The sequence below is a fragment of the Prionailurus bengalensis genome, chromosome C2 (assembly GCF_016509475.1).
Source record: "Prionailurus bengalensis isolate Pbe53 chromosome C2, Fcat_Pben_1.1_paternal_pri, whole genome shotgun sequence".
NCBI classification, from domain to species: domain Eukaryota; kingdom Metazoa; phylum Chordata; class Mammalia; order Carnivora; family Felidae; genus Prionailurus; species Prionailurus bengalensis.
The window spans coordinates 110196401-110268489 of NC_057350.1; the positions used below are offsets into that span (position 1 = coordinate 110196401).

General features: G+C 38.3%; 1 protein-coding gene and 1 long non-coding RNA gene across 2 annotated transcripts; both read left to right on the top strand.

The window, feature by feature from the left end:
* Positions 1-1812: 1812 nt before the first annotated feature.
* On the top strand, positions 1813-35278 carry STRIT1 (small transmembrane regulator of ion transport 1). Its single transcript, XM_043595075.1, has 4 exons — positions 1813-2331; positions 32247-32442; positions 34979-35074; positions 35174-35278. Exons 2-3 carry the CDS (start codon positions 32430-32432, stop codon positions 35068-35070), a joined length of 105 nt encoding a protein of 34 aa, XP_043451010.1. The 5' UTR covers positions 1813-2331; positions 32247-32429; the 3' UTR covers positions 35071-35074; positions 35174-35278.
* A 23962-nt stretch (positions 35279-59240) lies between these two features.
* On the top strand, positions 59241-63935 carry LOC122491826. Its single transcript, XR_006299456.1, has 2 exons — positions 59241-59364; positions 63677-63935. It is a non-coding gene; the product is annotated as an uncharacterized LOC122491826 (long non-coding RNA).
* Positions 63936-72089: the final 8154 nt, after the last annotated feature.

Sequence of the window (72089 nt, forward strand, 5' to 3'; positions counted from 1 at the left end):
TGTAAGGCTTGTCTTTTACCTTTTGGAGCACATGAGTCTTTCCAAAGCCTCCGGCACGCTAGACTTCTCAACTCATCCTGGCCAATTAGCATAATGTTATATACGTGATGCATCAGTGTGATTCTTTGTGGGATATCCACATAGTCCACACATCTTAGTATATTGTTACCAGTGGAAGGAGAGTTGACACGGCTCGGGGTTTGTACAGTCCTGCCTATTCCATGTGAATGGAAACTGTTTCTGATCTCCTTTTCTTTAACAAATGTTTATTCAATTTTGAGAGAAAGCATGAGTTGGGGAGGGGGAGGAGGGAGAGGGGGACAGAGGATCCCAAGCTGGTTCTGCACCCACAGCAACAAGCCTGACGAGAGGCTTCAATTCACGAATTATGAGATCATTACCTGAGCCAGACACTCAACTGACTGAGCCACCAAGGTGCCCCTGAACTTCTCTGATTAGAAAAGAAGATATGTCAAATCAATGGCCAGAAAAATACCACATCTGGCATAGTGGCTGCAATTGGGCTATTCTTTAGTTGAGTTTTCAATATTCCACTCTAGAGCCTGTTTGTTTCTCCATGGGCCAGACAGGAGAATGAAATGAAGATCTGATGGGTACCACCATCCTGCATCCCTTTTTAAAAAAAAAAAAAAAAATTTTTTTTTAACATTTATTTATTTTTCAGACACACACACACACACACACACACACAGAACAGAAGCAGGGGAGGGGTAGAGAGAGACAGGGAGACACAGAATCTGAAGCAGGCTCCAGGCTCCGAGCTGTCAGTACAGAGCCTGATGTGGGGCTCAAACTCACAAACTGTGAGATCATGACCTGAACCGAAGTTGGACACTTAACCAACTAAGCCACCCAGGCACCCCCTTTTTTAAAAAAAATTTTTTTAATGACCATCCTTCATCCTTTAGGTCCTTAAGGGTAGCATTGATTCCTGCCATCTCCCCACCCCTTGGACCTGATATTTTTTAAAAGTTGGTGGTGGGCATTTTCAGAAGCTTCAGTTTGACTTTCCCCACCATGATACCGCTTATCTCACAAGTTGAGGCCCCAACTTGTGTTATAACTACTGACAAAAGCATTGATTAAGCATGCCAGTCCCAATTATGAATTCAGGAACAAGGTAAATCTTATTTGGTGGGTCCACAGACCCAGTGGACTCCTTCTATCACATCATAACCCCCTCCTGCAAAGAGGAGGACCAGAATGATGCATAGTCACAAATCGGGAATAGATGGTAAATATCAAAAGAATGGCACTGATGGTGATGGTTACAGGAACTGGAAGAAAAACATTGGAGCTGAAGACCCTTATTCTAAGATCCTTATAAATATAGCATATTCCTGGAGTGGATGCTTGGGAGATTTATATGTAAGATGAAATTTATGTAATGTAAATTTAAATGTATATGTATATCTGCTAATAATCAGCAGGGGTGCATTATTTTTATTTCAGAAATAGATATCTCCATCCCCTCCACAAAGAATCTCAGACACTTGCATCAAAATAAAATAAATTACTCATTGGAGCTTACTAATTTTGAATTGACAGGCATGGATCCAAGGGAAATATGGATATGAGCAAGTAACAAGAACACGTCAGCTGCAGTTTACTTTCATCCTTAAGTGTGTTGCCCTTGACAGTTTTAATAACTATTTCTGTCTAAGTTACAAAGCTTTGTACTGTCTGTTTGGCTTTTAGTTAAATTGGCTCCCTGAAAAAGGAATATATGCTAACGCTCATGCTCCAGTTGCTTTCAAGTAAAGCAGATTAGCAATATCATGCATCATGTCGGTTTCTGCTCAGTAATCACAAATGTTGACATGTTTCTTCAAAAATGTATTCACTACATCTGCTGCTTTCTGAAAGACTGAAATAGTGGCTCTTTTTTTGGAAATGGCATTAATGGCATATTGATAACCACGTTTGGTTACAATACACATTGTGAGATCCATATGCAGAATAAAAGGCCCGTCTCTCTTTCCAAATGGATTGCTATTAAAACTCTCAGAACTCTCAGCTCTGGCTCAGCTGAGCAGGCAAGTGGCCCAGCAGGAGCCGGTTCCTTTGCCTTGACTGTCTTTCACAGTAATGAGGGCCTTTAGTATTTGGAAGGGACATCAAAGGTCATCTGGTGGCAAGAAGATCCCACATCTGACATCGCATTTATCAGATTCTCCTGGGGAGCTTAAAAATACATCCATCGCCGTCCTTATGCAGGCCCAGTAAATCAGAATACCTGGAAGAAGAACTTGAAAAACATCAGCCAGATCTGGGGATTGCTGATCTGGTCCAGCTGCCTTCATGATTTCAGTAAGTCTTCATATTTAGAGTCAGAAGTAAGTAGGTCTTGTTAAACTTATCTCCAACATCTGGTTGTTGAACTATTTGTGAATGTCCTTGCACGGACAGACCAGAGCCATCGGGTTTTTATCTGATGGGGCATCATGTCCCGTTCATCTCAATATCCTCCCACAGAGCCTCTGCTGTGCCTTGTTCAGAGCCACAACATAACATAGTTTGAGTCAGATGAATTAATAAACTTAGGTTTTAGACTTTCTTTCAGACAAAAAGGGAAAAAATAAATGTCATTCTTATTTTCTTTTTGTACCTAAACATTGGCTGTATCAGAACAAAAACTGTTGTAATTATTTAAAAGCATGAAGTGGATTCCTTACCCATACGGAGGAATTTGAAGTTCTTCATTGCCATCTGCTGGAGTCAGTGTTGCACTAAATCCAAACTGCTGTAGTATACCAAAGCTTCCCCAGTAAAACAGCTTATATGGCTAATAATGCTGGAACTCCTATCCCCCCCAGGCCCCAGGCTAAAAGCCAGGTGCCACCCAGAGACATGTGGATGCAGAGTTGTGGAATGAGGAGGCGTGGATTCCAGCCAGGTATCTCCAAATTTCGTCGCTTGACACGTATTCATGCTCAGCTGCCTTCACTTCTGGGGGCAAAGTGGAAGCTTCTATAGTGAATGGTTCTGATCCTTGAGCTCAGAGAGAACGCTCCTTTCCCAGTTGTTTGGTGGGAGAGCGAAGCTGAAAGGGAAGCAGGCTCAGCGTCCCGGGACTGAAGCTGTGTGTGCGCTGGGCACACGTGAGCCCGTGGTGTCCCTCTGTGAGGTGGAGACCCGAGCTACTCACAGACTAACACATGCCTCCTACTGTTAGGACAAACTGTCTGGAAGCATCTGTTTACTTATCCTTAACACAGTGTAAATCACTAACTTTATTCATCCTTTCTCATCCTTCTGTGAGGATGTAAGGTGGGTCTGTGTCCCTGAAGGACCCTTCCCCGGGTCTATTCCACCCTGTCCATTACTTATAGCAGGAGATTATTAAGGACATTGAAGAAAAAGTGCATCCTATTCCCTATTATAAGAAGGATGGGTCTTTTCTTGCTTTTTCAACATACATGAAACAGGATGACCCAAACCAAGCGAACCTGAACTCAAAGCCTCAAATTTGCTGGGATAACTCGAGGACAGTGTTGTCTCTGGGCTGGATGGCCCTTCGCTATCACGGGAGTGGAAGAAACTCTTCCTTCCCGTGCTATGGCTGTGGCTGGGCAAATGGAGGGGACGTACTTACCTGGAGCTCTAAGCACTTACGTGTGCTGGCATAGGTGTGCTTTACTTACACGATGCCCTTGCCCCTGGGCCTGCATCAAGCTGCATGTTAAATAGGGGACGTGTAGTAGGTTTTTGTTGCCCTGAGTCCTGAATCGTGAGACCTTTATTGGTCTCCGCGGGACACATTCTGCCTTTCTCTTCTCCTGGGTCCTGACTTTTTTGTTCTTTTTCCCTTTTCCCAGGCCCACCTCCCCCTTGGCATCTGACCAATCCTCAGCCATGACTTAGTTCTAACAGGTGACAGGCAAGAAAAGTAGCCAACACTTGGAAGAGGAGAGACTGGGGCAGAGGAGGGTGGGGCGGGAGCGGGCCCAAGAAAGAGTTTGAGTTGGGTCATCATTTCAGCGCTAGGGCCACGTCCTCCCTGAAGCTATCTGTGATGATGACCCTACTCCCCCCTCATGACCCACCATTATCTGTACCTTTCATGGGGGCCACTTGTCACATTCTGCCTTACTTAGAGGTGCTACATACAGATAAGAACTCCTCTGGCTTATCATCTGTTCTGGGGCAATTTTCAACTTTCAAAACAAAAAAAAAATCATCTTTCTATCCTGCACATCGCAAAAAACACCATGTGACTTACTTTTAATATTAAATACTTGTTGAACAGAAGAAAGCAGGAGATGGGAGCTGGGTTTCAGCCTGAGGCTTGTAGCTCACAAAGAACAACACCTCCCAGTGCAAAGGGAAGTGAGAGTGTGTGGACCCACTGGTTGGGACATTCCTGGGGAAGAAAGAAGTTATCCTGTAGATGTGCCAAAAAGTCTCCATCAGAAGTAATTCAACCTCACTGGGGTGCCTGGGTGGCTCAGTTGGTTAAGCGTGGGACTCTTGGTTTCAGCTTAGGTCATGATCTCACAGTTCACACGTTCCAGCCCTGCGTCGGGCCTTTCACTGACAGCACGGAGCCTTGGGGATTCTCTCTCTCCCTCTCTCTCTCTGCCTCTCTCTCTCTCTCTCTGTCTCTCAAATAAAGCTAAGTTTTTTTTTTTCAAGAAGAAATTCAACCTCAGAATGCAATGGTTAATAAATTTAGGAAGTGAGTGAAGTACAAATTATAAATGAGTACATATATTTAGATGTTCATTTATTTGATGCATAGAATGAAAGTTTTCACAATTAACGTAAACCCACAGTATGAGTGCAACAGAAGGCAAACTGAAAGTGTATAGATGACATTTACCCAGTTTCTGAATAAAAACCAACTATGCAAAGTCATGTTTGGCTCAGGAGCGCAGCTCCATCATGTGGTATTTAATAATCCCCACCAGCCCTCCTGTATTGGCTACAGATGTGGTTCTTCCTGTCGGTCATGTGGGCATTATCCCTGCAGCAAGTGCAGTAGGTAATAGAGATAGGTTGCACTGAAGTTAGAAATGTCATGGATTATGTAGCTCACCCTGATGTCCTAAATGTTGTGGTACTGTGCTCTGAGTCTGAAAGTCAAATAAGAGCTGGACCCATTAAGAGTAGAAATATTGAACTCACATGGTCTGAAAAAACAAAAACTGAGCGCATTTAGTAAGGCATGCTTGCAATTCTCTGCAATTAAAAACTGTTAGTAACCATGCTGGATAGGGACCCTCCGTTTTCAAGCGTAATTACAAGAATGAACCGAGGGTTTGCGATCTGCTCACTAGAGGGTGTTAGACACTAAAGAGCTGCCTTCTCAAGGAGCGCTGAGCTGGATTGACCAAGACTGAGGAAAACAGATGCCAGACTTCCTGTGACAGGGCCGTCTTTTCATAGATTTTTAAAAAAGGATCCTTTACTAGTATGGTCAATAAATCGGAATAATTTTTAAATTGTTTTTCTAATTTTACTGTAAATGTTCACTGGAGGAAAACAGAAAAGTAATAGAGATACCCTAACATATGAAGAGCATTTTAATTCACTTATAAAGTCCACATTGAGAACCAAACATGATTAATAACAGGTTTAACCACAGACTTGCTGGAAGCTGAACATTCTTAAGCAACACAAGCCACGATTTCATATGGTTTCACTTAGTATTTTGGTGTCTATCTTTATTTTCTTTCCTATGCTTATAAAGTGTTAATAATTTATTTTTTACTTGATATTATACAGAGACTATGTATTAACGTTCATGTATGAATATATTACTTATAAGTTTATGTCTAGGCTTTGCATATTATGTGGATCAATATTAGATTATTCTCGAAGTTTTGAAAGGTAATTTTCAAGGAAATGAATTATCAGTCCAAACTTTGTCTGAAATCACTCAGTTTTCCGTAACTATAATTTTTTTCAGCTGCTTAACAGAGACAAAAAAGGCGACAGCTAATTAATATCAGTTGTATCAATTGTATCTTGCTTGTATCAAGCAAGATAGAGAATAAAAAGCAATGGTTCTTGATATCAAAGATTGTGTAATCTAGCCAGGGAAATGACACTAACAGCATCGCAGGAATGAATGATAGTGAAGTAAGCAGAATGCCAGTGCCAGTCCAATATTCCTGTAACATTGAGTTGTAGACCCTGCCTGCTGAAGAAGCTCCGAGAAGGAATCAGAGTTAGGTGAACTTTTCCAACAGGCCTCCTGGAAGAAGCAGACTTCAGAATACAGTTTTGAGAAGGCAGGGACTGTGCCTAACTTCTTCATTACTGCATCCCCAGCGTTCAGGGTGAGGCCTGGAAGGCAATTCGTTTCTTAAAAACGTCAGCACCTCTGCTCTTTTTATGTAAGAATGGTGATACTGCCCTCCAGGGGAGGATGTGTCATTGAAGGTATTTTCCAGTCCTGTGAGGAGGCCATTCACTCATGTATCAGGTTTTCCTACTATCTTTTATTAGAGAAGTAATGAGGTTCTGGAACACTGTCTAGGGCCATAAGTCAGAGTGCAGGTCATTAGCTCTTGTTGCAGGTGAACTTTTAACCTTAGCTTCACGAGCACGGAATGAGCTAATCCGCCACCGGTGATATATAAAATATGCTCAGCAGAAGTATATTGTTTTTTTCTTTGTTGTCTTGAAAGACCTAGAATAAAAGGGAAAAAATGGCTAAGAGAAGCTTAAAGGTATGGGAAGATGTGTGGTGATGGAGTTTTTTTCCCTCTGTAGTCTCTTGAAACATTCTCACACAAAATCCTGTTCTGAATAAAGTATGAAGGCTAGAATGAAAATTGCAGTGCACGGTTAAGCCAGGCATTCAAAATGCCTTACAGATTTTGAAACTATATTCTGGTTTTAATTTTTTCATGCTATATGATCGGTGCTGGCTGTAGGCCATGCGTCCTCTCAAGTTGGAAACCTCTTGCCAGGCAGAACATTGCTGGAAGCTATTAGAGACGCCAGCTCTGTCAACACAGGACACCCGTGGGCTTAGCTATCCTGCACGGGCCTAGGGCCGAGGTAAAGAACTTATATTAGATGCATTTGAATTTTGTGACTCAGTGACCACATTTCCCAGCTTTGAGGGCCAGGCAAAAGACATAAACAGGTTTACCCGAGATACAAAATCTGGCTACAGTTTCTTGGATTGCACACAAAACACTGAAGTAGCTTAAGCATTTAAACATTAGTGTTGCCTACCACTTTAGGAACTACAATCCCCTACTAGATTCAGTGTGAACTGGTTGCAGTGATGGTAGAAAACAAGAACGCATTGAAACTTCTGAAATGTTAATGAAGCTATTATTGCAGAAGGAACCCTGCTCTGAGATTTGGGTTTCCTTGTGTCAGTGGCTACTAATTAGCTGTATGTCCTTTGGTTAGTGTCCTCCCATTTCTGGTCTCACTTTCCTATCTGTAAAACAGGTCAAACTAGGCAACCTAAGATCCTTTCTTGCTCTGCCACTGTATGCTTCACAGATCATAGCTTAGTCAATATATCTTAGGTGTAGAAATGATTCTGAAACTATTTGTGTGTATTAACCTTGAAAAAAAAGGTAGGCTTCTGGTTGAGGAAAAATGCACGACAGATTTCATGTATTATACCCCAAACTGTGCCACTAAAAAAATGAATGCAATTTCTAATATTCTGTACATTTGACTTAAAAATAATTAATGATTTTCCGCTTTTCAGGTTGGTTTTAGTGAATGTAACTGACGGCAACATGTACTTGTTTGTATTATATTTTGTTAATTGGCAAAAAAATTTCAGGGAATTTGGTGGGGTGGCTGGTGCGAGCCATTCTAGTTTTGAGAAGCAGTGAAGACTGAGGAAGAAGAAATAGAGAGTTTACATTTGACATTTTATTGGGATTAGGTGTTTGGAAACAGAACTTCCTCGGCAGCCGAAACACTGTAATGAGGGAAATAAAATGTTCCTGGCTAAGTCAATGTCCCTGTGCATTCATATTACCTACCTATGAGCACATGTTTTGAATTTTGGCCTGAGTATCTAATGGCATGCAGAGTTCTTCACTTGACGTCTGCTCATCAGGGTGATGTCACACTTGTCTGGCCAGGAGCTATTGCTAGATGAAATTTTCTTGACTCAAGGATCATGCTGTGTATGGTATGTGCATGTGGTGGGGGATAGAATCTAAATACATAAGTATCAGACTTCAGCAGAGGTCAGGGATCTCAGAATGGCATTACATCTATTTCTGCTCTTACCAAACTTATACTCCAGCTTTTTTTTTTTTTTTTTTTTTTTTTGTCCTGGTGATTTTTCCTCTTTGGATTTTACCTGAGTAGACAAGCATGAAATGAAGTTCTCTTTGCATTTTACTAATGTCAGGAATTCTTGCAGCTCAATATCGCTGATGGGTAACGGTCCACCACACCAGGGACAGGTAGTGGCTTTACGCAATGCCCAGGACTCCTTCAGTCCACCAGCTGCCCCAAGGATCACGACCCGCCAGTCCACAGCTGAGTCCTTCCCCAGGCATTGCTCTTAGCCTTAGGGGGTGACCTTGCCCCAGTTTCCATCTCCTTCCTAGGGTGGCCTACGTCCAAAATCCGGTCGATGTGGAGGTACAAAGGCCTGGCCTCCTTGTCTCAAGCTTTCATGGCCCCGAGGGCCATCCCAGCTCCATGGCCTCCTACGGGATTCACTGAGGCTGACTGAGATCTTGATCACAGCTGCATCACAGTTTAACCTCGCCTTCTGCCCAGTTCCACATCTCTTTTTTACCTCACCATGTCATTCCTCAGAGCCCCCAGGGAAGCCTCCTGGGTGCTAACCTCAGACTCACAGTCTGTTTCCCTGCAAACAGACTGAATGGGAACTGTTTTCCCATTTAATGGTGTGAGCTTCCTCAGTGTCCATGCTCAATCCTAGTAAGATAAACTCTTCTGGAAAAGTTAATATTGACTGTCTGGAATATTAACACATAAAATTTAGTATTTGTATTTTTCACTTTAGTGTCTAGTAGAAAATTCTAAAATAAAAAAATAAATGACTCTTTTACTTATTGCAAATATTCCTAAAACCTCATTCCTTCTTTGGATATATTGGAATGGTCTTTAAAAAATTACAAAATATCGTTCAGTATGGTAATCATGGCCTCTTTTAATAGTGTCCTTATATGATTTATCCACTAGCTTTTTTCATCTTCATTAGAATGAGAAATTAAAATGCTTGATATTGTTCATAAGATATAATTAGTGCAGCTGAACACACATAGAACTGGATTTTTTTCCTTATGATTTATTTCTCCACTGTTGTGACTCAAACCACACACATAAATAACAATGAAAATTTCAAAGAAATAGCCTAAACTGGTACTGCTTTGTACCAGTTTATATGCACGTGCCCTGTACCTTGCATGAAAATTCCATTTTTATAAATCCATTTTTAGGATTTTTTGGGGGGAGTCATAATTGAACTTAGTAACTTTTGTCCACCTTTTAACTAAGCCACAAGAGATATTCAACTGAGATTGATGACATATGCCTCTTAAAGAAAGTATTGTGCTTTTATCATGATGATCTCTTGCCAGATTTGGAAATTAACAAATGAAACAAAATAGATTTTATATCAAAATGGCACCTAGAAATTTCAATTGATAGATGTATCAAATATATAAATAAATGACATAAATTCTATTTCTCTAGGAAATAGAGGAATTTGAAACTTTGTAATATCTTTTATGAAACAAAATCTGTCTCTTCAGTAATAAAATCAAGGTGTATTTAAAAATTTATTTTAGGCTGAAGCTCCCCAATTTTTCGTGCATGGGATGCAATATTTGACATTTTTCAGTTTGGTTTTTTTTCAAGCTCAAGGTGTTCATAGCTCAATACAGTTTACAGAATGGATGCTTTTCCTTATCAAATGACCACTGTCTGTATGGATTGATATTATGAAAATCATGGGGTTGTTCAGGCAGGGGCAGGGAAGCACTGTATCATTAGCATCCACTATGCAGGCTATAGAAAACATTTCCAGTAAAAGCCTGATGCTGCCATCTTGGAGTTGGCAGAGAGACGACATGGCTATGGGCAGGGTGAAGCAAAGCCTAATGTTCAAATGGCATCTGAGACACATACGCTATTTATAGAGTTGAGAGAGTAATCTGGTAAAAGAATTACACTGGGTTTCCATAACGTGTCTTGGAAGCCTGTTGTATTCCATCCATGTCTCTACTTGGGTGTCAAAGTTAAAGAGACCTCTGGTTAGAAGTTTCAGAAAATAAGTTCTGTTTCTTACTCTTTCTAACTGGGTTGTTCAACCTTTCTCTCTGGGGCTATTTCCAAATTTCCAAATTTGGGGTCTTCCAAATTTCACTTGTGTCTCTCAAAGCTGATGGGGGAAAAAATAAAAAAATAAAGTGCACAGATGCGGATATTTAAGGGAATACAATGCCGTTTGAAAGATCTGAATAGGAATTAAACATATAAGCGTGTAAATGGAGAATCATGTAACTATTTGTCAAACTTATGAGGTATAACAAATTCATTATTAATAGCTGGGGCAAGGGATATCACCTTATGTTTCCTGTCCTGATAAAATCTGATATCTTTCCAACTGGTGTTGATCATTGTTGTTTTGGCATCTGGCACCTTCTTTGCTTTGGGAAAGGTTTTGGGCCACAAAAAGATAGTGATTGCTTACAGCCAAATCAATTGGGGAAATTTTTGGTTAAATTGATTTCTTCACTGTAGAACTTCTCAGATCCTGTATTATGAGTCTTCAAGAAAGGGATATCATAGTGTCACTTATCTAGATAATTTGATCACAAAATCGTTTTTGTGTGTGCATGATTCATTAGTGTGCATTTGAAAGAGGGATTTCTGGATCAGTTTTGGAAATGCTGACCTTAGTTCTGTTTTTGATTATAATATTTTAGAAAGTTTTTCTAGCTTTGTAAAATGAATTGGAAGTTTTAGAATTTCTCCCTCCCGCCCATGCTTTGAAAGTCACTACAAAAAATTACAAGGATTTGTAACTCTTAATTCTTCTTGTGTAAGATGGGCCAGACGACAAAAGTCATCCACGTTTGAGGATTTCATGAGAATTATTTTTTGAGAAATAAAATTTTATTTTTATCCTTTTTCTTTAAAAGTTTATTTATTTATTTTGAGGATGGGGGAAGGGGCAGAAAGAGAGAGAGAATTCCAAGCAGGCTCAGTGCTGTCAGCACAGAACCCTATAGGGGGATTGATCCCACAAGTCAGATGCTCAAATGAAGGAGCCACCCAGGAGCCCCACCTTGGTTGTTTTTTAAACACAACTTTCTTAGGACCCCTGGGTGGCTCAAGTTGGTTAAGCAATTGACTCTTGATTTCAGCTCAGGTCATGATCTAATGATTCATGAGATGGAACCCTGTGCTGTCAGCATGGAGCCTGCTTGGAATTTTCTCCCTCTCTCTGTCTCTGTCTCTGTCTCTGTCTCTCTCTCTCAAAATCAAATATAAATAAACATTAAAAAAATAAACACAACTTTCTTATGCAACATAACTTTTTCTATGTTGGACTTCCTAACCAGCAAATAGGCAATTCAAGGGATACAAGGAGATCAAAGATTAATGATGATGTGAATAAATTGGACTTTCTGGAAACACCCTTGCTTTTCATAAAGGAATGCTGAACTTTAGTGACTTTAGCAGTCCGCATGAAGACAAGGGTCTATGAGGTTGGAGAATCCATGCCTGGCAGCTGACTGCCTGATATCACCTCTTACAGGGGATAGGAGTGGTGTGGGGGGCAGGGTATAGGTGGGTGTATATCAAATCTCAGGGACCTGTACTGAAAAAACACATTTCTATTTCACTTAAACCATGTTACTCAGTTTCCAGATTAAGATTTTTTTTGAGTACCACTTTGCACCACTGAGGTACCTGATATTTACAAAGCATCTTATATATAACCTAGTTTTAAATATTTTACTGTGCTATTGTATCTACTCAAGGTGTTAACAAAACAGGCCTGGTCATGTTTTACTACAATATGGTTATTGATCTATATTTATGTTTTTCTACTTGCTCTTGAGTAAGTTTTGAAAATTCACACAGTGGAAATAAATTTTAGGTCCAAGATGAAGCCACTCCTGACCAAGGTGCTATGTCAGCAAACCAATTTTTGTGTTTCTATAACGTCCCCCTTGACCAGAAACACGTATATCCAGTCACCCAATATCCGAATACTGATTTCCTTATTCCTTGATTTCTCCAAATGAGGTCAGATATGCAGCACCAGCCAATCATGCCCCATTTTCTGTTGCCACTTCTTTTTTAAAATGTTTATGGGGGCGCCTGGGTGGCTCAGTCGGTTGGGCGGCCGACTTCGGCTTGGGTCATGATCTCGCAGTCCGTGAGTTCGAGCCCCGCATCGGGCTCTGTGCTGACAGCTCAGAGCCTGGAGCCTGTTTCAGATTCTATGTCTCCCTCTCTCTGACCCTCCCCCGTTCATGCTCTGTCTCTCTCTGTCTCAAAAACAAATAAACATTAAAAAAAATTTTTTTTTAAATGTTTATGTATTTATTTTGAGAGTGAGTGGGGAAGGGGCAGAGAGAATCCAAGCAGGCTCTGGACTGACAGCACAGAGCCCAACCGGGGCTCAAACTCACCAGCCATGAGATCATGACCTGAGCTGAAACCAAGAGCCAAATGTTTAACCACTGAACCATCCAGACACCCTCCCTGTTACTACTTCTTTTTTTTTTTTTTTTAATGTTTTTTTAATTTATTTTTAAGACAGCATGAGTGGGGATGGGGCAAAGAGAGGGGGGAGACACAGAATCTGAAGCAGGCTCCAGGCTCCAGGCTCCGAGCTGTCAGCACAGAGCCCGACACAGGGCTCGAACTCATGAACCATGAGATCATGACCTAAGCCGAAGTCGGATGCTCAACCGACCGACGAGCCCCCCGGGCCCCCCAACCTGTTACTACTTCTAATGCTCTATAAAGTTTGCTCTTGATCCAAATCCCTCAGGAAGAGTGTTCCACTGCTTGTGAGACATTGAACTCCCTCAATGCATGGATTGTTTTGCCTTCAACAAAGGACAATAAACTTGTTACTAACTTTAGTTTTGTCATTTGACTTTGCCTTTGCAAAAATTATGTATTTTACCATCTTTTTAAAATCCTACTTCTCAACAGATGATGAGCAACAGAAGTCATGTGCTTTCCATCTTTCTCAAGCCCATATCACCAGCACAGTGTTGCACAAGGTAGACATTTATAAAATGTGGTGAGATCATGTCTGCAGGTCAGCGTTGTCATTCTTCATAGCATCATTCTGCACATGTTCGTGTGATACTGTAATATAATGAGAAATGTATATTTGGTCTTCTCTGGTTCCTGGCAGAGCTCCTAAAATCCTTGGAATTTCCTGAATGAAAGGGATGGGGGGAACATCTTTTGTAATTCATAACAAGCCTCTTTCAACTATACCAGAGTCATGCTAAAGAGGTGACCCTTAGAGGTAGGGGACTGGTTGCCAGAGGAACCAACCCTGTGATTAGAGGTTTGTAACTTTCAGCCCCACCCTCTGATCTCAGGGAGGGGAGAGGGGCTGAAAATTGAGTTAATCACCAATGACCAATGCTTTAATCAATCATTCCTGCATAATGAAATAATAAAGCCTAAAAAATTTTAAAACACAAAAATTCTAAACAGTGGAGTTCAGAGAGCTTCCGGGTTGGAGAATTCATCGATATGCTGAGAGAATGGTGCACGCAGAGAGGCGTGGAAGCTCTGTGCTGCCCCCCTTACCCTACCCTGCATAGTTCTTACATTTGGCTGTTCCTGAATTATAGGCTTTAGACTAAACCAGTCATAGTACGTAAACTATTTTCCTGAATTCTGTGGGCCATCCTAGAAAATTATCAAACCTGAGGAGAGGGTCATGGGAACCCTCCATTTACAGCCGGTAGGTCAGAAGTACAGGAAGCCTGGACTTTGAAACTGGTGTGTGAAGTGGTGGCAGTCTTGTGGGACTAAACTCTTGTGGGTGTGTGCTAATTCCAGGTAGTGTCAGAACTGAATTACAATTCAATTGTAAGCGTTGGAGAATTTGTTGTTGATATGGGAAACCAACCACCACCCTTGACATTTAGTGTCAAAGGTGTTCTGGGAATAGAAATAGACCATAGTGTTAGCTAGTGATAGCTATCATCTATCTATTGAGTGGTCGATATTTTGCCAGCGTTCACCATATATTGTTTCTAATTCCAATGATCTTTTAAGATCATATTCTTGGCACCATTTTACTAATGAGAAAACTAAAACAATTGCTTAGTAAAGTTTATATTTCAGATAAACTGAGTTTTCAGTTCTCCCTAACTTGCGATCCCTGCCTACCCTTACCCCACACTAGGCTACTACTACATGTCTCTATAGCCATAAGAAATCTACTGGGGACAATTTATTCAATGAACATATACTGAGTGACTCGTGTGGTCCCATTATTCTGCAGGATGCTGTGTGTCAGAACATAACAGAAGGAGAATAATAATAGTAGGAGAAAACATTTAATTCCCCAAAAAATAGATACTTTTATTGTCTTCCTCTTACAGAGGAGAACAGTGAGGCACAGGATTGCTATGTAATTTGTCCAAGGCCACACAGCTGAGTGGCAGAGCCATTACTGAAACACAAGACATCTGACTCCAAAGTTGAAATGCCTCTTATATGCCATCCCTTATATCAATGCGTTTTGAGTCTGATTTGAAAACAAAACAGATATACATGGTACAGTTATAGAACTATGATTCCATAGTGTCCATACAAATCTGAAAGAACATGCTATAACCTTCATATTCAAGACAAAAATATCTTCATGGATCTCATATGCAAGTTTCGTGAGCTGCAATGTGATTCAATAGCTTATAATGATCAGTTCAGTTACTTGGTTTAACTACAAATTTTTGTTCAGTGAATTTTTTATGTCATCTTTTGATTGAAATTCCCTAAAAAGAAGCTCCCATCATGACTATTTCTGCCATTCTGAATCTCAAAAAGACAAGGACCAAGAAGATCACATATGAGCCTCTGAATAGAATATAATATCTTTGGTGAAATGCAGTTGGCTCATTTAGACATAGTTCTGCTCAAAATAACCTAGATGGGCTGGATGGAATTTATTGCATTACTAATGTTCTAAAGGCAGATTTCCCAGTAATAACTCACCCATGAAACTCTACTTCAACAAAAGGCTACTTGATGGCATAGAATAAACTGAAATGCTTTTTTACAGCCAGAGATTTCCAAACCATCTATACCCCCATCCCTGTAAGCAAATGGGTCAGAAATATTTATGAGGCACCTTGCATTTTTATCACCTCTGCAATGGAATATAACAATTTCATCATGACTACATTCCATCTCTACCTTTATTCTGGTGATGGACTCCTTAGCATATCATAAGCAATCCATTAGTGAAAGGAACTTTGGCATTCAGAAAGGAATGAAGGGGAAAAACAGAAGTTGTTGAAACTAGTTATTTTTGAGCAATATACTATCAATAGCTAAACTAATAGTTAATTTCAGAACAATGTCAGCATAGGCAGTTGGGAAGATAGCTGCCTGGTAATTTAATTGATCTGCTGAAGGTATTAACCATTTATTTTTCTTTATTATAGAAAGAAACATTCAGTTGATCTTGGTAAATTCCAAATGGCCAGCATTTGAGACATGATGTAAGACTCATCACAGACAGGTTAGCTTTGTTTTCCCCCTTTTTTTCCTAAGAAAGAAGCATGTGATAATAACTGCTTTAAAAGCATCTCTTTAAAGCTGTCAGAGGTCAAATTAAACATTAAAGCATTTTGCTGTTGATCAGCATTGCTGTTTTGTCTTTCTTCCTTGTTAGAATGCTATATAGAGAAAGCCAATATGTGATTTTACATTAATTTTTTAAGAATAATGATTTTATTATTTATGTAAGTGTTGCATGATTTTTATTTTAAAATTCAAGCAACTCAAAAGTTCACAAAGAAGAAAACTTAAAAAATGAACTAGAAAAGGAATCTATATTATATTAGCTAATATAGATAATAATAAAGTCTAAGTATGAAAAAACATCAAGTAACATATATACTTTTGTTATTTTAAATTATTTTCTTTTAGAAACCCTGGTTAAAAATTTGGTTAGCCAACTCTCAAATTTCATTACACATTCATAAGGTATGAGACATACATTGTTTAAAGTGAAATTTGTAGATGACCTTATATGAAATGCTAGTTCTAGATTATTCTAGTTTTTATTTTTTTATTTTTTAATTTTTAATTAAAAATACTTTTTTTAGTTTATTTATTTTACTTTGAGAGAGAGAGAGAGAGAGAGAGAGAGGGCAAGCAGGGTAGGAGCAGAGAGAGAGAGGGAGAGAGAGAATTTCAAGTGCTCCACACTGTCAGCACAGAGCCCGATGCTGGGCTCGTACTCACAAACTGTGAGATCATGAACTGAGCCAAAATTGAGTCTGATGCTTAACTGACTGAGCCACCCAGGTGTCCCTTTATTTTTATTTTTTATTTTACATTTTTATTTTAATTCCAATTAGTTAACATACAGTGTTGTATTAGTTTCAGGTATACAATATAGCGATTCAACACTTCAATCCATCACCAGTGCTCATCACAGGTACACTCCTTAATCCCTATCACCTATTTAATTCATCCCTATACCTACCTCCCCTCTGGTAACCATCAGTTTGTTCTGCGTAATGAAAAGTCTGTTTCTTGATTTGTCTCTCTCTTATTATTTTTTTTCCTTTGCTTGCTTGTTTTGCTTCTTAAATTCCACATCTGAGTGAAATCATATGATATTTGTCTTTCTCTGACTTATTTTGCTCAGCATAATATTCTAGCTCCATCCATGCCGTTACAAATGGCAAGATTCCATTCTTTTTTATGGCTGAATAGTATTTCATTGTATATATATACCATTCTCTCTTTATCCATTCATCAGCTGATGGACACTTGGGGTGCTTCCATAATTTGGCTATTGTAAATAGTGCTGCTATAAACACAGGAGTGCCTATATCCTTTTGAATTAGTGCTTTTGTGTTCTTTGGGTAAATACCCAGTAGTGTGATTGCTGGATCATAGGGTAGTTCTATTTTTAACTATTTGAGGAACCACCATACCGTTTTCCAGAGTGGCTGCATCAGTTTGCATTCTCACCAACAGTGCAGGAGTGTTTCTTTTTCTCCACATCCTTGCCAACACCTGTTGTTTCTTGTGTTTTTGATTTTAGCCATTCTGACAGGTGTGAAGTGATATCTCATTGTGGTTTTGATTTGCATTTCCCTAATGATCAGTGATGTCGAGTATCTTTTCATGTATCTGTTGACCATCTGTATGTCTTCTTTGGAGAAAGGTCTATTCATGTCTTCTGCCCATATTTTAATTGGATTATTTGTTTTTAGGGTGTTGGGTTTTATCAATTCCTTATATATTTTGGATACTAACCCTTTATTGGATATGTCATTTGCAGTAGATTTTACTTTCCAAAGGAAATATGGCTTTGTATTAATACAAATTTCATTGTGTTAATTAATATTAATTTGTTATTATTAAGCACCCATGCACAAAGCATTTTTTTAGTCATAAAGATAAATATGGCAGCAGAGACTAGGTAGGTACTTGGACACACAGGTAGATGATATTTACTAACCTTCCTTCGCATTAGACTTGTGACTGAATTCTGTCTGGTGGAATGTGGATAGATTGATACACAACTTTAGGGAGAAACCAGAAGATCTCCCATGCATTTATGTAAAGGCTTTTATTTCTTTGCTTCCCATAAAGATCTAGTGAAAGATTTTGAAGTTCTAGGTGTTAGTGGGGCCACTGGATGAATAAAGCTCTTGATAATTATTTTTACTAATACTTATTGGTGAAACCTTATAGAAATTATTTTTTCAAGTAATATACTGTAGGCATTGATTTTATATACAAAAATCACTTCTGTAATTATGATGCTTTATTTCATACAGTAACCCAATTCCCTCCACTTTTTGTTCTATAATTAACATGCAGCTAGATTTCTGTCATTATCATATGATTTCTAGAGATGCCTGAAATCATTCTAGCGTTCTGAATGGGAAGAGACTTGGATGGATTTTCTTTCTTTTCTTGCCTTAAAAAAAATTTACTCTGTTATCACATCCTGGGTGTTCATTTTATTTCCTTTCTATGCTATCAGATAAGTTTTCCTGCTTTTTAAAACTAAGAATAAATGCGCTTCACACAAATCACCACAAACCTCATATTTTTCTGCTGTCTACATGCTTTTCTCATATCTTCTTTCATCATCATGTGCAATTTTGATTTTCCTCAGCACTTTTAATTTTTAAAAATGTTTATTTATTTTGAGAGAGAGACAGAGTGAGTGAGCACACAAACAGGGGAGGGGCAAAGAGAGAGAGAAAGACACAGAATCTGAAGCAGGCTGCAGGCTCTGAGCTGTCAGCACAGAGCCCGACATGGGGATGGAACTCAGACTGTGAGATCATGACCTGAGCCAAAGGCAGACGCTCAACCGACTGAGCCACCCAGACGGCTTTGATTTTCCTCAGCACCTTAAGTGTGGGAGATGGATGCCAAATGCTTTGAAGCTTATGACCTAGGTTAAAAGGCCACAGGAGGCCTGAACAGACTTGGAGACACCCGAAAACAACCATGTTGCAATGACCTTCACCACCTCACCATGCAGTAGCTCATGAATGGTCAACATAACGACCTTATGTGGGCTGCATAAACATTGTCCTTCCCTGGCATGAAAATAACCACATTTTTAGAAAATATTTTTGCAAAAATGGAGGATTTAGAGATTAGGATTATTTATCCCGGAGACAATGACTATGGAAGGCCTCCCTCAAGTTTACAAGGAGTTATTATGCAGAGAATAGGGACCAGCTGTTCTCCATCTCTGAAGAATCCCGAAGAGAGAGCTAACCCTCAGCATGAAGTAATTAGGTTGGGTATGAAAAAGGATTCCTGGTGGTGAGAGTGAAACAAAGAAATGAACCTCTTTGAGGAATACCTTAAAATTGGAAAGAACTCCAAAAGCAGAATCACTGTCCTGGAGCACTCCCAACATGTGAAATCTCTAAAAGCCTTGTACTTGTAGGAAATGTGCAATTACTTATCTGCATTTCTCAATGGGCATCCATGACATCCTCAGTGACTGCATGTTTATGGTGGTGTGTTGGGCATGTATTTCCTCTAGATGGTAAGTAATTTGTGTTTTGTTTCCTCATATGGTTCTAGTGATGCAGTCTGGGGAGGTAGGATTGTGTTGGCCATGGCAGGCATCCTGCTCTATTATTTTGATTCCAAGATCTATGTGGTGTTTGACAAATTGCTTAATCTCTCTGAGACTTGATTTCCTATAATAAAAGAGGATAATTAAGGAATAAATACGTCAGTGTATTTGGGTCACAAATACAAAGCTAGCACTTATAGGAAACAACACTCCCTGAACAGATGCATAAATACTTAGTATCGTATATTAAAATTTTTGTCCTATAAAAAGTGTTACTCCATGATTTATTTTTTATTTAAAAACATTTTTTAAACGTTTATTCATTTTTGAGAGATCGAGAGAGACAGAGTAGGAGTGGGGGAAGGATAGAGAGAGGGAGACACAGAATCTGAAGCAGACTCCAGGCTCTGAGCTGTCAGCACAGAGCTAGACGTGGGACACAATCCGTGAGATCATGACCTAAGCTGAAGTTGGATGTTCAACCGACTGAGCCACCCAGGCATCCCTATTTAATTTTTTAATTCAGAGAGAGAGTGAGCACGTAGGGGAGGGGACAGAGACAAAGAGAGAGGGAGAGAATCTTAAGCAGGCTCCATGCTCAGCGTAGAGACCAAGGCAGGGCTGGATCCCATGACTCTGGAATCATGACCTGAGCCAAAATCAAGAGTCTGGATGCTCAACCAACTGAGCCACCCAGGGGCCCCTCCATGATTCATTTTAAAAGCAAAATACCACTTAGAAATTTAAAAATTCTCTCAAACAATTCCTTTGTCAAAGAGAAAATCAAAAGTAATATGTCAGAATATCTAGAAAACATTATTAATTAAAACATGACATATCAGAACCCATGATACAGCTAAAACTGTGCTCAGAGGAAAAATATACAACCTTAAATGTTTTTATAGATGAACAAAAATTAATGAAGTAAGCATCACATTTTAAAAATTAGATAAAAGACAAGGAGATAAACCCAAGAAAAGTTGAAGGAAGTAACTCAGAAATTTAAAAGCAAAAATTAATGAATATAAAACAGGAAAATGATAAGCCTGAAAAATAAATTCAAGAGTTGACTCTTTGAAAAACTAGTGAAAAAGAGAAAAGCATAATTATACAAAATAATAAAGGAGATGGGGAAATGACCATGGATACTGAGGAAATGGAAGTAATTGACTCTTGATCAACTCAATATTGGAGTGAAGTGGAATAGTTTTTAGGGAAAGGTAAATTGCTAAAACCATCCCCTCCCCCTAAAGAGGAAGGCCATTTTCCATATTCAGAGGCCATTTACTGTGAAAGAGATACATAAAAGTTGTTCAAAACACTAATGCCTGTCTAATGACAGCTTGGCTCTAATTGATGCAACTATAAATGTGGGGGGGCAGAGAGGGGGAAGGAGATATAGAAATTGGAAAAGAGAAGGTAAATTATTGTTTGTAGATAATGATTTATATATCAAAACCTAAGAAAATCAACTGAAAATTATTGTCGATCATAAGCAAATTTGGAAAGTTGTTTGTATACAAAATTCATATAAAAAAGTATAATGGAAAAAACACATTTAGAAAAACAACCCATAAATAAACTCAAGAAGAAATGTGCAAGAATTTTATGAAAAGATTTCTAACACATAAAAGAAGTCTTCACTGAATAGAAAAGCATTTCGTGTTCTTGGAAGGGTACATGGAATATTACGAAGTTTCACACATCCCCACGTTAATCCTAAACTTAATGCAGGTTAATTAAAGATAAGGAGTTTTTAATTTTTATTTTGTTTTCTTTTTTTGTGGGAACTAAGTGGTTTGAAAATTCAAGAGAAAAATTAAATCTGTCAGAATAGCAAAAATAGTTCTGAAAATAAGAGCAACAAAGGGGGATGAGACATGCAGATTTTAAAATATATTTCAAAGCTAAGATATTTAAAACAGATTGTTACTTGCATGTGAATACACAGGTCACTAATAAAAGCTAGTAGGTCAAGAAATAGATTCAGGTCTCTATCCTAATAAGAGTTTAGATTACAATAAAAGACTCTTAAGTACAGAGAACAAACTGATGGTTGCTGGTGGGGTGTTGGGTAAGGGGGATGGGCTAAAAGGGGGATGGGCATTAGGGAGAGCAAGGGAGCTATAGGTAAGTGACAAATCACTAAATTCTATTCCTGAAATCATTATTATACTATATGTAAACTAATTTGGATTTAAATGAAAAAAAAAGAGTTTAGGTTACAGAGGTACATGCATTTGTCAAATTCAGTTAATGTACAGTTAAGATTTATACATTTCACTGTATATAGTTTATTTTGAAAAAAATATTAAAATGTATTGGACTCTTGTCCAATGACATGCATACTAAACTATTCAAAGGGAAGAGTGCTGCTATCTGCAGTTTATTTTGAAAAAAATCAGAAAGTCAAAAAATCAGATGGATTGATGAAATTTTGTACACATAGATGGGAAATTTTGTAATTATGTAAAACTATCTCAACATTGCTTGAAATGTGCTTGAAAATGTCACGATAAAGTGTTGGAAAATAGGTTTAAATGTATAGAGATTTAGAATACAGTAAAGATGAAAGTGGTTATAACTTTATAGAATGAAAGATTTTGTCTCCTATTATAATAGTTTTAGGAACCAGAATGCTGGTGGGAAGGGCTAGGTCTAGGGAACAGAATTACTCCTGGGGTGACTCTCATAGATTCTGTAGTGTTCCTGGGGGTTCTGACTTGTGAGGCTGTGTGAAGCCTCCATGAGGGCTTCCCCATTGGGAGGCATGTTGGCCAGCAAGGGGAGCACAGGTCCTCTGGGACAGCACATGTTCAAAGAGCCGAGAGAAAAATGTAGTCACTGGACCAGAGCAAATGTGCAGGCCAAGGATGGCTCTGTCCTTCAAGCATGGTGATTATTCACTCCTTTGAGTTTTGTGTTAAGCTGCTCTCTTATAGCTTAAAGCCTTAGGATTGAGAACAGTTTGTCCAGGAGTTCTGAGTAGTTCATAAAGTACAGTTATTTAACTATTTGTCTTCTGTGGTTTTGTGCTGCTCAAACCTATATTTATAGTTCTCAAAGATTGTATGGAATGGGTGTTGGGAGAGGAGCATTTTTCTGTTTTGTACACAGCCCAGCCCCCAGCAGGAGTAATTTTGCCACCATGTGGAGAGAACTAGCCACACTTCTTCAACCGTAAAAATGCCCTTTGGCTCTGATGGGTAAATTTGGGGTTCCTTTTGTTTAGGGTCTGGGGGTGAGATAGGTGTATACCTTTGGGTAGTAAAAGGGAAATATCAGGGGGCACCTGGGTGGCTCAGTCGGTTGAACATCTGACTTTGGCTCAGGTCATGATCTCAGGGTCCATGGGTTCGAGCCCTACATCGGGTTCTGTGCTGGCAGCCTGGAGCCTGCTTCGGACTCTGTGTCACCCTCTCTCTTTCTGCCCCTCCATCACTCACACTCTGTCTCTCTTGAAAATGAATAAATGTTAAAAAAATTTTTTTAATAAAAATAAATAAATGGGAAATATCAGAAACTTGATTCCATAGTTTTGAGAGTTCTTAGGGAGAGTTCTTAGGGAGGGGAAAGTGTTAAACAGTTTACAGAATATGTTTACAACTGAATAGGTTTCCTCAGCATATCCTTCATTGAAAATATCAGCTTTCATGTCCCCTTTTTTGTTCTGAAAAACTACCACTTGAAAATACAGAAATGCTAATGCATGGTCTCTGAGAAAAAACTTGTTTGTCTTTTGGTTGAAATTTATTTGATTGACAATATCGTGGGCCTTTAAAACCCTACACCTGCCTGAGCACTATTGGAAACAAGCACTGGAAAGCTTTCAGTGATGAAGGTCACCCAGCTCCCACACATAGTTCCCACTGGACATTATTTCCATGAGGTATAAAGTGTATAATTAGCAAAGGGTCAGCAAATAAGGTTTTTAAGAATGTGATTATAGAAGCAGAAAATCATTTCAGGCAAGAATGTAAAATGTGGGTGTTAAAGTGTTCAGTGATGAACTGGACCACATCCCCAATTCCAGCTGCTTTGTACTCTCTTCACAAACTCACCTTCAAAGCTCCAGACTGTGCAAAGTGCCTTATATACCTTTGCCACTTAACTTTCATGATAATCCTATAAATTGGTCTTATCTCTGTTTTACAGATCAAGAAAACTAAGGCCAAGAGAGTAAAGTCAAGTTAAAGCATAATTTTCAAAAAGATAAAATCAGAACTCTCAGACAAATATAAAAAGGACCTGTATCAAATATTTTATTGAATTCATAATTAAGGAGGGAAAAAGATGTTATGATCAGTTCAAAGAGCATTAAGAGTGTATTTACCATCAACATAACAAAGAAATGCTAGGATGAGATTGATGAACTAGATATAGAACTGGTTAATGTCCAGCAGGCCATTGAGATTTGGGGTTATCTACTCCATTGGGTATAAATTACTTGAATCTCTACTGGACAGAAATGTACAAGTTATCAAGTAAATTCCCTAAGTATGGGAACTTTAATCAATAGTAAGAATGAGGTGAACACAGTACGGGTCTTGACAATCCTTGAATGACCTTTGTCCCTGTGTGATACTGAAAGAATCTGCCTCCATCTGTCTGCCTTATTTCCAAGTATGAAGAATTTTTCTGGCAGTAACCCGTTCCAGGTCTCACAAATAGCATAGTAGTAGAGCAGAGATTCAAACTCCTGACACTGTGACTCTACCGTCCATGTATTCAACCTGTTGTCATGACTCAGTAATGAGTTTTTTTTTTTAAAGACTATTGGAATCTCTCAGATCTGTGCAGATAATTCCCTTTGATAGCCAATGCATCTTTGAAACACATAGATTCTCTGGGTGATGAAACCATCCAACCCAGCCAATAAACATCAATCTAAAGTAACAGCACCTTTTGTGTCTGTGTTAGTAGAGATTGCTCAGGCTACGGACTCCAAGAACAGGAGTACTATATTAAGAATGACACTGAAAAAAACACTTTATATTTACCTCTGTCTTTATATGAAAACATTCAAGAAATAGATTCAGACTGAAACCATATTTCATATACTGTTTTGCAAGGTGGGGGTACTGGTGGCAACGGCTTGAAGTTCAGGGAAAAATGTCTTAGAATAAGAAATGGATACATAGATGCTGACCTTTGGGTATCTATCAGCCTTCTTCCTTAAATTCCTTTATACTTTACAGTAGGCTAATAAAGGATTCTCATATATAATCACTGAACACATCATGTCATGAATCATGTAAAATCACTGAACATGTCATGTCACCAAAGAGGTCATGGATACCAGGAAAGCAGCAGGAAGGTGAGAGGTTGGAAGTAAGGAGGCTGTGAAATTGGAAAAGTCACTTCACTTTTCCATGCATGCCTGCTGCTGTCATGGGCTCCATTCTGCCCAGGTCCCAGCCTGGCCCCACAACTCTGCTCCCCGCAGCTCTGCACTGTCTGAGGCTCTGGCCTGCCTGCAGTGTCCACTGCTATGTGGATGCTGTTACAGGACTTAGAGCCTGGGCCCGCGCATACTCGAGCTGTGGCTGGATCGATACATCACGCATACACAGTCTCCTGAATATCCTTCTGCTTGTGCACATGCTCCATTTCTCCATCAACTCTGATGAAACCCAAGAGCAAAGATAAATTATTAAGAATTTCAAGACACTGACATCAGAGCATTAAGCCAAGCATGGAGGCCTTTTTAGCACAGAGTCCTAAGTGACGGTACAGGTTGCATACCAAGAAGCTGGCCCTGAAAGGAACTCTCAGGGCCTTGTAAATGCACATGACTTTGTGATTTCACTTACTGGCTCTCTCCAAATAATCATCTTGTATCCCGAAACCTCTGTTCTGATATATTTACCAAGGAACAAATCTTTAATGTTTGGGTGGATGATGATAAACATACAAGACTAAGAATGAACAGTTAAAAATGGGAAAAGTCAGAAGAATCTGATGCCACAGAAGCCAAGAAAGAATTTCAAGAAGAATAAAGTAACCAAGTGACATTAAGAGGTCATCAGTAAGATCAGGACTGAAAAATTTCTATGGACTTTGGCCACATGGAATTTATGTGATAATAGATGTTCATGATCTTAGGAACAAGCTGTTTTAATAGAAAAATGCAGGCAGAAGCTAAATCAGAAGTGCATTGGGAAGTGAGTGGGAGTTGAAAAATGGACTCCTACAACCCGCCTTATGCGGCCTGAGGATGAAGAGATAATCTAAGACAACCCTCAGGAATGACTGTGGCTACATGTATCAGGGAACATCTAGTTCTTTGTACATGCTGCTTCTCATTCATCTTGATCTCTTCTTATGATAATTTAATTATAATAAATATCATGTATTGGGAATCTACTACGTGTTAGGCTAGCGCTGAGCACATAATACCCATTTATCTCTAATTCTGCAACAACCTTGTATGCTATTTCTCTCATTTTCCAAATGAAGAAATAGACTCAAGAGTACACATGACTTGTTTAAGTTCACACAGCGATTGCCAGAGATGGTGTTCAAACTTGATCCTGAGTCCCTCCTCCTTCACTATCATAGTCCCTGCTGCTTTGAGCCACTCTTTCTTTTCTATGACATGTAAGGAGTCCCAGGGAAGAGGATCAGGTAGTTTGTAATCCTTTGTTGCCTCTTACTCATTAATCTCAGTACATTTCATGTTTTGGACACCTCAGATTGGATAAATATTGTTCAATACATTCTATTGCAATTTGCTTGACACAGCAACTTGGTCAACAAAAATTCATAATATGGGAAAGTCCCACCCAACCTATCAGAACCATATTAGTCACACCTTTGTAAATGTGCCACACTACTTTCTGCCCTCATTAATAGTCACCTTTCTTGATGAGAATTGACCACCACCCTGGTCCAAGTCTCCACCATTTCTTATCTGTATCATTACAATAGTCACTAACAAGTCTGCTTCTACCTTTGGTCTCAATCAAACAGCCACAAATGAGACTTCAGAACTATAGGTCTGATCATGTAATCTCTCTCTTCAAAACTTTCTGTTGGCTCCCTGTTTCACTCAGAGGGGAAAAAACATAATTCTAACAATAGCTGATAAAGCCTCCTTACTACCTGGACTCTTCCCTTACTGCCATCCCCCTTGCTCACCCTGCTGGAGTCACACTAACTCCTTGTTGTCCTTTCTCCCAATGCTGTTTTACCTCTCCCTCATTTTTTGCCTTCGAGGTCTGGGGTTCTTTTCTAAAACTTTTTTGTTTCAAGAACTAATTTGAACTTGTTAAAAAATTGAGGTGTAATTCACATACCATAAAATGCACTCTTTTAAAGTATACAATTCAAGGGCACCTGTGTGGCTCCCAACTTTGGCTCAGGTCATGATCTTGCGGTCCATGGGTTTGAGCCCTGCATCAAGCTCTGTGCTGACAGCTCAGAGCCTGGAGCCTGCTTTGGATTCTGTGTCTCCCTCTTTCTCTGCCCCTCCCACGCTTGTGCTCTGTCTCTCTCACTGTCAAAAATAAACACTAAGAAAAATAAAGTGTACAATTCTGTGGTTTGAGTATATTCACAAAGTTGTGCAACCAGTACTGTTATCTAATTCCAGAACATTTTCATCACTCCCCAAGAAAACTCAATAGCCTTTAGCCATCACTCCCCATTCCCATCTCCCCCAGTCCAGAGCAACCATCAATCTACTTTCTGTCTCTATGGTTTCTCCTATTGTGGACATTTCATATAGACAGAATCATACAATACAATATGACATTTTTACATACCATGATATTTTCAATGTTCAACCATGCTGTAGGATGTACCAAAACATGTTTTAATGGTTGACTATTACCCTGTGTGGCTATACCACATTTAGCTTATCTGTTCATCAGTTTATAGATATTTGGTTTGTTTCTACTTTTTGAGCCTTATGAATAATGCTGCCCTGAACTTCTGTATATAGTTTTTGTATACTTGTTTTCAATTCTTTTGGGTATACACCTAAGAATGGAATTGCTAGGTCATAAGGTAGTTCTATATCTAACATTTTGAGGAATTACAAAACTGTTTTTTAGAGTGGCTGAACCATTTTGCATTCCTACCAGCATTGTATGAGGGGTCTAATTTCTCTACATCTTTGTCAACCCTTGTTATTGTGCAACTTTTTATTTTAGCCATTTTGGTGGGGGTGAAGTGGTATCTTATTGTGGTTTTGATTTACATTTCTCTAATGACTAATGATTTGAGTGTATTTTCATATGCTTATTGACTACTTATACATTTCCTTTGGATAAAAATCTATTTGAATGCTTTACCCTTTTTAAACTGGGTTGTCTCTTGTTGAGTTATAAGACTTTTTAAAATATATTCTGGATATTAAACCATTGTCAGATATATGATTTGCAAATATTTTTTCCCATTCCATAGATTATCTTTTTTCTTTCTCAGTGGTATTCTTTGATATACAAAAGTTTTAAATTTTGATGAGGCCAATTTATCTGTTTTTTTTTTTTTTGATTGCTTGTACTTTATGTATGTTTCTTTATCTAAGAAACTGTTGCCTGTTTACCCCTATGATTTCTTCTAATTTTATAGTTTTAGCTCTTACATTTAGGTCTTTGGTTCATTTTGGCTTAATTTTTGTATATGGTATGAGGTAGGAGTTCACTTTCATTCTTTTGTATGTAGAAGACTAGTTGTCCCAGCACCATTTGTTGAAAAGACTATTCTTTCCCTAATATACTGTCTTGGCACCTCAGTTGAAAATCAATTAACCACTAGTGAGTGGATTTATTTCTGGATGTTCAATTCTATTCTATTCACCTGTATGTCTCTCCTTATGCCTGTACCACACATTATTGATTACTGTAGCTTTATAGTACATTTTCAAATCAGTAAGTGTGAGTCCCTTGTATTTCCTCTTTAAGATTGTTTTGATTATTCAGGGTCCTTTGTAATTCCATATGAATTCTAAGATTAGATTTTCCATTTCTGTAAAAAAGACCATTGGTATTTTGATAGGAATACAGTCACCCTGTAGATTGTTTTGAGTGGTACTGCCATCTTTAACAATATTGTTTCAATTTGTGAACACAGAATGCCTTTCTATTTATTTAGATTTTCTTTAATTTCCTTCAGCAAGGGTTTGTTAGTCTTTAGTTACAAGGCTTATACATCTTTGATTAAATTTATTCTTTATTCTTAAGTATTTTATTCTTTTTGATGCTATTGTAATGTTATTTTTTAATTTTCAAACTGTTCATTGCTATTGTGTAGAAATACAGTTGACTTTTGCATGTTGATCTTATATTTTACAATCTTGCTGAATTTGATTATTACTTCTAAAAGAGTTTTTTGGGGGGTGGGTTTTTTGAGCTGGGGTGGCTCAGTTGGTTAAGCATCTGACTTCAGCTCAGGTCATGATCTCACGGTTCACAACTTCAAGCCCCACATAGGGCTCTGTGCTGACAGCTCAGAGCCTGGAGCCTGCTTCTGGTTCTGTGTGTGTGTCTCTCTCTGCCCCTCCCCTGCTCATGCTCTCTCTCTCTCAAAAATACATAAATATTAAAAAATTTAAAAAAATAAGAGAGTTTTTTTGTGTGCAGAAGGGGCTCTTAAGGATTTATTGGTATATGAGATCATGTTATATGCAAATGAAGATAGCTTAATTCTTCTTTTCTAATTTGGATGACTTTTTATCTCATCTTCTTGCTTAATTCTCCTGGCTACAACCTCCAGTACAGTATTGAATCAAAGTATAAGTGTACACGTTCTTGTTTTATTCATGAGATTGGGGGGGGGGCATCCAGTCTTTTGCCATTAAATATGATGCTAGCTGTGAGTTTTTGTAGATTCCCTTTATGAGGTTGGGGAAGTTCGCTTTTATCACCAATTGGTTGGTTGGAGTCTGTCAAATGCTTTTCTGCACTTAGTGAGATGATCATGTGTTTTTTTTTTGTTTTGTTTTGTTTTTTGGGCTTTTAAAAAAATTTTATTAATATGGTGTATTACATGAATTGGTATTTGAATGTGGTGCTGACTTTGCATTCCTGGGTTAAATCCCACTTAGTCCTGGGATGTAATTCAGGATGTTGTATGTTGCTGGATTTGGTCTGTCAGTTTATTGTTGAGAATTTTTCACCTATATTCATTAGAGAGATTGGTCTGTAGTTTTTTTCTTATAATATCTTTGATTTGGGTATTGGAGTAATACTGGCTTTGTAGAATGAGTTGGGAAGTCTTCCCTCCTCTTCTCTAGTTTTTGAGGTATTGGTGTTAACTCTAAATGTTTGGAAGAATTCACCAGCGAAGATACCTGTTCCAGGGCTTTTTTTTTTTTTTTAATTATTTTTTAAATGTTTATTTTTGAGAGGGAGAGAGAGAGAGACAGAGTGTGAGTGGAGGAGGGGCAGAGAGACAGGGAGACAAAATCTGAAGCAGGTTCCAGGCTGTGAGCTGTCAACACAGAGCCTGACTTGGGGCTGGAACTCACAAGCTGCGAGATCCTGACCTGAGCTGAAGTCTGATGCTTAACCATGCTTAACCAACTGAGCCACCGTGGCGCCCCTCAGGGCTTTTCTTTGTGAAACATTTTTTTTTTATTATAACTTCAATTGCTTTACTTGTTATAAGTGTATTCAAATTTTCTTTCTTTTTGAATCCGTTTGGGTAAGCTAAGGTCTTAAGAGGAATTTGTCCATTTAATCTATCATGTGAAGATTTATCTACTATAATTCCAGACACTAATGGTTAGAAAAAATTAGAAAAATGAAGAATTACGATTTATCTTGAATAAAGAGCCAAATATTTGACTTTTTTTACCTTAAGTGCCCTGGAAGAATCTAATGTCACTTTGATAATAAGGGATTTGAGAACTCATGAAGAAATTTTTATGCAAAGTAGAAATGTAAAACATTCCTAAATGGTATGCCCTAAGAGGAAGATTAGAAAATTGTCAAAAGAGGCCCTTGCATTTTGAGTTCAAAGTGAATTCAGTCTATTAGTGAATAAAACATTTTTCCTGAATAAACATTATAATTTTTTTTTAAAAGTTACTGATGGGATACCAAAGAAATGAGATTCTAGACTGAACTCTTTTCTGAGATCTGGGCAATTCATGTTCATTGAATTAGTCCCCCCCCCCCTCATTTTCTGTAGAAAACAAAAATAAACGATGAGTTATAAAGTAATTCCTCCTCAAAATTCAAATTGGTAGCAATGTTAATAACAGCCAATTTTATATCAAAAAAGAAAGCTTAAGGTAATTTTTTTTAAAATTTTTTTTTTCAACGTTTATTTATTTTTGGGACAGAGAGAGACAGAGCATGAACGGGGGAGGGGCAGAGAGAGAGGGAGACACAGAATCGGAAACAGGCTCCAGGCTCTGAGCCATCAGCCCAGAGCCTGATGCGGGGCTCGAACTCACAGACCAAAAGATCGTGACCTGGCTGAAGTCGGACGCTTAACCGACTGCGCCACCCAGGCGCCCCTTAAGGTAATTTTAATGTAGAAATGTTTTCATACATTCTGTTTTTAACCACTTTAGGCAAATTGTTTTATACTAGTATATATGTATATTTGTTTTTTGGATGGTATGTCACTGTTTCTTTTTAATATCTTTTTTTTTTTTTTTTGGTCTTAAGATAGGGTATTCATTTGAATCTATTTTGTTTAAAAAATCAGTATTTAAGTGAGATTAATCACTTTTTCATTCTATCTCTGTTTATCTTGCCTCAATTAACCTTTTATCAATATATCATTATTTAGTATTTAAAAAAAAGGACTTTACCGGGGATTTTGTTACATAGATATTACAAGTCTCTCTTCTGTCTGGTATACCCAGGCATTTTTAAAAATATATTTAAATTGTATATAGAGAAAGAGAGAGATGACAACTGTGCTTGAATGATATAACATAAACATATTGCATAATCATGTAATAAACTTACCACATTGTTGGCTGCACAGTCTAATTATAGGCATATGACTTGAGGTAAAAAATCAATTCATCCCGAATTCATATATCACAAAGGATTCACTGTGGCTGAGGCGTCACTGCAAGTGGGAAAGTAGGAAGATGAGGCTTTTCAGGTACTCAGTGAGGAGTTCAGATTTTTATTTTCTGGGAGATGGAGAACCATGGGTGGATTCTGGTGAGTGATGAGATGTGGTCATTTGCAGGGACAACTCCCTCTCGGAGCTCTGTGGAGGTAGACTTGGTCAGGCAACTCTTGTCTTTTCAAGAAGGACACCCTTAATCTCGTGGTGGACTTTTTGAGAAGTTGGTCACAGGGTCATTTTGCAAAACTTTTCCATCCAGACCTGAAAATTAAAGTTATTCCAGTGAGAATCTAGAGCACAGTCTAGGTCATATTACATAAACCAGGTTGGACTTTGAAAAATGGGATGTCCTATTTTTATACATTGCTAATAAAAACAAGCTTATGACTGCTCTCTGAAAATTCTAGGCAATACCCCAGCCTTTCGTTGTTTTAGTTTCTAGTACATTTATATTAAAATGTTCTGTTTTTAGAATGGTTCACAGTGAGGGGCACCACTTAATTTACTTTATCTTTTGCATCCTGTAATGTAATAAATGTCTGTATTTCCACATAGCTTTTTCATCTCCTCTTTATGACCCCTCTACTGTGGAAAGGTATCACTATTCTCATTTTAAAATTCAAGAGGCTGATACTCAGGTTAAGCAACTTGGCCTTCATTACAGAAATAGCAGAGTTGGAATTTGAAGCCAGGTCTTTCCGACTCCAAAGTGTTTTTCCCCCAGTAGATTACCCTCTCTCCTTGATAGAACTTGTCTAATTGCAATGCTGTTTTTCCTCTGTACACCCCCTTTCCTAAACATTTTCTCCATGTTGCCTGAAGGCATTGGGTGAATTAAAAATCTGCCCATCTCTGGGTTAGGATAGCTCAACTTCTTTAATTGTTTAGCTTATGTAGCCCGTTGCTTCCTCCATGATAACAGGATAAAGAAGAGCCAGGGGAGATCTGTTCTCCAACACCTTACATCACTCTGCAGACAATTGGCAGTCAGGAGAGAGGCAGCTGCCACACTCTTCAGATATCTATTTAAAGTTCAAAGAGACGGTGTGTGACAACAACGAAGAGGTGAGTGTGGCCCTGACCAACCCACCCAGCAACAGGAAGAATGGCTGAAAAAGGTAAGATTTAAGGCATCAGACCCTCTTGGTAAGACAGGCCCAAGATCCCTGGTTTATTTTATGTTCCCCAGTATTTAGTATTTCTCAGTTATTCTTAAGAATGTGGTATCTCTGCTAAATGGGCATTAATCATATATGTTAGCATGGCTACGAAAAAAGCCATTCAATGTACAATTTATGGATTATGTCTGTACGTTACATGTAGTTTCAAAGGATCAAACAAACAGAAGAGCTTAATTTGTTCATGCTTGTTTTGAAAGAGGTGGGAGTCAGTTATTCTCGAGTGTTATACAAGATTCGAGGTATTGTGGTGTGCTGGACCAGAATTGAGGACATTTGATTCTGTCCTCAATTCATGGCTGTCCACAGATCAGCCATATGAGTTTAGGGAAGCTCCGCTAGCTCTCTGGGCCTGTTTTCTGCCTCTAAAGTGAAAATAAATAAAATGGACTTAGTCATTTCTGATATGCTTCAGATCTGAATTTCTTATTTTCTGGTTTTAAAATGTGTGGTATATTTAAGAAAAATGATTGACTCTACTATGACAGAAGGGGCTGAATATATATTGTATCCAAGAAATGCTCTTTTACACTACACTGTTTGCTCTTAATCTGGACAATGATCTCATGAGATAGGCAGTATTGTCTTCATTTCCATTTTACAGATAAGGAAACTGAGGCATAGCCAAGTATAGCCACTTGCCTGTGATCATAGAAAGTGGTGACAGCAGATTCTGAATGCAGACAGTCTTGTTTCAGAGCACAGTGCCCTTAAGGATACTTCCAGGTATAACCTCTTGGGCATGCTCAGAATTGGACAGAGAGAAGCATTTTGAAATCACTCTTCATATTTAAAAAGAAGTTTTGTGCTTGTTTGTGCCATAAGTGACCTATGCAAAGTATATTGTGTTCCTATATATTCCTATTTCAAAACAATGCTACAGATTATGGTAAAACTTAAAATATTCATGTTAAAAGAACACAAATGCAGGCATACTCTGAGTGTTGAAATGCAGTCAACTGTACTGTTTTACAATCAGTAGTAAATAATGAGATATATACTTTTAGGGCTTTATTATATGTAAATTTTAGAATCGTACAAAAATATGCTTGTATAAGATATTTATAAATGCTCAATTAGAATATTCGTATTAATTTTTAAGTTCTTTGAAACTGGGAAAAAAGTGAAATCGCATATATGAACAGTTCAAAAAAATTACTGCTATGTACTCCCACTGTAATGGCACCTTAATTCATAAAAAGGCTTTCATCCAAATGAGAGTAAAGGGCATATCAAAATGTTCGCTTTATACTTAAAGCAATACCACAGGCAGGTAAAGAGAAAGGTTTTTCCATGAGTGGTTAATGCTTTGTTCAAGGTCAAAGCGAGATGGAGAAGCAAGGAAAACCCGTTGAATTTGTGAGAGTTAAAAGACATGCCAACATTCCTGGAAAGATAGATTTAAACTATTAAAATTCACTTTAACTGCACAAAGTTTGCTTTTATTAGAGGAGCTCCTAATTTTAGAAGTGTTTCTTTTCCTGATGATTTTAATAGTACTTAAAAAAAACTTCACATTTTAAAATGATAGAAATGGTAACAGGCACACAATTGCTAAGAATATGCGTTCTCTTTGTTAGCTGGTGGTACAAAACCTAATTGTGCTTTTCAGTTAAGAATATATCTGAGTCCTTAATGTGTGGACATTAATTCTATATGATGTCTTTTTGTGCTCTTTTTGAATCTTTTTGTGTGGTGTGCATGTACAATGAATATTTAAAAAATGATAATTTTATAAATTGCTTTCTTCAGATTAGAGTTCAAAATAGACACAGGAGTAATCATTGTTCTAAATGTCTTTTATGTGTGTTGGATCAGTGTTGGTTGCTCTATTGAATATGTTAAGAAAATAGAATCTCTTTTCTCTAGTTGAGAATGATTGTATAAGGTATAATGCTTTTCTTTTCCTATGATACTTAGGATTAAAGTCAGCTATGAAGGCTAACAACAATTTTCAATAACTTTCCCTATATTATGATTATTTAGTTTAGGAGGAATTGCCTCAAAAGTTATTTTCGATGGTTTCTATGTAAACAGCTGCTCTCTGTGTTCTTGAACAAATGCAGGGATGTGTTCTGTGTACCCTAGGCACACACACACAGGAAGGTTAGAGTTTGCAAAGCTCTTGCACATGCACAGTATCATTTCAACAACTCAGGGAGGTAGATATCACAAGTTTCATTATCTCTACAAATAGGGAAGTTCAAGCTCAGAGTTGCCGAAGGTCGCATAACTGTATAAGGAAAGCCTATCATTTGAACACAGGTCTTTCCTTTTAAATACCCAGCTGAGTCTCATGTACCCTTTGTAAAACAGAAGATAATAATCATGTCTGAGAGTGACTGAAGAGTGTATTTTTTTTTCCTCTTGATATTATCAAATTCCATTTATTCTCTCAAATAAACTCTCTATCTTCAGAAGATATGATGCCAAAATGACCTACCTACTCTGTTTTCTTTTCTTTATTTTTAACCAGAATCTACACTATCACACCTTCTGGTCCCTATTCTTCTCTTGATTGGCTGGATTGTGGGCTGCATCATAATGGTTTATGTTGTCTTCTCTTAGAAAGGTAAAGTTTTCAATAATTGAATATGTTTATTCATAAAGACCATACGTTACTCCAGGAATAATCTTTTCTGTTTTACTAATGGAACATTTTATCATACAGGCAAGAAGACTTCAGATTGACTTCATTTAGAAGAATTAAGAAAAACATGAACATGACAGATTATTAAACATTTCTCATGTAAATAAACTGCAATGTTTGACATCACTTTCTAACCTTGGATTTGTAAACTGTTACTTTGGTGTACATATGAATCTTTTTAGGACCTTTTAAAAATTCCAACTACAAATAAGAACTGTAAGAAATTATGGATGAATTTCTCTATAACCTGGGAATAGGAAAAATGTTCCAAACTTTGACTAAAAATGCATAACCAATAGGGAAAAGTTTGATAAATTACATTAAAAATTTTGGGGGGGTGCCCACCAAAAAAAAACCCTATAGAAAAAATGAGCTAGAGATGAATAGAGATCGTTGTTCACAGAAAATAAGCTGTAAATATAAACTTCCCCTTCCCCTCTTGCTCATGATAAAAGAAGTGTAATTAAAACCGCACTGGAGAACCATCGCTCACCTCGTAGCTGGGACAAAACAAAGATGTTTGACTTTATATATGTGGGGAATAAAACACTCTCATATACTGCCTTTAGAAATTAAAAATGGTACAGAATTTTTAGAGGTGTTTGACAGTCAATATCTATCAGAATTAAATATGTATTTAACTTCTGACTCAGCCATTCCTTTTCTAAGAATATTGCATTTCCCACAGATGCACACTGGTAAAAGTGCAAAATGGCATCTGCACAGGCCTATTCATTAAGGCATAATTTGTTATAGCAAAAACCTGGAAACAAGCCAAGGGTCCATTAACAGGGGGCTGACTAAATAAACTGAGTTCTAGCCACATAATGTGTTACTTGGACGTCTGTGAAAACGAATGAAGGGAGTCTCTATATACTGATGTGATGTCATCCCCAGGTCAAAGTGTTGAGTGAAAAAAGCCAGGTACAGAATTATGTATTCTACCTTTCTATAAAATGGAGGGGGCTGTATCAATATGCACATTCTTATTCAAGGGCTCAATATTCTTTTCTCCAGCACTTTAAAACAGAAGGTAACGTTTTAAAGGAGGAATAGAAATGAATTTTTCTATTTTTCTATGTTTCCACATCCAACCTGATCATTTTCTCAGAGAACAAAGAAAGCTTAGCGCAGCAAAAAAGAACAAAAATTTTGGAAGTCAGATTGCTTTATCCTAACTTGGGAGTCCTTTGAATACTTAATTAATCTCTCTAACCTCAGTTTTCTCAACTATAAAAGAAGGATAATAATATTCTCATGGGATTGTTTTGAGGACCACAATGTTTTCTAAACCTGCCTGATCTGAATTGACTGAGTCATTTGTGAAAAATACAGATTCTTGAGCTCCTTCTCTAAGAGTTTATTGTGGTAGGTCTGGAGAAAGCCTGTTAAAAAAATCAATTCTCCAGGTGATTTTTATTATCAAAGAAGTTTGGAAAACACACTTACAGTGTATGTGTATATGTAGGCATTCCTCCAGATACATATAGACATTGATCCACGACAGCTTACATTGGTAAGTCCCAGCCACTTTTCTGTTTATTGCTGCAGCAAAAAAATTGCACTATATTATTATATTATATTATATTATATTATATTATATTATATTATATTATTATTATATTTTAATTACATTAAGTATAATGATACATAGTATTATTTGTCCACTAATATTTTCACATATGTGAATTTTATTTTCTTTATTAAATTTAAGCCCTTTATTGGTGAATCCATTTCTTACCTTTTCAACGTATAGACTATAATTCAAATTAGACAACTACTAAATATGCACCAAAAGGGTAATTATTTTCCCCCTACAATATCCTTGAATACACAATGTTGATGCTCTAAGTTTGAACTTTAAAGATGTTGAAGCAATTTAAGCTGGATTGGAATTCTCAAAGAAGTGACTAGTGATCTGTGAATAATACATCTGAGTAGATGATTGCATACAGATCTTATAAGGCATAGAAGCTTATATGTTTTTAAATTTCCAAAATCTTCAGTGTACGTTCTGTCAAAGTGCAGTTATACCTATTTGAGAAGAGTATGATGGGTTAACTGTTTCTTGACATTTTTGACTGAATTAATGCCTAGCCTTACATCATCATAATACCCACCCTATGCCTCTCCCCTACCCCAAGACCTGTATTGATATTAGTGCTGAGAAATACTACTTTTCTAATACCTATTAGGACATAAAATATACAAAACTTTAAAGAAAGCTGTTTATCACTCTCTGTGTCTGGGAAAAGTGACAAATTCCACTGAGTCTTGAAATGTTTAAGGAAACTCCTCATGATCTACCAAGCTCAACAGAGCTGAGAAAATTCCCAAGGATAAGTGCTGGAGGAGAGATCCCTGTGCACAAACAGATACAAGGTTTTCAAGTAATATGCATTTATCGATCTTATAATAAAATAAACCTGAATTTCTCTTTTTTTCTGAGGAAATTTCCTAGTTTTATTTATTATTTGTTTTATTTACTGTCCTTTATTTTTGCTTATTGCAGTTTCTCAGACATCCCCTTTCTCCTCTTCTTTCTTAGACAAGCACAGTAGTTCCACTTAAAACATAAATATACATTAGCCTGAGATTCCTTTAGAGGAAAGAAAGAAAGAACATCAAAAGCAGAAGAATATTTTGAGTTGGTAATTTCCCTGAGAATGAGATGGATAAGGTGTTTTATTCTGCTCTCCTTTGAAAGTGATTTCCTGTTTTGCAAAGTGAGATGGGTATGCAATTTCTTATAAATCATCTGAACGAATCCTGAGTGGGCACAAAGTGGGTTTTTTTTTTTTTTTTTTGGAAGGACAGAAATATCCCAGGGCTTCAAATTTAGGCCATTATCGGAGATTTAAGACCATTTTCAGTAATTTCCCTGGGCTGGGCATACACGCCCTTATAAATTCAAAATTCCAAATGACACAAATATAGAGCTGATGAAGTTATTTTTAGAGCTTATGCCTATGACTATTAAAGGAAATAGGATATTGATTAGAATCTTGATGCTGAATGAAATAGGGTCATGGAGAGATTGTTTTGAGTTACAGGTTACCTGCTCTGTAAAATCGGTCCAGAAGTGGAGAGTAAATGGAAACAGGCTTAAAAAGTGGTTTGCATACTGATGTGCTTAAACCCTCTAACCTGGCATCCTATTTGTTTTCTCTCATCTCTACCATGTGAAGATATACTCAGGATAGGATGTATTTGCATTTAGAAAATGCAATTCCCTAGTTTAATCGACACGGTGATCTCATCAGGATGTTATAGACATTGGGCATATTCCTCATTTATCTCGCTAAAGGTAGAAACTTGCTTTGGAGCCCATTGACATTAGATGGAGAGATTGCTTTGGACCTCTTCAAGCATATAGCCAGATCTGTCCAATTTTGTTTTTCCCTTCATTTTCTGCTCTTATCTTTATTTAATATTCTCTCTCACTCTCCTCCTATTTCCCTGTTGTACGGAATTGACACTTCTTTTCTGGTCTCAGTAGCCCATGGGGAGTAATGAAATCACCTTAATATCAGTAATTCTAACTTCCTTGGCTCTTGCACCCTCCTGCTGAGGAAGCCAGGAGGGTCTCATGTGACTCACATGGGCTTATGAATATGTCCCCTGCTCTAGTCACCACTTCTCCTCTCCAGGACCCAGCCGTGTCTCAGAGACACTGTGGGTGGTTTCCCATTTCCCCCATCTCTCCCATGGCAGCCCTCACTGGGCCTATATGTTGGTCTGTGAGCAAGTAGTTGTTTGTGGAGTTCTAAAGCAGTGCTGCCTAATGTTACATGTTCCTCAGGGCTTAATTAAATAGTTCTTTTAGTTTTCATTTTCAGCCTCCCCTCTGGCTCCCTAGGACATACATCCAGGGCAGAGCCAGACAGACTCAAGTGGCACCTGCCACACTGAATTCACTATCACTGGGTCAAGTTCCTCAAGCCTGGCTTCTTCGAGGAGTTCTCCCAGGAGTCTCCTCAAAATTACGCAAGCAGGCTTTAGTTTATTTGCCAGATCAAGATACCAGACATGCTGAGAGCTGTTGGGATCTCACTGCCACTCGAGTAATGCATCTGGATTCTCAGAGTCTTGTGATACAAATAAGTAGGGTCGGTGATAATTTAAGACAAAATACTGGTCTCAACCTGCCAAACAGATTTAAAATGTCTTTTAATGTTTATTTATTTTTGACAGGGAGAGAGAGAGGGAGAGAGAGTCAGAGAGGGAGATGCAGAATCTGAAGCAGGCTCCAGGCTCTGAGCCGTCAGTACAGAGCCCGACAAACTGCAAGACCATGACCTGAGCTGAAGTCATTCGCTCAAGTGACTGAGCCACCCAGGCACCCCCCACCAAACAGATTTAAAAACGAGTCGACTGATTAACCATTGGAAGAACATTATTTTAGAATTCAGTGTTATTAGACATTATCATCTTGGTAAGAGTTTATCTGAGCACCCTTACCTCCAAACACACACACACACATTCCCCACTAAATAAATGGCAGATCCCCTTTTTAAAACTGATGTATAGTTGACATATAATATTAGGTTCAGGTATACAACACAGTGATTCAACATTTATATTGATTACAAAATGTTCACCATGATGAGCATAATAAACTCTTTCAATGTAGGGTGTGTGACAATGTAGGATTCACTAGACATGACAGGAAGATGTCTCATGGATATATATCAAGTGAATAAGTGAATGAATGCCTGAACATTACCTTTAACCAAACAGCCTCATGAGATATATTAAGCGTGAAGCTCTTAGCACAGTGTCTAACACTTACTATGTGCCCAACTAATGTAAGATTATTTTAATCATTATTAATGTCACAATTTTCCTTACTACATCTTACATACATTCTTATTTATTCCGGTGAACAACTCTGTGAAGTAGAAATTATCATTAACTCCATGCTGAAAATAAGCAAGCTGGAGTACAGAAATGTTGAGACTTGTTCATGATTATATAGTTAGTGATTGGTACAAACAATACTTGACCCCATGTCTTCTGATTTCAAATTACAAATTGTTTTCTACTATACTGTATGATCAAATTATAAGACTTTTTTTTTCTGAGAGAGAGAGAGTGCAAGTGGGATAGAGGAGCAGAGGTAGAGAGAGAGAGAATCTCAAGCAGGTTCCATGCTCAGACAGGAGCCCGACACAGGGCTCAATCCCACAGCCCTGGGGGTCATGACCTGAACTGAAATCAAGAGTCAGACGCTCAGCCAACTAACTAAGCCACCCAGGTGCCCCTAAGATTCTTTTTGAACTATACTAGAAGATGCACCAAATTTCAGAGGAGGAAATCTCTACCCTATATTTAAAGAATTAACAGCTACATTTGTTTCTTCTAGGTGACATTTTCATGCTTCTTGGTCTCCACATTTGCATCCTTTGGCACAACCTCCATTCTTTCTCTAACCTCCTTTTGGTTTTCCATTCAGTCCCTATGTAATACTGTCAAGTTCTTAGGTTTCTGTTATCAGTCCTTTGACATTAAAGGATCTTTGTACCATAGAACTTAAGGCTCTTAACCAGGTATATCTGGGCTGCCTACTTTCATTTCTAGCTCTAAGCCAACTTTGCATGTTCTGTTCTGGAAAATAACTACTCTTGGCCCTAGCATATTCCACCCCTTTTCCAAACACCTAAATTTATATAACTGCCTCCTTCTAGACTTTAAATTTTGGCTCAAATGTGAGCCTCCTTCAAGAAGCAAAGGGACATGGAACTTTAAAGCTTTCTCTGTATCTACAGATAGAGTGAGTTGAGGGTTTTCATGTTGTAAGTGCTGTAGCGATATTCACACAAGTGCTTGCAAGTAAACATGTAATCCCTAGATAGTAAGGGTTTTTAGATCCTTGCATAGTTCTAATAACAAAGACATATGAAGACTATCATTAAAAGAGACATCTGTAATAAAGGCCCTCTTCTCCTGACAACCTCAAACAATTCAGTAGTAAAAAGTTCAGATTTGCTTCATCTATCTTCAGTGCTGCTCACTTCCTCAGAAGTAACTGCTATTAGCAATTAAGTGGGTATCCATCCAAAATCACTGCAATGTGTTTACAAGATAGTTTACATGATATGGTTGTAAAAGTGCTTTCTTATTCATTATCTCACTTGATTGTCATGAAAGGTAGGTGTATCCAGATGTGTGAAATAAGACTTAGGAAGTCTTTATTTGGGCAAAGTCCCACAGCTGGTCACCAGCTCAGCAGAACTTAACCCAGGGCTGTTTTATATAGTCTTTCTGCTATAACAGATGCCAACTTGCAGCATGTGTATTTAAGATTGATGGAAATGGAGAGAGCATTGAACTTGTACAGTAAATGACTTAGTCTTATTTATGGTGTGGCATGTATCTATATTGCTTACATTTTTATATTCCATTAGCCTGTATCTTCATGTAGTTAAAGCACTGAACAGCTGCACTTGCTCTGAGATGCTCAAAAGTCCCTCCCTTACCCCCTTCTTCTTCGCTAAGCCCAAGGCTGATGTATTCATTTTTCTACCAATTTTGATAGAGGTATACAGTGAAGTTGATATGGGATCTCTGAAAGTCCAACTGTCTGGCTGCCTGGTGCATGTCTCTACAATGTGATGAGTTAAAATTTTTCAAGTTTAGATGGGGCACCTGGGTGGCTCAGTTGGTTAAGCGTCTGACTCAATATCAGCTCAAGTCATGATCTGGAGGTTTAGGAGTCCAAGCCCTGTTGTCAGGCTCTGTGCTGACAGTGCAGAGCCTTCTTGGGATTCTCTCTCTCTTCCTGTCTTTCTGCTCATCACTTCCTCTCAAAATAAATAAACAAATTTAAAAAATACTTAAAAAAAGTAAAAGTTTTCAAGGTAAGAGACGTCGCTTCATAGTCCTGGGACTTAGCTATGATACAGAATACCCAGAAAAGTAATCCTTTATGTACCAAAAAAATAATAAAATTACCTAGCAATAAATTTAACAAAGGAGTGAAAAACTGTGCTCTGAAAACTCTAAGACATTGAAGAAAGAATGGTTATTGCAGCATTAACCATAACCAAGATATGGAAACAGTCCAAGTGTTCATTGATAGAAGAAGGGATGAAGAAGAGGTAGTATATATATACAATGAAATGTTTTTCAGCCATGAGAAAGAATGGGGGCGCCTGGGTGGCTCAGTCTGTTAAGCATCCAACTTCGGCTCAGGTCATGATCTCACGGTCTGTGAGTTTGAGCCCCGCGTCGGGCTATGTGCTGACAGCTCGGAGCCTAGAGCCTGCTTTGGACTCTGTGTCTCCCTCTCTCTCTGCCCCTCCCCTGTTCATTCTCGGTCTCTCTCTTCTCAAAAATAAATAAACATTAAAAAAAAAAAAAACAAGAAAGAATGAAATCTTGCCACTTGTAACAACATGGATAGAGCTAGATGGTATAATGCTAAGCAAAATACGTCAGGGAAAGACAAATACTGTATGATTTCACTCATATGGCAAATTTAAGAAACAAAACAAATAAGCAAAGGAAAAAAAGAGAGAAAGACAAACCAAGAAACAGACTCTTTGTTCTAGAGAACAAACTGATAGTTACCAGAGGGGAGGTAGATGGGGGGATGGGTGAAACAGATCATGGGGATTAAGAAGTGTACTTGTGATGAGCACTGGGTGATGTATGGAACTGTTGAATCACTTTATTATACACCTGAAACTAATATAACACTGTATGTTAACTATACTGGAATCAAAATAAAACACTTTTAAAAAAGTAATTCTTTGGAAGACTTTTTAAAAAATCCATGTCTACATAAATTCAATTTAGAGAAAAGAGAAAAAATAAATCAGTGGCATTTTAGTGATGACTCCCATCCAGGAATCCAAAGAGGTTTAAAAACAGCAACAGCAGCAGCAACAGCTCATTACTCTTAGTAGCGTATCTACAGATAGTGACAAGGAAACCTGTTGAGAAGAAAAGTGGCGTGGTGTATGAATACATCAGGTAATAGAAGTAGAATAGAGTCCAAGTAGAAAGCAGGGTGTTGTGACCCATTATCTTGAGGAAAGCAGGCCAGGATCAAGTGTGGGGAGGAACTCAGTGTTATATTTTCAAACCACATTTGACTTTTCTTGGATGTCACATTAAGATATTTAGCTACCGAGAAGCATTTGAAATTCATTGCCTGAAGTAATTTTGCCTAACAGTTATCAACTGGAATTTAGGAGAAGGCCGTATTCCAGGTAGTGAAAGGATGTGCCCTTCTGATTAATCATCTCAGTCTAAAAAAATGGTAAAGAGAAAGTCCAACTCAATACTCAGCCTTGGAAAAATGGTTGGAATCCCACTTCCCTTGAGATAGGTGGCTTATGAGTTGGTGACTATTTACAGAAGGACTTGAAGAACAGTGAAAATTTAAAGGCTCAGTAATCATCAATCATGTTGCAGTTAATTAGACTGATTTCCAGCAAAAGTACTTGATGTGTTGTGTTTTTTTTTTTTCCCCCCATGTCTGGCCCATCCATTGTTTGATAAAAGATTGTAATAGAGATCTGGTTAATTTTCTAGTAAATTGATAAAGTTTTTTTTAAACAACCAGAACAAAGACCTCTGTGGTATGAATCATCTGTGCACATAAGTGTCCAGAACCACAATGTCCTTCGTTGTCATAGAGGTAGAGACTGGTTTCTCTCAAGTCAATGTACTCTGTATTTTTAAAGCCCACCCCCCTTAGTTTTCCAACATGTCTTCCTACATCCTTCCAAATCTTATTTATTCCCTTCCAATAATTCACTACTATATCCCACTAAGTTTTATCTGAAGGAATTTTAACCATGTAGTAAAGAAAATAAAGTCCATGTCGGTATAAGTGTGTGTGTGTGTGTAACATGAAAAATAAATTTGATAAAAAAGTTTCCTTCCTCTTAAAACTATTTCAAGTCTCTGGATATTTCTTATTCCAAGAGTTCTCAATATTTGGTCCCTGGACAAGCAGCATCAGCATCATCTGGTAACCTGTTAGAGATGCACATACTGGGACTCCAGGGCTTTTCAATCAGAAGCTTTGGGGGTGGGGCCCAGCCATAGTCTTTTAACAAGTCTTTTTAGGTGATTGTGATGCACACGTGTTCATGTTGGGAAGCTCTGTCTCCAAGCTGTCTAACTTGTAAAATATCATCTCAGCTTGGGCATGTATCGGTAACAACCTGACACAGTCTTTTTCTTGAAATCTATGAGTTTCTTTAAAAAATTTTTTTAAGTGTTTGTTTATTTTTGAGAGAGAGAGAGACAGACAGAGTGACAGCAGGGAACGGAGAGAGAGGGAGACACAGAATCTGAAGCAGGCTCCAGGCTCTGAGCTGTCAGGAGAGAGCCCAACGCGGGGCTGGTACTCACGAACTGTGAGATCATGACCTGAGCCAAAGCTGGACGCTTAACCGACTGTCACCCAGGTGCCCATGATGAATATCTTTTAAAGTACAGTTTTTGCTCTCTTTCTGAATCTGGCTCTAATTTACTTTTGATGAACGTTAGTCCATTCTTGATAATTCAGAGGTCACAAATTCACATGCTTGGGGGACAGCAAGGTAGTGGAGGTGAGAGACACAAAACCCAAAGTAGAGAACAGTGAAAACTATGTGAACAAATGGAGAGTTCACTCCTTCCTGCTTGCATCCATTGAAATTCATATGTAAAAGAATATTATCTAATAAAACAGACAACATTGTAATCAATGAGACTTAAAAATCTATTTTAAATATATTGTCAAGAAAAGATTTATAAAAAGTGCCTTTAATTCCAGTTGCTGTTGAAATTACATTTATTTAAATATATATGAACCCCAGAGGAAATAAAATAAAAATGTATAGTACAGTAAGATTCTTTGCTTTGTGTTAGACTTTAGGAAACCAAAGCCAGGTCTACAGCTAGGTTTAAAGACTTGTGCAGGATTTGAGATCTTTTTACAATGACTTGATTTTATTTCCTTGTCTGATTTCACTTAGCATTAGGTTAAGAAATATATGCAAGAGCAAATTCGAGACATCTGCCTCTTGAAAAGAAATCAAAGCATGGGGAGGCAGAGAAACTAACATAAAATACACTTTTTTGATCTAAGATCACTGCTGTACAGGACTCTCGGGCTTTTGGATAAAAAGTTAATGTAAGTAAAGCAAGTGTTACTGATTTCCCTTCATCTAATGAAGGTTTAGAAAAGGAAATGACATTTTCCCCCCTTCCAAGAGAAGACATTATCTTTCTAGTTTGCATATGCTTCACCTCAAACCTTGAAAAAGATATTTATTTCCTTTTAGCTTAATGAACATATTTGCTTTGTTGGGCTTCTGGAAACTATACTATAAGAGGAAATAAAATTTAGATATAGGCTCTCTTTTATTGTCTTTCTCTAAACAAGATCATGTCTGTGTTTTAAAACTCATTGTTAGGTTCTAATGATAGTGAAATTCTTTAAATCATGGTATTTCAAACATGAAGTAGATAAGTTTTAAAAGTTTACCTAAGAGGGACGCCTAGGTGGCTCAGTGGGTTGAGCGTCCCACTTCAGCTCAGGTCATGATCTCATGGTTCATGAGTTTGAGCCCCGTGTCAGGATCTGTGCTGACAGCTCAGAGCCTGCATCCTGTTTCAGATTCTGTGTCTCCCTCTTTCTCTCTCCTCCCTCCCACTCATGCTCTGTCTCTTTCTTCTCAAAAATACATAAACGTTAAAATTTTTTTTTTAAATAATACAAAAATAAAATGCTATTTTTTAATTAAAAAATTTTTTTAGTATTTGGATCAGCACAGTGCTCTATAGTTGTGTCCTCAGAGCAAGCCCTTAATCACCCCTTTTTCTGGTGGCTACAGGGATGATGGGTGCAGGATGGGGCCTTTCTGGTCCATAACACAGGGTTCCCTGAGACATCTTTTTTTTCCTGGGGTTACCTGAGTAGATGCCTACTGGAAGATGGCTCTTGCACAGAAGACCTGGCTGGTGTGGTAGCCCTGGCAGAGCCTGAACCCTTATACCTTGAAATCTTCAGTACACTTTCATATAGGCATTGGTCAAGGTGACCAACTATCCCAGTTTGGATATCTATGGAATGGGAGAAAATTGGCAAACTGTATATCTGATAAAGTGTTAATATTCAGAATATATGGGGAACTCCCATAACTAGCAAAAAACCCAAATAGCCCAATTAAAAAATGGGCAAAGGAAGTGAAGAGACATTTCTCCAAAGAAGATATGCAAATGCCCAAAGGGAAGGTGAGAAAGTACCCAGCATCAATAATCATCAGGGACATGCAAATCAAAACCACAATAAGATATCACCTTACATCTGGGGTGGGGAAAAAAAAAAGATATCACCTTACATCTGTTAGGATGTCTTTAAAAAAAAAAAGGAAAAAAAAAGTGTTGGCAAGGATGTGGAGAAATTGGAACCCTTGTATGCTATTAATGGAAATACAAACTGGCAATTCACTATAGTAAAGAGTACGGTGCTCCCTCAAAAAATTAGAAATAGAACTATCATATCCAGCAATCCCACTTCAGGGTATATATCCAAAGAAAATGACATCACTATCTCCAAGAGATATTTTCACTCTCAAGGCTATCATCACAATAGCTGAGACATAGAAGCAACCTAAGTATCCAAGGACAGATGAATGGATAAAGAAAATGTGGTATACATATACAATGTCATATTATCCAGTCTTTAAACGAAGGAAATCCTGCCACTCATGACAGCATGGATGAACTGAAGGACATTATGCTGAGAGAAATAAGTCAGACACAGGACAAACACTACCTAATACTTAGATGAGGAATCTAAAATAAATAAAGTCATAGAAGCAGAGAGTAGGATGATGGCTGCCAGGGAAGGGGGAAACAGGGAGGTATTAATTAGTGAAAGGGTACAAAGTTTCACTTATGCAAGATGAGTAAGTCCTAGAGATATATTGTACCACGTAGGTACTGTAGTTAACAAAACTGTATTGTATACTTAAAAGTTTGTTAAGGAGGTAGATCTTATGTTAAATGTTTTTATCACACATTAAATAATAATAAAGAAGGAAAGATAAGTGATGAATATCTTTATGGCATAGATTGTGGTAAAGGTTTTTTGAGTGTATACTTATTACTAAACTCAACAAATTGTATATTTAAACATATACAGCTTTTTGTATGTCAACCATACCTCAATAAAGTGGTTTAAAAAATCATTGGAACAGAGTTATAGTTATTAGTAGCAAGGAACTGATAAAAATCATAGAATTATTAACTTGAATTACATGAAGTTGGAATGTTCACCTATTTTGATCTATAAAAATGGCAATTTAATATGGTAACATATCATAAATTTTGAAAATAATTATTAAGTCTAAATAATAAAGTTTTATTTAATATATATACATTGACTTGAACAGAAAGAATTTATATGAAAGCTTCTAGGGATTCTGATATCCTTTGAAGACTGATCCATACTCTAGGGATCTGAATGTGTCAGGTTAAATTCAACTTAACAACACTTTATTGTGCATGCACTATGTGCCAGATACTGTTCTAGGTGCATCAACAGATATATCAACAGATATATATCAACAGGGTTATATCAACAGATAAAATGTCTTCTTTTATTTTAAGGTTCCTACTGTCATGGAAGGCAACTTACATTGTGATAGGGAGAAACAGAGAAATAGGGATTTTAAGAATTTTTCTACTAGTATCTTTTTTCTGCTCTAGCATCCAATCCAGGATACCACGTTGAAATCAGCTGTCATATCTCCTTAGTCTTCTCCAATCCGTGACAGTTTTGCCATGTCTTTCAGGACCTTGTCACTTTTGTGGAAGAGTGGTCAGGTATTTTTTAGGCTCTGTCTCAATTTAAAATTGAGTTTGTCTGTGTTCCTGTAATTGGGCTAAGATTTTAGATTTGGGAGATGACCACCACACAGATGATGGGGCTTTCTCTTGGGCATCCTACCAGGGGTCTCAACATGACTTATCACCAGTGATTCAGCTGTGATCACTTGGTTGAGGGGAGTATTTTCCAGGTTTCTTCTATTCCTCAGAAGTGAGTCACTAGGTCCAGCCTACACTCAAGAGTTGGGAATTAAGCTTCCCCTCCTAGAGGGAGGATTATCAAACAATTTGTGGACACATGATAAAACCACTATAGTAATTGATAAATATTTGAGGGGAGGTACTTTGAAGCTATGCAAATATTCTGATTCTTTTTAAAGTTTTGTGTTAATCAGTGGATCTTGCCTCAGAAATTATTGCTGTGGGGTTCTAATGGTGATACTCTGTTTCCCTCATTTCTTCCACATTTATTAATTGGAATTTTTTGTGAGGAGGATTTGTCTCTTCTCACCAATGTATTTATACATTTAATTTTTAATTTATATTACTATGGATTCATGGATTTTTCCTCCTTGAATAATAGTCCAATACTACGGTTATTTTGTTACTCAGATTGCTCCAACTGTGGCCATTGGAAAGTCTTTTGGTCTTGTTCCTGTGCCTTTTTGAAGTGTCCTCATTTTTTACAGTGCTTCCTTACTTTCTGGTGCTATAAAATGCTCCAAACTTATCTTGCATTTTCTCATCCCCAGTCCTAGAATCAGCCATTTCTCCAAGGAGCCCTGGTACCTCATATTGGAGAATGATATTTAGAAGCCAGGATCTGGGCACTATACCCCATTATTGCTGGGATGCCACTGCTTCTTGACCCTCCTTGCAGACAGAGCCAGGAAACAGATGTATATCAGTAACCCAAGTGTGTATCACTAACCTAAGTTTCCTATGCTGCTGTAACAAATTACTGAGGACTTAGTGACTTGAACAACACCAATTCATCTTACACTTCTGGAGGTCAAAAGTCTAAAATAGATTTCCGTAGGCTAAAATCAAGATGTTGGCAGGTTAGTGTTACTTCTGGAGGCTATAGGAGAGATTTTGTTCCCTCACCTTTTCTGTCTCCTACAGGCTTCCTGCATTCCTTGGCTCATGGCCTTTTCTTCCATCTTCAAACTTGGCATCATAGAATTTCAGATCCATATTGCATCACTGTGATACTCTGCTTTTGTTGTCCCATCTCCTCCTCTGACTCTTTTTAAGGATGGTTGTGATTACATTGGACCCACCCAGCTAATCCAAGTGAATTCCCCCATCTCAGGGTTCTAAATGTGATCACATCTGCAATGTCCCTTTTGCCATGGAAGGTAACATATTCACAGGTTCTAAGGATTAGGATGTGGACATCTTTACAAAGGGGTCATTCTGCTACCTACCACTTTGCATACGAACAGGTACTAAATTTATGTATGTATCTACCTGTCTTTACATATATTAAAATAAACATGGGTTCATACGGATCTCTGGATCTATTTTGATAATAGAACCAATTCGATTTATATTTAGATTGGATGAGAGGTATGAAAGGAATAGAGGAGTCCAGGATGACTTAAGCTTTTGACCAGAGCAGTGGGGAGAACAAAGTTGCTATCAACAGAGAAAAGCAAGGCTATGGGCAGAGCAGCTTTGGCAGGAAAGATCAAGAGTTTAGTTTGGGGAGTGGTGAGTTATAGATTTTATTTAAAATGCAAGTGGAGTTGTTGACTAGAAGTTTGGGTATAAGAGCTTAGAATTTTGGAGGAAAGTGTGAGCTAGATATACAAATTTTAGAGCTATTGGCATATAGATTGCATTTCATGCATGGATGATATCTTCAAGGAAGTGAGTGTAGATAGAGAAAAGATCCAAGGACTGAGCCCTGCCATTTTCCAGGATTAAGAGATTGTAAAGAAGAATAAAATGAAGGAGAGGGTAAATTTAAACGGGTGGATTTTAGCTGCCTTGGTAATAGGATAAACCAGAACAGCTCTGACTTGGAAAGATTGTTTTATGATGGATATGTAATTTTAAAATGGATACTGAATACCAGTAGGAAGAATACTTGGTATTAAAAAATATAAGGATATCATCTTAAAATTATTACATGAAATAAAATATTTTTCTCAATCTCAATAGAAACCAGTATTTCTATACTTGCCTCTTATAGAAGAAAATTGAGGGAAAATATCCCCAACCGTGTATTCATTATTTATCCAAATAGCCAGACTCCTGGTTCTACTGAGATTTATTATAACCCATTAGCACCAAAAGCATGGATTCTTGCAGAAGTACTGGATTTTGGCCTGGTTGTAGTATCACATACCGTCTTGCTGTTTTGTTCGACTTTCTGGGTTGCAAGCAGTCTTAGAAGAACTAAAATACAAAGCAGCCAGTTCCTCAATTTACTAGACCTATGAAGCAATGAAAGTTGATTTCGGCTATTGTATGAGGCAGATAGTTAGGGAGAAAGCACTCTTCAAAGACAATTGCTTCAAGTTCTAAAAATTCTTTGAAACTCAACACATTTTCTACGGAACTGTAGAGATATTAGTCCTTATTAACAATCTTATTATCCTCCAATTCTCATAGTGCCAATTATGTGTGTGGAAACATACACAAAACAGTATTAAGGGCAAGATTACAATGAATAATCCTTTCCACTTCAGTCTAAAAATATCCATTCCAGGGTGGAGATCAGCAAAGTCAAAAGAATTGCTGATTACAAAATGAGTCATAACATCGGTCCATTGATTGGAGACGTAAATGTAATTTCCTCTTAAATTACCCGTGGGTTGCAATTTAGCAGTATTAGATTATGACGATTGCATGAGTTTATCTAGGTACTTTTCTATTTAATTTAGCAGCTATCTCAAGAGGCGTGGACTATGAGGAATCAACATGAATACAGATTGCTAACAGATGAAGCCTAGGCAGAATCTTGCCTTGACTGGCATTTAGGGTTCCTAAAATTACTCATTCAGATACTGGTTGCCGGGTATATTTTAAGCCCAAAGCAATGTCACATGCCTTCCAGGCACTGGTGAGTTTGGTGTGTGTGTGTATGTGTGTGTGTGTGTGTGTGTGTGTGTGTGTGTGTGTGAAATATGCTCATTCTGACGGAACTCAGATGATTCCTTAATATTGGCTGGTGAATGCATGATTCTACTAGAAGTTATTCTGTCATGGGGGATGAAATGAGTAGGGTCAGTGCACCTAACAGAGCTGCCACATTTGGCAAAAGTGAATGCTGCCTCTGCCACTCCAGGTCTTTTTGTTTGTTTGTTTGTTTGTTTGTTTTTTCTTAAGCCAGAAGATTGTACAAACACTTAAGAATATAAGATTTTTCATACCATCTGACAGCCTAATACTTCCAGTTCACAGCAGTGAGATGACAATGCCATAGGACAGAAAAGTAGGTTTTAAAACAGAATGAAGCTTTTTACAGGTCTCTATCAGGTATAAAGCTGTATTTCCTTTTGTTTAAAGATAAAGATTCATGGCCCAAACTATGAAACATTAAAGGTCTACAGACAGTGCTTTGTTGTGTGGGATTCTCACTTTTTGTTTTACACCAAAAAAATGTCTATAAGTAAATGCTGAAAACAATTCTCTTCAAATAAGTCGGTATCTGTGCAATGTGATAGCTATCCACCTTTGAGAAAAGTAGGCAAATGCTGTATTAGTTTGCGAATGTAGGAAAATACAGAGGCCCCGGGTGGTTCTGTGCCATATGGTAGATCTGCATAGAGGTAACCTTGGGATTTCACTATTACTTGAATGAGCTGGGGGAGTGAGTGAAACTCTGTGGGGTTTTATTCAAGCACCTATTTTTATTTATGATTCTAGCTTGAATTAACTAGAATGAAAAAAATGAACCAGTGGACAAAATAGAATAATTATAGAACCAAGGGAAGTTCTTATGCAGAATTTCCAATGATTTAGTTTCATGGATGTTAGCAATTGTTGAATGGCAAAAAGGGCTTCATGGCCAAATAAGTTTGGGAAAAGCTGAGCTTAAGAAAGCTGAACAGATTTCTTTACTGAAAGACTGCTCAGAATTTTTTATATGATAATGTACATTTTGAATCTCTAAGAAAGGGATATATATGTATACATATCTTTACATACATAGATAACAGATACAGCTATGTGTGTATGTTTTTTCAAATATAAATTTTATATGGATAAATATATATACATACAAACATATACAACACAATACAAATACATACATGCATATATATATATATATATATATATATATATATACACACATACACATACATACACTTTTTATAATGAATAGCACCTGAAGAAAGTTGTGTACCCCACATCTGGCACCAAGTTGAAGCATTAGCTGGCTGTGTGATTTTATTTGAGTCACTTAGCCTCTCTGGACCTTGTTTCCTTCCTCTGCTAAATTAAGGGAGTGAACTAAATGACCTTTCAGGTCTTTTGAAGTTCTAAGAACTAAGTCTCCATTTTATGGAAAGATATCATTAACCTTGTAGACAGCAACCACAAAATGTGTACTAAATATCATCAGCTTTTCTTGATGATACATCATGGATCTATAAAACATGTATTTATCTAAACCCTTCTTTTAGCTGTGAATCAGCAGTTTACAAGAACAAATGCTTACTGAGCTTACTTCTTCTACTACTTGGCTCCAAACAACTGGTACACATTAACTGGTGTTTCTTAGTTCTTATTTCCAGTGTTTGGGGTAAGCCTGTGTCAAGAAGTCCATTTTGTTTTCGGCTGCCACCACAAAGCAGCTGTCTTATAAATTCAAACACCTGAGGTCCCGGGGACCTACCCTTAGTCATCTTGAAATCAGTTCTCTTTGGACCCCTAGGCCATTCAATATCATACCCAGAGGCATTTTCCTAAGTGGACTGATACCCTTGGTAGGTCTCTCCAAATAATTTGCCTTCCTAGGAATAATCTGGTTCTAGGGCACAGACCAAACAGTATCATTCCCTTTGGGGTCTGAGGATAGGATGGCATCTGGATTTATCTAGGCTTGGGCAGTGTGGACCACTACCTCAGTGGCTCATATTACAATGTAAAGATCCCTGTTTGGACACCATAACATTACCTTTTGGGGTGATAAATGTTTTATTGTTATTCTACTGGTGCAGCCACAAGATGGCATTCTTTTTGTATATTTTCCCCTTTTGCTTAACCATTTCCTAGGACAGAAGTTATTTTTGAGGCACTCTTCAGTCTTCGTAGTTTATGGAAATAACTAATCTAGATGCAACAAATGGGTATTTTCTTGCCAATATCAACCAAAATGGATGGATGGGCTGTTTCAGTTGAGAGGAAAATTATCCATAAAACATAATGTTTTAGATTATTTACAGAAATTGCTTCAAAAATAAAGCTCAGAAGAATCTCATAACAAAAACCTCAACTTTTTAAAGAACAGGCAAGAGTTGAAAATGATTCTCCATAATACTGTATGTCTGATGAAACATAACATTTGTAAGAAAAATGGCATGAATAAAACAATGGTATTGATTCACCTCTTTTGGAAAAACATGTATATATTTATGATTTGAAGAGTACCAGTTTGTGGTAGACCAAGGAGCATGGATGTTTAGCAGATGACTGTGATATTGATCCAAACATTCTGCCTCTTTCTAAATGGGAGCCAAGAATATGGTCTAGTTTATAACTTCTGGTTCCATTTTTTTTTTTTTTTTAAATATTCACTCCCACCCATCCCCTAAGGAAAAACAGTACATATAATCAAAAGGAAATATTTCTTCTTCTGTTCTTTGTTGGGTCAACTCATGATAATTAGAAGAGAATTGCCAGTTGTATTTTGAAAAAGGAAAATTATATTAATAAAACGCTTTCTTCCTGCATTGCCCACACACTGATTAAATTGTCTGGGCCAATTTGTGGGGTAATCATGACTTTCTAACTTCTCAGAACAGCTTGCGTATGTTCCCCTTTGTCCCAGAACAATACCCTAATCTGCTGGCATGTGGGCTTGTTGTTTCATCAGCAAGGCATGCTTGGATTCTCATAGGATTGAATACAATGATTCCTTTCCTGGGAGTACCGGACCCCCAAAAGTTTTCTGATCTGAGTGGCATGGCTTCTTGGAACCAATCCATTATTCTTTGTCCCTTTGTAATGTTCAACCATTTGCAGTTGTTTACTCTTCTCAATATATCTCTCTTGATTTGTATATGAAACAGCTAGCTTGGGCCTTCTTCTTAGCTTATAAATCGAATAGGAAGGAGTAATTGAATAGAAAGGACTAAGGTAGGTATGGGAATAAGCTGCAAGAGAGCCTGGAGGCAGAGCTCATTTGTGGTAAAACTTTCAAGTAGTTGAAAGGAGGAAGAAGAGGGAGAGGAGGGGTTTTTGAAATTCCTTTCTAGAATTTCCTCCTGCCACTTCCTCCAAATTTTAAGACACACACACACACACACACACACACAAACACACACACACGTGTGCATGCACATTCACACACATGCTCCAATCCTTGCTCTCTCTTTTTGCTTCTCCATGGCCTCTCCTGAGTCCTCTTTTTATCCACTATGGACAATCAATCCTTCTTAAGGTTTTAGGTTTTTCTCTGTAATATCCACTGATAATAATGAAAGGTATGCTCTATTATTTGCATCTTCTACAGAACTTAAAATCAAAGCCTTTAAGAACTCTGCAGAAGTAGATAAAAAGGGGTATAATAAAATTACTAGTGTTGGTATCAGTATTTGTGATAAGAGACCCAGATTTGATGACACAATGGATCACTATTAAAAGTAAATCATTGCTAGGGTGCCTGGGTGGCTCAGTCCATTAAGTGTTCGACTCTTGGGATTGAGTCCACGTCGGGATCCTGAGCATGGAGCCTGCTTGGAATTCTCTCTCTCCCCTTCCCCTGCTCATACTCCCATGAGCTGCGCACATGCTCTCTTTCTCTTAAAATAAGTAAACAAACATTAAAAAAACAAATCCTCACATATTGAAGAAACAATCACCTGAATTTGCTGCAATAAATTTTATCTAGAATACTGCTTTCTGTTAATACTGTCAATACTGCTTTCTGATCTGGAAATAGCAGGTAGATAATTTTATTAGGTAAAATAAAATTTCCACTTTCCACCTAAATAAAAATTTCCATTTTCCTGTTCTCCAATATTACATATATGCAAATACTTTTTAACTTGAAAACTCCCTTTGGTAATATCACACTGCCTTCAAAAGAAGCATCTTATTTTAAGGGTATTAAGATGAGTGTTTTGAAGAGTTCCCAATTAGTGATAAACCATTGTGACTATTCACACCCTTAACTGTCTTCCAAGACTGACTTATGGCTTTGATCTTTACCTTGCTGATTAAGTATGTTTGGCAAGATTTTATGTTACATCCGACCAAACTGGCTGTTTCGTTATCAAAATATGTTAATTCAGGTTCCCACAACAACATGGGGAAGCAGCCCTCTGTGGCATCCCTCTGTCATTGCTGTGTGCTGTTTGCAGAGAACAGGTGGTGCCTATGTTCCTCCTATGATCAGTGTTTCTCCCATGGCCACGGTCCAAAGGACACGGTGCCTTTCTCCGCGGAGAGGCTGGAAAGGGTCCAGGAACAGGCAAATTCAAGATCTGGGATTAGGGAGATTTCCTTAGAAGGTGGGCTAAAAATGAGGTCTAGAAAGACCAGGGCTACCAGGTGATAGGAAGGAGCCTGTAACAGTTGCCTGGTGGTGAGATGTTTGTTTATGAAATTCCTGAGTGGAGAACAGAGTAGCTGTGCCTTGAAAACATAAGAGTCACTTTAAGATAGGTTAGAGACAGACTTAGCCTCCATCTCCAGGCTATTTGCTGATGACCCTCTGTGAGTTACGGTACCGTCTGGATAGATGTTATAGCTGTTCTCTTTAGGAGTTAGTCACCTTAAATTAAAAGTAGAGACTATGTGAACAATTTAAGACTATGTAGCATAAGATAAGAATTTAGACCCTAGAATTTAAGACTCCACACTCATTCCAGATAGGAATATTATTTTTCTAGTTGAGAAACATGGCCTTTTGGCAGGCAAAGCCAGTACTCATGTGCTAATAAAAACGGTCCCAGTGCGTGCTTAGTTGCCACCCCAGGTGACATGACATGAACAGCTGTTGCAAAATCTCAGACCTTGATTCCTGCCAGACCACAGGCTACTGAGCCCAGAAAACAAAACCATGACTCATAGTGAACATTCATGGCCCCTGAGGTGGATACAGTCACACACTCACACACACACATATACACACACACACAGAGTGCTGCCGGAACTTGGACTCTGTTACCTGGCTGTCCATGTCTTTGTAAGGACGCCACCCTCACCCGTTCCTGACAGAATCCAAAGACCTTTGTGGAACCGCTCCCTACTTCCCAACACTGTGAAAAGGAGTGTGTGTTTCCAAAGGAAAGTGCGGGCTCTAAAAGGATCTGTTTGTGGCAAATGGATGGCTCAGTTGATTAAGATTAAGCATCTGACTCTTGATTTCAGCTCAGGTCGTGATCTCACTGTTGGGAGTTTGAGCCCTGCATTGGACTCTGAGCTGACAGCGTGGAGCCTGCTTGGAATTCTCTGTCTTCCTCTCTCTCTGCCCCTCCCCTACTTATGCTGTCTCAGGCTCTCTCAAAATAAATAAATAAACTTAAAGGAAAAAAGGACTGTTTAACTTCCTTTTAGTTCCTCTTTGCCGAGTTCTCCTGGGACTCTATGTTTGGGGAAGATACAAGTTTTGAGTCTGAGTCTTTCCTTTAGAGTAAGTCAGGCAATCTTGGGGGTCTTTGTGATCCCTGTGGTCTGGTGGCAGTCTTCAGGATGCTATGGCCATCATCAGAAAAGTGGGTCCATTGCAACTCTATGATTCTCTGATTTGGGACTTGGGCAAATAAAGACCTAACTTCTGGATCTAAGACTAGTACCCTGAAAATTTAAAAAATTTGGAAGTCAGTGAAAAATGGTGGAAAATGACACAAACGATTCCACGTCAGCGTGAACTTCCCAGGCCCAGGCAGTTACCACAGGCAAGAGAAGCAGGCCACACACAGCCTGGCTGGTTGGGTGGATAGGAAGTGGCAAGGACTGTGGCAAGCTACTGGGACCAGGTCTTGTCTAAAGAAAAGGGGGAATCTGAAGCTCGGCACTAGCTGACTGTTGCCACATGAAGAGATGAGCTTATGGGTGCCAGCTCGTCTGGTTTCTTTCAGGAGAAGCCAGAGATCCAACGTAGTAAATGACACCCCTGAGGTTTAAATATTGGGCACTAATTCAAGTTGTAAAAAAGACAAAAAAAAAAAATCAAATTGCTTTGTGGTTCAAATAAGACCAGTGCAGATAAGCTATGAGTTACCAAATATTTTTAAGTTTATTTATTTATTTTGAGAGAGAGCAAGCATGAGCGGGGGAGGGGCAGAGAGAGAGGAGAGAGAATTCCAAGCAGGCTCCAAGGCTTTCAGCAAAGACCTGATACAAGGTTTGATCCCACAAACTGCAAGATCATGACCTGAGCGAAAATCAAGAGTTGGACACTTAAATGACTGAGCCACCCATATTTTGACCCATTTTTTGTACAGGAAGACATTACAATATCAAAATTTTGATTGATAATCGCTTACATGGAATTTTCTAAAACTGCACTTACTTTAATATAAAATTTTGTTTTGAATTGCTTACCTTTCTGCCTAGAACATAACAGATCTTGAATAAATATTTGTAAAACGAATGATTAGAATACAATTGGTACTTCTGGTAGATACTGCCTGTTGGTTCTGTTTCCTGCATTCCAGTGTGAGAAATGTGTCCTAGGATATGGAGTAACATGGTTATTCAGTTAGTAGGTAATGGAGTTGGTGGCACAGCATCTTCAGGCTACATTGTACTACTTGGAGCTATCCATCAAACTCAACTCACAAAAGATTTCAGTAGGAGTCTGGTTGTAGCTCCCATCACTTGGGCTCAGTTCCCAGCCTCCCTGTCTCCTTACTCCAGTTTCCCCATACATTTATTTAAAATTTTTTTAATGTTTATTTATTTTTGAGAGAGAGAGAGAGATTCAGAGCATGAGAAGGGGAGAGGCAGGGAGAGAGGGAAACACAGAATCCAAAGCAGGCTCCAGGCTCTGAGCTGTCAGCACAAAGCCTGATGCAGGGCTTGAACTCAAGAGCCACCAGATCATGACCTGAGCCAAAGTTGGACACTTAACCTACTGAACCGCATAGTCACCCCTCCCCATACATTTATGAAGCACCTACTGTCTTCCAGTTGGGGAGATGAAAAAAGTAAAGAGACATCTTATAATCCAACATGGAAAGTGAATCAGAGGTGCAGGGGTAGAATCTGGGGTCCTAGACATATGAAGCTTATGCCTCTGAGTTACATATTTTATCTTTTTCCCTTTCCAAAGATTCCTCCAGACAATACCCTTGTTTTGATTATCTATTGGTACATAAACTTAGCAGTGTAAAACAATAAACCCTAACTTGTTATCATTACCTCTCTTGGTTTTGTGAGCTGACTGGACAGAGTTACTTAAGATCTCTCCCCTGTTGCAACCAGACAATGAGTGCATCTAGAGTTCTCCCTTTCTCTCTCTGTTTTTTCCTCTCTGTAATGACTCCTTCTAAAGGACTTTTCATTTCTCCTGGCCTTCTGACTGTCTTCCCCAAACAAACATATTGGTGCAGTTCTATGGAAAGTCCTTTCTCACATGCTAAGATTAAGGAGCGCCATGAAAAACCAAACTGATTCACAGCAGAGGCTCTGAGGACAGCAGAGTCTATGGGTGATTATCTTAGAAGCTGGAGGTCTGGAAGAGTCCTGAGTCTAATCTCACAAGTGTGTAACATGTGTTATGTAAATCATTGACACTATAGACTATTTGAAGCCAGAATAAAAATGGCAAAACTTCCTGGAGCATCAATTAACTCAAACACTTGAGAAGAAAAAATAAATTAATTCACAGGACTTTTAAGATATCAGTTCTATATTAAAGTCAATAACCTGAATTTTAAATAATAAAACCAATACTCAGGGAAAGGTGCACTTGTGTGGGGACCCTTGTGAAATTCTCAGTGTGCACGTTCAGTTTCCTCTTCTACAACATTTGGCATTCTTTCTGGAAGAGTTGAGGCATCACAAGCTCTCCCATGTTACCGTTGAAAATCAAGATGAGAGTGTTTGTTCTTAGTGGAGGATTTGAGCTTAGGTCTTACTGATTCTAAGAGATGCTTTATTCTTCAAAATTCTGTGTCTTTCAGGACATTGGAGCAGGAAAACCTTAGCTGCTGCTGCTGTGGAATCATGATTATCCAGGCCCAATGGTAGGTCCTACACATCCTGGCCTCTGTTAATTCCTTCCTCCTGCTGGACTCAGCATTTTTACTTATGGGTAGTACTAGATGGTAGTACTAGACTGTGGTATCTACTGTTTATGGTGTTGTTTGCTTGTTGGCTATATTTATCATGCCTTCTTTTCTATCTAGTTCCTCATACAGCAAAGGGATTTTCCTTTCCGGGGGGGTTCTGCCTGATTTTATGTGCTCTTGGATGTACCATCAAGCACATGCTCCCACTCTGCCCCTCTCCCTATCGACTCCCATCCCCTTCCTTGACCACAGATCAAAACATGTAAACTAAACAGAGCCAAATCAGGAAACCACATATGTTAATTTCTTTCACTACTGTAACAAATTAGCACAAACCTAGTGGCTTAAAACAACAAAACTTTATTCTTTCACAGTTCTAGAGGCCAGAGTCCAAAACTGGTATTGGCACAGCTGGTTCCATCTGGAGGTGCTAAGAGAGAATCTGCTTCTTGCCTTTTCCACCTTCTAAACCTGTATTCCTTGTCTCGTGGCTCCTTCCATCTTCACAGCACAGCAATCCAATCTCTGCTTCCATAATCACAGTTCTCAGTTCCTTCTCTCAGACTCTGATTCTTTCTGCCCCTTTCTTCTGAAGATCCTTGTGATAGTATTGGGCTCACCTGGATAATCCAGGATAATCCCCCCATTGCAAGGTTTCTTAATTTAATCACAGGTGCAATGTCCCTTTTGCCTCATAAAGTAACATATTCACAGGCTACAGAGATTAGAATGTGAACATCTTTGGGGGGGGGAGCATTTTTGTATACCATTCTCCTGGGAAAGTAGTTCATCCAAAGGTGGACATGTGACCTAAACAGGAAAATTAAATATTTCCCTGGGATTATTATTAGGATGGGAGGAGAAGTTATTTTTCCTAGGAGTGGCTAATCTTGAAGAAAATTATGGTGGTGCTGCCGGCAACCCTGTTTCCAGTTACTGGACAAAGCTCATCTGTAGCAGGAGGGAATAAAGCCAAATGATTGAGAGCTGTAGCCAAGAACATGGAAGCAAAAGGCAGTGGTGATAATATTTGAGCACCTGTATCCAGCTACACTTGAAACCAGACCTTCTTGTGATTTCCCAGGCTTACAAACCAATAAGATCTCTTTTTGCTTTGAGCTGAATTTATATACTAATGACTCCATATTTTTCTTAAACAATGAGAAGGAAAGGGAGGTGGGAGCCAACTCAATTATTTGTCTGTTCTTTTTCAGGGATATGATAACTGTTTGAATATAAATGAAGTTGAAGCTGTCAAAATAAGTCTTTATAAACATGATTAAGTTTTGTTTTCTTATGTCTATGCTCTACCAAACTACAACAGGGAATTAGAAGCTAACTATATTAAAAAATATGAATGTGACTGTAACTGGAATGTTATTGAAATAATACATTCCTTGACTTTTTGCCACTGTTTTCTCATTTCCAAAAGGAAAACAAAAGAACATTTCTCTTTTATGGGAAACCAATTCTTATAGGCTCCCTTGTCTAGAGAAAGGCAGGTGCATTGTGTTAGTAACTTTTTGTCATTCAGGCCTGAAAATGTTTGTTCAGTAAGGTTAGATCCATTAAGAGATTATCATTGGCTTGTCCTGAGAGGATGTAGTTACAGAAATAAAGATGTAGTTAAAGAACGAGTGGTCCAACTCAAAGGGAGGGTATAGAATGGTGGATTACAGTGGCCACATTCTTTTAGGAGGTGAAGGTTCTTTCCTTCCCCTTCAGTCTGGGTTGGCCTTATGTTTTTTTTCTGACAAGCAGAATATGGAGGAAGTGATGCCTTGCTAGTGTCACCTCCAGCTCCTTAGAGGACAGCTTCTCTTACTTTTCCTTGAACCACTGCCTCTTAGGATCCAGACACCATGGAATAAGCATTGACTAGATCACTAAGTGATAAGAGGCCACACAGAGAGACTGTGGAGGAAGAGACATTGGGACTTGCTAGCTCCAGTGGTACAGACAGATGAAAGCAGTTGCACGAATGGTTTTCAGTTGCAAATATTGTTGCAACAAAGATGAGACTTTCCCCATTGAGGTGCGCCCAAATTGAAGAACCACGGGAGATATTTGGTTGTATTTTAAGCTCTTAATTTAAGCTCTCGGGGTTGTTATGCTGCAAAAGATCACGGAAACAGGTACGGGTGCCTAAGATTGGAAATAAGGGATTGGCAGTGGGTACCATGGTGGCTGAGACTTGCACGATACACTTTTCTTCAATGCATCCTGTAAGTGGAGAATGCTGCGTGGTTATCAGGAAAGTGAGCATCAAGTGCCAGCCAGCGGGAGCCATGGAGAAGGAAGGCTTCCATGGCCACATTTGGCACAGAAGGTGGAGGATTGGGACAGGTTGGGCCTTTGGCAAAGTTTTTTAACAGAACATGTTTCTTCACCTTTCCTCCTTCCTGGCTGTCTGGAAGATGTCATGAGAAGAGCTCTAGCAGTCGTCATAAACCATGAGACAATTCTGTGCATGAAAATTATGCACTAAAAATGGCAGAACAGAATGTTGGAAGGATCCTAAGAATTAGATGACTTTGTGGAGCTGCTGTACCTGGAGTCCTGATTTCCAGATTTCTTTCACTTGATGGAATAACCGTTATTTCCTTAAGCCCCATTAGGTCTCATTTACATTGACTGAAGGCATTTTCTCACTGATATACTACACAAAATGACTAAAGTTATGTTTCCCCCAGACCTTAGTAAATTATGAAATGAACCATATCTAACATGATTTATAAAAGTAAAGAAATATAATGTTTCCCCTACCTTTGCTTCACAAAGCAGATCTTTTAGTAACAGGTCTTTAGAAAATAGTAGCATTAGAGCCCATGGAGACATTATAGGCAACCAGGTTTCCCTTATACACTGAAGACATTGTGAAAAAAGCTCGAGATTTAAGTGGATGTAAACTTGGGTGTGAGTCCTAGCTCTTTCTCCTCAGGCAGGTGAGTTACTCTCCCGGAACTTCATATTCCTTATGTGAAAAATGGACGTAAGACACCTGAGTGTCTGGGATGATATAATGAAGTACCTCAAGAAATACAACTTACACTCCTTGACACATAGAGAGTCCTCAATAAATGACAATGTTACAGATTGTGCCCAGTAGAGAAAAAGGGAAATTATAGAGAAAAGAAAAAAGTAAAAGTAGAGAGACAGTAGATGGCACAGAGGAAAGAAGGCTCAGATGTGATGATAATGATTTTCAAAGCTCTGTTTTCTGCAGACCTTCATTTTCCCAAGGAGCAGAGATATTATCTATAGCAGGGAGATACTATAGTTAGCAGGTTATTAAACCAGCTATTAACCCAAACACCCAGCTCTATGCTCAGAATTTGAAAACAGAACAAAACCTCAAATCTGGGCAGTTGTAAAGAAAAGAAGCCAGTATGAATGAAGAATTCACTTTCAGTTATTTCTTCAGCAAATATTGATGACTTCCAGTGTTCCAAGTGTTGAGGATATAGTGGAGAACAAGACAGACCAAGCTCCTGTGCTTGGGAGCTTTCATTATAGTGGTACAGGACAGGCAATACATATGTAAATTAAAGCACATACTGTCAGGTACTGAGGGATACGTTGATGAAAGAACAAGCAAGTGAAGAGAGAGAGGGATAACTGTAGGAGAGATGATTTTTAAAATAGGTTTCTGAGGTCCAAAATTGTACCTAAAGAATGTAAATTAAATATGTAAAGATTAAAATTTGCTTGGTTATTGTATCTTCAAACCATCATGGGTTTTGTCTGAGGGTCATAGAAAGAGATGCTGATCAATCATTTTCTTCTTTATAGAAAGATTTCACAAAACAGCTCCTAAATATACTTACTCAGTATCCTTAAACTAGTCATACAATCTCTCCAAGCCTCAGTTTTCTTAACTGTAAACATTAAAGCCATAATATCCACTTCACAACGTTTGTGGGAAACCAAGTGAAAACATTAAGGTTTATGAAATGTCTGGCACACTTTCAAAGCTCAAGGAATATTCATTCCTTTCTCTTTTCTTGGAGTAGGATTTAACAAAAAGAAAGTGATCCAAACTAAAGCAAGACATCATTTGTGGAAAGACAAGAATTTTTGATTGTTGGGGTGATGACTTTGAAATTGAGCTTCTGATGGTGTTTGTGGATTACTGAGATATTTGGGGAGAGGAAGCACATGTGTGTCCTTTAATAAGAATGAAGACAATGGGTTGGGTCCAGTCATTCCTTCACATTTTTTTCTAGTTGTGTGGTTCTGAACTTGGCTTCTGCCCTTTCTTTTTCAGGCTAGAAGTCAAAGTTTCCTAGATGTGAGTTCACTAACTTGTGCGGGAGCGCCTACATTACAATCATCTGAGAACTTGTTATAAATAGAGATCCCTTGGTCCCAGCTCAAGATTCTTCCCCCCAGCTCTAGACATTTTGATTCGACCATTCAGGAGTGGGGACTGAGTGATACTGAGTGATATTTGATACTGAGAATTGTATCAAATTCCATTTTAGGTTGTTCATTTACTTATAATAAAAATGGCTCTTCTCCTTTGAGTCTCATGTGTAATTTTGCTTATCATTTGCCCTTAATTTGTAAAAGGAAAATAAAAAATCTATAGCAGTATTTCCCTAACACGACCTAACATTTTCCTTACATAACTTTCTATATCCATTTCAATCTAGTTACTAGTGAATCAAAGAATCTCAACAACAAATTTAAATTTTCACTTCCATCTTCAAGTGGATTGTGCACAAACCAGGGGGTACTTTCCTAACCCCCTTCTTTTATAAATTTTAGCTTAGAAAATAATGAAACCATTACATTTAGCTAGATATCTAAAATTGTTATTTATTTATTTATTTATTTATTTATTTATTTATTTATTTATTTTAAGTTTATTTACTTGAGAAAGAGAGAGACAGCATGTGTGAGAGAGAGAGAGCAGGGAAGCAGAGGGAGAGAGAGAATCCCAAGTAGGTTCCACACTGTCGAGACCGACATGGGACTCGATCTCACAAACTGTAAGATCATGACCTGAGCTGAAATCAAGAGTCCAACACTTAATCAACTAAACCACCCAGGTGCCCCTAAAATTCATATTTAAATATCCTAAAAAAACAAACTTACCAGTAACTGCTATTGGTACAACTTGGTAAATAACTGAAAAAAAAAATTAGATCTGTATCTCACAATGTATAGTGGTGTAAATTCCAAATAGATCAACTATTTAAATGTAAGAAAATAAAACCATACAATTACTAAAAGAATACATGGGAAGGTAGGAGAAATTGGCCACATAGGAGGACGCTGGGCTCACCGCGTCCTGCTGATTGCTTAGATTCCACCCACATCTGCCTAATTTACCCCGATAACCACCAGAAGACTAGCAGAATGGACTCACTGGAGCCAAGCGTAGATGAGAGGCCCACGGAAGAGGGTAGGAAGGGTGGAGAGGCGGTGTGCACTACAGGGACTGGCGGGAGGGACCCGGGGCAGTGGAGGGGCAGCCAGCCCACCCAGCAAGGCAGAGCCCCTGAGTCTGGCCATAAAAGCGGAGGGGCCTCATGGAGTGTGTTCTGACAGCCAGTGGGACTTAACATCTGGAATGTTATAAGTCAACAGCTCTGCTTGGAGAGCAGGAGAGAGAGTTGTTGAGCCTCAGAGGACAGAGCTCAGCTTGGTGGGAACAAAGGCATGGAAAGCACTGTCTCCCTCACCCATCCCCCAGCCAAAATCCCAAAGGGAGCCAGTTCCCCTCACGTAACTTGCTTGCACCGTGCAAACACCCAACACTGTGCTTCTGTGGATCCATCCCTCCGTCGGGTCTGCCTCCCTCCTGGTGCTGCAGGGCCCCTCCCAAAGCGGACCACTGAAGACAAAGCCAGCTGAGCCTGCCCCTCCAGCCCCTGTGCACCTTCCGGATCCACCCCAGCTAATACGCCAGATCCCATCGAAGCAGTACCACAAGACTGGCAGTGTGCAAGTAGCCCAGACAGAGGCCACACCACTTCACAGTGAGTCCTGCCCCTGGGAGAGGGGAAGATAAGGTACACACCAGTCTGACTGTGGCCCCAGCGGTGGGCTGGGGGCAGACATCAGGTCTGACTGTGGCCCCGCCCACCAACGCAAGTTACTCCAGACAGAACAGAGGAAGAGCTCTGCAGTTCCCCGCCACTCCAGGGACTATCCAAAATGACGAAACAGAAGAATTCTCCTCAAAAGAAACTCCAGGAAGTAGCGACAGCTAACAAACTGATCAAAAACGATTTAAGCAATGTAACAGAAAATGAATTTAAAATAATAGTCATAAAATTAATCGCTGGGCTTGAAAAAAGTATAGAGGACAGCAGGGAATCTATTACTACAGAGATCAAGGGACTAAGAAACAGTCAGGAGGAGATAAAAATGCTATAAATGAGCTGCAAAATAAAATGGAGGCGACCACAGCTCAGATTGAAGAGGCAGAGGAGAGAATAGGTGAATTAGAAGATAAAATTATGGAAAAAGAAGAAGCTGAGAAAAAGAGAGATAAAAAAAATCCGGGAGTATGAGGGGAGACTTAGAGAACTAAGTGACATAATTAAACGAAATAATGTACACATAATTGGGATTCCAGAGGAGGAAGAGAGAGGGAAAGGTGCTGAAGATGTACTGGAAGGAATCATAGCTGAGAACTTCCCTGATCTGGGGAAGGAAAAAAGCATTGAAATCCAAGAGGCACAGAGAACTCCCTTCAGATGTAACTTGAATCGATCTTCTGCATGACATATCATAGTGAAACTGGCAAAATACAAGGATAAAGAGAGAATTCTGAAAGCAGCTAGGGATAAACATGCTCTAACATATAAAGGGAGACCAATAAGACTTGTGATGGATCTGTCTACTGAAACTTGGCAGGCCAGAAAGGAATGGCAGGAAATCTTCAATGTGATGAACAGAAAAAATATGCAGCTGAGAATCCTTTATTCAGCAAGTCTGTCATTTAGAATACAAGGAGAGATAAAGGTCTTCCCAAACAAAAACTGAAGGAATTCATCACCACTAAACCAACCCTACAAGAGATCCTAAAGGGGATCCTGTGAGAAAAAGTACCAGAGACATCAATGCAAGCATGAAAACTACAGACATCACAATGACTCTAAACCCATATCTTTCAATAATAACACAATGTAAATGGGCTAAATGCTCCAACCAAGACATAGGGTATCAAAATGGATAAAAAACCAAGACCCATCTATTTGTTGTCTACAAGAGACTCATTTTAGACCTGAGGACACCTTCAGATTGAAAGTGAGGGGTTGGAGAGCTACGTATCATGCTACTGCAAGTCAAAAGAAAGCTGGAGTAGCCATACTTATATCAGACAAACTAGACTTTAAATTAAAGCCTGTAACAAGAGATGAAGAAGGGCATTATATAATAATTACAGGGTCTATCCACCAGGAAGAGCTAACAATTTTAAATGTCTATGTGCCAAATACAGGAGCCCACAAATATCTAAAACAATTAATCACAAACATAAGCAACCTTATTGATAATAATGTGGCAATTGCAGGGGACTTTAATACTCCACTTACAACAATGGATAGATCATCTAGACACAGGATCAATAAAGAAACAAGGGCCCTGAATGATACACTGGATCAGATAGACTTGATAGATATATTTAGAACTCTGTATCCCAAAGCAACAGAATATACTTTCTTCTCAAGTGCACATGGAACCTTCTCCAAGATAGATCACATACTGGGTCACAAAACAGCCCTTCATAAGTATACAAGAATTGAGATCATACCATGCACACTTTCAGACCACAATGTGATGAAGCTTGAAATCAACCACAAGAAAAAGTCTGGAAAACCTCTAAAAGCATGGAGGTTAAAGAACACCCTACTAAAGAATGAATGGGTCAAGCAGGCAATTAGAGAAGAAATTTAAAAATATATGGAAACAAATGAAAATGAAAATACAACTATCCAAACGCTTTGGGATGCAGCAAAGGCAGTCCTGAGAGGAAAATACATTGCAATCCAGGCCTATCTCAAGAAACAAGAAAAATCCCAAATACAAAATCTAATAGTATACCTAAAGGAAATAGAAGCAGAACAACAAAGTCAGCCTAAACCCAGCAGAAGAAGAGAAATAATAAAGATCAGAGCAGAAATAAACAATATATCATCTAAAAAACCTGTAGAGCAGATCAACGAAACCAAGAGTTGGTTTTTTAAAAAAATAAACAAAATTGATAAACCGCTAGCCAGGCTTCTCAATAAGAAAAGGGAGATGATCCAAATAGATAAAATCATGAATGAAAACGTAATTATTACAACCAATCCCTCAGAAATACAAGCAATTATCAGGGAGTACTATGAAAAATTATATGCCAACAAACTAGACAACCTGGAAGAAATGGACAAATTCCTAAACACCCACACACTTCCAAAACTCAAACAGGAGGAACTAGAAAGCTTGAACAGACCCATAAGCAGCGAAGAAATTGAATCAGTTATCAAAAATCTCACAACGAATAAGAGTCCAGGACCAGATGGCTTCCCTGGGGAATTCTACCAGACATTTAAAGCAGAGATAATTCCTATCCTTCTCAAGCTACTCCAAAAAATAGAAAGGGAAGGAAAACTTCCAGACTCATTCTATGAAGCCAGCATTACTTTGATTCCTAAACCAGACAGAGACCCAGTAAAAAAAGAGAACTACAGGCCAATATCCCTGATGAATATGGATGCAAAAATTCTCAATAAGATACCAGCAAATCGAATTCAACGCATATAAAAAGAATTATTCACCATGATCAAGTGGGATTCATTCCTGGGCTGCAGGGCTGGTTCAACAGTGGCAAATCAATCAATGTGATACATCACATTAATAAAAGAAAAGATAAGAACCATATGACGCTGTCAATCGATGCATAAAAAGCATTTGACAAAATTCAGCATCCTTTCTTAATAAAAACCCTCGAGAAAGTCGGGGTAGAAGGAACATACTTAAACATCATAAAAGCCATTTATGAAAAGCCCACAGCTAATATCATCCTCAATGGGGAAAAACTGAGAGCGTTCCCCCTGAGATCAGGAACACAAAGGGATGTCTACTCTCACCGCTGTTGTTTAACATAGTGTTGGAAGTGCTAGCATCAGCAATCAGACAACAAAAGGAAATCAAAGGCATCAAAATTGGCAAAGATGAAGTCAAGCTTTCGCTTTTTGCAGATGACATGATATTATACATGGAAAACCCGACAGACTCCACCAAAAGTCTGCTAGAACTGATACGTGAATTCAGCAAAGTCGCAGGATACAAAATCAATGTACAGAAATCAGTTGCATTCTTATATATTAACAATGAAGCAACAGAAATACAAATAAAGAAACTGATCCCATTCACAATTGTACCAAGAATCATAAAATACCTAGGAATAACCCTGACCAAAGATGTAAAAGATCTGTATGCTGAAAACTATAGAAAGCTTATGAAGGAAATTGAACAAGATATGAAGAAATGGAAAAACATTCCATGCTCATGGATTGGAAGAATATTGTTAAAATGTCAATACTACCCAAAGCTACCTACACATTCAATGCAATCCCAATCAAAACTGCACCAGCATTCTTCTCGAAGCTAGAACAAGCAATCCTAAAATTTGTATGGAACCACAAAAGGCCCCAAAGAGCCAAAGTAATTTTGAAGAAGAAGACCAAAGCAGGAGGCATCACAATCCCAGACTTTAGCCTCTACTACAAAGCTGTAATCATCAGGACAGCATGGTATTGGCACAAAAACAGACACATAGACCAATGGAATAGAACAAAACCCCAGAACTAGACCCACAAACGTATGGCCAACTAATCTTTGACAAAGCAGGAAAGAATATCCAATGGAAAAAAGACAGTCTCTTTAACAAATGGTGCTGGGAGAACTGGACAGCAACATGCAGAAGGTTGAATCTAGACCACTTTCTTACACCATTCACAAAAACAAACTCAAAATGGATAAAGGACCTGAATTTGATACAGGAAACCATCAAAACCCCAGAGGAGAAAGCAGGAAAAAACCTCTCTGACCTCAGCCGCAGCAATTTCTTACTTGACACATCCCCAAAGGCAAGGGAATTAAAAGCAAAAATGAAGTATTGGGACCTCATGAAGATAAAAAGCTTCTGCACTGCAGAAGAAAGAATCAACAAAACTAAAAGGCAACCAACGGAATGGGAAAAGATGTTTGCAAATGACATATCAGACAAAGGGCTAGTATCCAAAATCTATAAAGAACTGACCAAACTACACACCCGAAAAACAAATAATCCAGTGAAGAAATGGGCAGAAAACATGAATAGATGCTTCTCTAAAGAAGACATCCAGATGGCCAACAGGCACATGAAAAGATGCTCAACATCACTCCTCATCAGGGAAATACAAATCAAAACCACACTCAGATATCACCTCACGTCAGTCAGAGTGGGTAAAATGAACAAAACAGGAGACTATAGATGCTGGAAAGGATGTGGAGAAACGGGAACCCTCTTGCACTGTTGGTAGGAATGCAAACTGGTGCAGCTGCTCTGGAAAACAGTGTGGAGGTTCCTCAAAAAATTAAAAATAGACCTACCCTATGACCCAGTAGTAGCACTGCTAGGAATTTACCCAAGGGATACAGGAGTACTGATGCAAAGGGGCACTTGTACCCCAATGTTTATAGCAGCACTTTCAACAATAGCTAAATTATGGAAAGAGGCTAAATGTCCATCAACTGATGAATGGATAAAGAAATTGTGGTTTATATACACAATGGAGTACTACGTGGCAATGAGAAAAAATGAAACATGGCCCTTTGTAGCAACATGGATGGAACTGGAGAGTGTTATGATAAGTGAAATAAGTCATACAGAGAAGAACAGATTCCATATGTTTTCACTCCTATGTGGATCCTGAGAAACTTAACAGAAGAGGCAGGGGAAGAAAAAAAATGGTTAGAGAAGGAGGGAGCCAAAACATAAGAGACTGTTAAAAACTGAGAACAAACTGAAGGTTTATGGGGTTGGGAGGGAGGTGTGGGTGGGTGATGGGTATTGAGGAGGGCACCTGTTAGGATGAGCACTGGGTGTTGTATGGAAACCAATTTGACATTAAATTGCATAATAAAAAAAAAAAAAGAATAATGCCATTCCATTAAAAAAAAAAAAAGAATACATGGATAGATTTCTTTATCTGATCTGAGTAAGAAAGGTGTTTCCAGGGCTCAAATTTCAGATGTCATAAAAGATTAGGTAAAAGCCCAAAATTCTGCATGGCAATACAAGTGCCACCAGAAATATGTTAAAAGACAAACAATAAACTGGGAAAAAGATCTCCAGCTCATATTACAAATGAAAATTAATATCCTTAATATACAGAGTTCCTTTAAATGAAAAGGTATGTATACTTTTTAAAAATTGGCAGATACAGAAAGGATACAGAAAAGATACAGAAAAAAGAAATGTAAATGGTCTCTAAAACTTATGATGTTCAAAGTTCCTCATGATAAAAAAGTTAACACTATATTAAGATACCATTTCTCACCTAGTGGATTGGTAGAATCTAACTTTGCCTTCAGGCACGTTCATCTGTTGCTAGTGGGAATGTAAATCGGTATAACTCCTGTGGAGAGCAATTTGACACTAACAATCAAAGTTACAACTGCCTCTACCCTGGATGATGTGTGTTTGAGGGTTTTTTATTTCAGCTTTGTCTGTTGAAATGGTCCAAATGTGCAACAAAGGAGGATTAGCTAAATATTTCATGTACAGTCAAACAATGGAATACTTTACCACTGTAAACATGTGGATGCCATTCACAGATATGGAACGCCTCCAAGATATGTGGTTTCACACGGGAAGAAAGGCGTAGGGCAACCTGTTAGGCTAACTTCTGTGTAGCAAGGGCAGGAGAAGAGTGCATACCCATATTAATTTTTATTTGAGTCAAAAATCTTTGTTGTAAGTAAATTAATAAGATAGTTGAAGAGGAGGGAAGCAGATTGGATTCAAGGACGAGTGGGCACTTTTTTGTTTTGCCATCACCATGTGGTTAATAACTTTATCTGAAAGAAAATATCTGATAATAGTTTTTTTTTTTAAGTTTGTTTTTCTTTTAGTGATCTCTATACTCAATGTGGGTATAGAGTCGCAGGCTCCACCAACTGAGCCAGCCAGGCACCCCTGACGATAGTTTTTAACATAGGTTTTACCAGTGAAGCAGGAGACTGTATTCCTTTCCCTACAGTTTTGTTTTACACACCAGAAGACTGTATCACCTAAGATGTAAAATTTAAAGGCCTCTGTGGAAAACCAAGAATGAGCAGATCCCATGTGGATAATTAGTGTTTTAAATAAAAATAATATTTTGACCAGAGGAATGTGAAGGAAATTATAGACCATCCCATGCCAAACACAAGAGGAAAACTCCCTAAGAAGGTGGTGTAAAAAACAGATTGCAGGGGCCTCCAGATAATTTTTCCAGAATGAGAGTGGACTAGCCATGAACCATATGTGTTTAAAGATTTTTTTTTCCATGAAAGTGAGAAATCCATCTAGTGAAATGTTATTTTAAATACACTAAAAACCATGAAGAAAAGGTGTTATTAGTCCTCAACTGTGTGTTTTGGCTGCAAATAACAAAAGAACCTTTTCCTAGTGCCATAATCAGAAGGAAGCG